Below are 72,089 nucleotides of genomic sequence, written 5' to 3'. Positions count from 1 at the left end.
CTGTGGATGCACTTCAGTTTTAGTCAGAAAGTGGCAGAGGTACAATGCAGGACCCAAGCATTTAAAGCCTAGTTATTCAGAAGCCGGTTAGGGCCTAAATCCACTTCAGTTTTAGTCAGAAACTGGGTGAGGTAGAATCCAGGGCCTAAGCATTCTAAAGCCTAGTTATTCAGAAGAGGGGGGCTTCCGGGAAGATGGCGGAAGAGTAGGACGCGGAGATCACCTTCCTCCCCACAGATACACCAGAAATACATCTACACGTGGAACAACTCCTACAGAACACCTACTGAACGCTGGCAGAAGACCTCAGACCTCCCAAAAGGCAAGAAACCCCCTCAAGTACCTGGGTACGGCAAAAGAAAAAAGAATAAACACAGACAAAAGGATAGGGACGGGACCTGCACCAGTGTGAGGGAGCTGTGAAGGAGGAAAGGTTACACACACTAGGAAGCCCCTTCGCGGGCGGAGACTGCGGGGGGCGGAGGGGGAAAGCTTCGGAGCCGCGGAGGACAGCACAGCAACAGGGGTGCAGAGGGAAAAGCGGAGAGATTCCCGCACAGAGTATCAGGGCCGACCGGCACTCACCAGCCGAGAGGCTTGTCTGCTCACCCGCCGGGGCGGGCGGGGCCTGGAGTTGAGGCTCCGGCTTCGGTCGGAGCGCCGGGAGAGGACTGGGGTTGGCGGCGTGAACACAGCCTGCAGGGGGTTAGTGCGCCACAGCTAGCCGGGAGGGAGTCCGAGGAAAAGTCTGGACCTGCCGAAGAGGCAAGAGACTTTTTCTTCCCTCTTTGTTTCCTGGTTTGCGAGGAGGCGGGATTAAGAGTGCTGCTTAAAGGAGCTCCAGAGACGGGTGCGAGCTGCGGCTAAAAGCGCGGACCCCAGAGACGGGCATGAGACGCTAAGGCTGCTACTGCCGCCACCAAGAAGTCTGTGTGCGAGCACAGCTCACTCTCCACACCTTCCTCCCGGGAGCCTGTGCAGCCCGCCACTGCCAGGGTCCCGGGATCCAGGGACAACTCCCCCGGAAGAACGCACGGCGCACCTCAGGCTGGTGCAACGTCACGCCGGCCTCTGCCGCCGCAGGCCCGCCCCGCACTCCGTGCCGCTCCCTCCCCGCGGCCTGAGTGAGCCAGAGCCCCCGAATCAGCGGCTCCTTTAACCCCGTCCTGTCTGAGCGAACAACAGACGCCCTCCGGCGACCTACATGCAGAGGCAGGGCCAAATCCAAAGCTGAGCCCCTGGGAGCTGTGAGAACAAAGAAGAGAAAGGGAAATCTCTCCCAGCAGCCTTAGAAGCAGCAGATTAAAGCTCCACAATCAACTTGATGTACCCTGCATCTGTGGATTACATGAATAGACAAAGTCATCCCAAATTCAGGAGGTGGGCTTCGAGAGCAAGATCTATGATTTTTTCCCCTTTTCCTCTTTTTGTGAGTGTGTATGTGTATGCTTCTGTGTGAGATTATGTCTGTATAGCTTTGCTTCCACCATTTGTCCTAGGGTTCTATCCGTCCGTTTTTTTTCTTAATAATTATTTTTTTATTTTAATAACTTTATATTTTACCTTACGTTATTTTACTTTATCTTCTTTCTTTTTTCTTCCTTCCCTCCTTCCTTCCTTCCTCCCTCCTTTCTTTCTTCTTTCTTTCTTTCTTTCTTTCTTTCTTTCTTTCTTTCTTTCTACCTCTACTAATTCTTTCTTTCTGCTTTTTCTCCTTTTTATTCTGAGCCATGTGGATGGAAGGCTCTTGGTGCTGCAGCCAGGAGTCAGTGCTGTGTCTCTGAAGTGGGAGAGCCAACTTCAAGACACTGGTCCACAAGAGACCTCCCAGCTCCATGTAATATTAAACAGTGAAAATCTCCCAGAGATCTCCATCTCAACACCAACACCCAGCTTCACTCAACGACCAGCAAGATACAGTGCTGGACATCCTATGCCAAACAACTAGCAAGACAGGAACACAACCCACCCATTAGCAGAGAGGCTGCATAAAATCATAATATGCCCACAGACACCCCAAAACACACCACCAGACGTGGACCTGCCCACCAGAAAGACAAGATCCAGCCTCATCCACCAGAACACAGGCACTAGTCCCCTCCACCAGGAAGCCAACACAACCCACTGAACCAACCTTAGCCACTGGGGACTGACACCAAAAACAATGGGAATTACGAACGTGCAGCATGCAAAAAGGAGACCCCAAACACAGTAAGATAAGCAAAATGAGAAGACAGAAAAACACACAGCAGATAAAGGAGCAAGATAAAAACCCACCAGACCTAACAAATGAAGAGAAAATAGGCAGTCCACCTGAAAAAGAATTCAGAATAATGATAGTAAAGATGATCCAAAATCTTGGAAACAGAATGGAGAAAATGCAAGAAACATTTAAAAGGACCTAGAAGAACTAAAGATGAAACAAACAATGATGAACAACACAATAAATGAAATTAAAAATACTCCAGATAGGATCAATAGCAGAATAACTGAGGCAGAAGAACGGATAAGTGACCTGGAAGAAAAAATAGTGGAAATAACTACTGCAGAGCAGAATAAAGAAAAAACAATGAAAACTGAAGACAGTCTCAGAGACCTCTGGGACAACATTAAACACACCAACATTCGAATTATAGGGGTTCCAGAAGAAGAAGAGAAAAAGAAAGGGACTGAGAAAATATTTGAAGAGATTATATAGTTGAAAACTTCCCTAATATGGGAAAGGAAAGAGTCAATCAAGGCCAGGAAGCAGAGTCCCATATAGGATAAATCTAAGGAGAAATACACCAAGATACATATTAATCAAACTGTCAAAAATTAAATACAAAGAAAACATATTAAAAGCAGCAAGGGAAAAACAACAAATAACACACAAGGGAATCCCCATAAGGTTAACAGCTGATCTTTTAGCAGAAACTCTACAAGCCAGAAGGGACTGGCAGGACATATTTGAAGTGATTAAAGAGAAAAACCTATAACCAAGATTACTCTACCCAGCAAGGATCTCATTCAGATTTGATGAAGAAATTGAAACCTTTACAGACAAGCAAAAGCTGAGAGAGTTCAGCACCACAAAACGAGCTTTACAACAACTGCTAAAGGAACTTCTCTAGGCAAGAAACACAAGAAAAAGAAAAGACCTACAAAAACGAACCCAAAACAATTAAGAAAATGGGAATAGGAACATACATATCAATAATTACCTTAAATATAAATGGACTAAATGCTCCCACCAGAAGACACAGATTGGCTTAATGGATACAAAAACAAGACCCATATATTTGCTGTCTACAAGAGACCCACTTCAGACCTAGAGACACATACAGACTGAAAGTAAGGGGATGGAAAAACATATTTCATGCAAATGGAAACCAAAAGAAAGCTGGAGTAGCAATTTTCATATCAGACAAAATGGACTTTAAAATAAAGAGTATTAGAAGAGACAATGAAGGACACTACATAATGATCAAGGGATCGATCCAAGAAGAAGATATAACAATTGTAAATATTTATGCACCCAACATAGGAGCACCTCAATACATAAGGCAAATACTAACAGCCATAAAAGGGGACATCGACAGTAACACATTCATCGTAGGGAACTTTAACACCTCACTTTCACCAATGGACAGATCATCCAAAATGAAAATAAATAAGGAAACACAAGCTTTAAATGATACATTAAACAAGATGGACTTAATTGATATTTATAGGACATTCCCTCCAAAAACAACAGAATACACATTTTTCTCAAGTGCTCATGGAACATTCTCCAGAATAGATCATATCTTGGGTCACAAGTCAAGCCTCGGTAAATTTAAGAACATTGAACTTATTTCAAGTATTTTCTGACCACAATGCTATATAACTAGATATCAATTACAGGACAAGATCTGTAAAAAATACAAACACATGGAGGCTAAACAATACACTACTTAATAACGAAGTGATAACTGAAGAAATCAAACAGGAGATCAAAAAAATACCTAAAAACAAATGACACTGGAGACGCGATGACCCAATACCTATGGAATGCAGCAAAAGCAGTCTAAGAGGGACGTTTATAGCCATACAATCCTACCTTAAGAAACAGGAAACATCTCGAATAAACAATCTAACCTTGCACCTAAAGCAATTAAAGAAGAACAAAAAACCCCAAAGTTAGCAGAAGGAAAGAAATCATAAAAATCAGATCAGAAATAAATGAAAAAGAAATGCAGGAAACGATAGCAAAGATCAATAAAACTAAAAGCTGGTTCTTTGAGAAGATAAACAAAATTGATAAACCATTAGCCAGACTCATCAAGAAAAAAAGGGAGAAGACTCAAATCAATAGAATTAGAAATGAAAAAGGAGAAGTAACAACTGACACTGCAGAAATACAAAACATCATGAGAGATTACTACAAGCAACTCTATGCCAATAAAATGGACAACCTGGAAGAAATGGACAAATTCTTAGAAATGCACAACCTGCCAAGACTGAATCAGGAAGAAATAGAAAATATGAACAGACCAATCACAAGCACTGAAATTGAAACTGTGATTAAAAATCTTCCAACAGACAAAAGCCGAGGACCAGATGGCTTCACAGGCGAATTCTATCAAACATTTAGAGAAGAGCTAACACCTATCCTTCTTAAACTCTTCGAAAATATAGCAGAGCGAGGAACGCTCCCAAACTGATTCTACGAGGCCACCATCAGCTTGATACCAAATCCAGACAAGGATGTCACAAAGAAAGAAAATTACAGGCCAATATCACTGATGAACATAGATGGAAAAATCCTCAACAAAATACTAGCAAACAGAATCCAACAGCACATTAAAAGGATCATACACCATGATGAAGTGGGGTTTATTCCAGGAATGCAAGGATTCTTCAATATACACAAAACAATCAATGTGATAAACCATATTAACAAATTGAAGGAGAAATACCGTATGATCATCTCAATAGATGCAGGGAAAGCTTTCGACAAAATTCAACACCCATTTATGATAAAAACCCTGCAGAAAGTAGGCATAGAGGGAACTTTCCTCAACATAATACAGGCCATATATGACAAACCCACAGCCAAGATCATCCTCAATGGTGAAAAACTGAAAGCATTTCCACTAAGATCAGTAGCAAGACAAGGTTGCCCACTCTCACCACTCTTATTCAACATAGTTTTGGAAGTTTTAGCCACAGCAATCAAAGAAGAAAAGGAAATAAAAGGAATCCAAATCGGAAAAGAAGAAGTAAAGCTGTCACTGTTTGCAGATGACATGATACTATACATAGAGAATCCTAAAGATGCTACCAGAAAACTACTAGAGCTAATCAATGAATTTGGTAAAGTAGCAGGATACAAAATTAATGCACAGAAATCTCTGGCATTCCTATACACTAATGATGAAAACTGAAAGTGAAATCAAGAAAACACTCCCATTTACCATTGCAACAAAAATAATTAAATATCTAGGAATAAACCTACATAGGGAGACAAAAGACCTGTATGAAGAAAATATAAGACACTGATGAAAGAAATTAAAGATGATACAAATAGATGGAGAGATATACCATGTTCTTGGATTGGAAGAATCAAAATTGTGAAAGTGACTCTACTAACCAAAGCAATCTACAGATTCAATGCAATCCCTATCAAACTACCACTGGTATTTTTCACAGAAGTAGAAGAAAAAATTTCACAATTTGTATGAAAACATCAAAGACCCTGAATAGCCAAAGCAATCTTGAGAACGAAAAACGGAGCTGGAGGAATCAGGCTCCCTGACTTCAGACTATACTACAAAGCTACAGTAATCAAGACAGTATGGTACTGGCACAATAACAGAAAGATCAATGGAACAGTATAGAAAGCCCAGAGATAAACCCACACACATATGGTCACCTTATCTTTGATAAAGGAGGCAGGAATGTACAGTGGAGAAAGGACAGCCTCTTCAATAAGTGGTGCTGGGAAAACTCGACAGGTAAATGTCAAAGTATGAGATTAGATCACTCCCTAACACCATACACAAAGATAAGCTCAAAATGGATTAAAGACCTAAATGTAAGGCCAGAAACTATCGAACTCTTAGAGGAAAACATAGGCAGAACACTCTATGATATCAATCACAGTAAGATCCTTTCTGACCCACCTCCCAGAGAAATGGAAATAAAAACATAAATAAACAAATGGGACCTAATGAGTCTTCAAAGCTTTTGCACAGCAAAGGAAACCATAAACAAGACCAAAAGACAACCCTCAGAATGGGAGAAAATATTTGCAAATGAAACAACGGACAAAGGATTAATCTCCAAAATTTACAAGCAGCTCATGCCGCTCAATAACAAAAAAACAAACAACCCAATCCAAAAATGGGCGGAAGACCTAAATAGACATTTCTCCAAAGAAGATATACAGGCTGCCAACGAACACATGAAAGAATGCTCAACTTCATTAATCATTAGAGAAATGCAAATCAAAACTACAATGAGATATCATCTCACACCAGTCAGAATGGCCATCATCAAAAAATCTAGAAACAATAAATGCTGGAGAGGGTGTGGAGAAAAGGGAACCCTCTTGCACTGTTGGTGGGAATGTGAATTGATACAGCCACTGTGGAGAACAGTATGGAGGTTCCTTAAAAAACTACAAATAGAACTACCATATGACCCAGCAATCCCACTACTCGGAATATACCCTGAGAAAACTGTAATTCAAAAAGAGTCATGTACCAAAATATTCATTGCAGCTCTATTTACAATAGCCCGGAGATGGAAACAACCTAAATGTCCATCATTGGATGAATGGATAAAGAAGATGTGGCACATATATACAATGGAATATTACTCAGCCATAAAAAGAAACGAAATTGAGCTATTTGTAATGAGGTGGATAGACCTAGAGTCTGTCATACAGAGTGAAGTAAATCAGAAAGAGAAAGGCAAATACCATATGCTAACACATATATATGGAATTTAAGGGGAAAAAAATGTCATGAAGAACCTAGGGGTAAGACAGGAATAAAGACACAGACCTGGGATTCCCTGGTGGCACAGTGGTTGAGAGTCCTCCTGCCGATGCAGAGGACGCGGGTTCGGGCCCTGGTTCGGGAGGATCCCACGTGCCGCCGAACGGCTGGGCCCGTGAGCCATGGCCGCTGAGCCTGCGCGTCCGGGGGCTGTGCTCCGCAACGGGAGAGGCCGCAACAGTGAGAGGCCCGCATACCACAAAAAAAAAAAAAAAAAAAAAGACACAGACCTACTAGAGAATGGACTTGAGGATATGGGGAGGGGGAATGGTAAGCTGTGACAAAGCGAGAGAGAGGTATGGATATATATACACTACCAAACGTAAGGTAGATAGCTAGTGGGAAGCAGCCACATAGCGCAGGGAGATCAGCTTGGTGCTTTTTGACCGCCAGGAGGGGTGGGATAGGGAGAGTGGGAGGGAGGGAGACACAAGAGGGAAGAGATATGGGAACATATGTATATGTATAACTGATTCACTTTGTTATAAAGCAGAAACTAACACACCATTGTAAAACAATTATACTCCAATAAAGATGTAAAAAAAAAATTAAATAAAAGAATCATGCTGTTTATGTACGCATGTGTGAGAAAGAGAGATAGAATGAAAGAGAGAGACCAACCTGTGGAAGTACTTCTGCCAGACACACTGTCAATTTTTCATAGCCTAGATTCTTTCTGATAGCTTATGGCTCTGATCACATGGTTTGGAGCTACACATACCAGAATCTTTCTCCTGAGCAGGAAACAGCAACTAAACCTCTCCTCTCTTCCTGAAATAGCAAAAGTGAGGAGGAAAGACAGGTTCAATAGTTCTCAACAGGGGGTGTTCTCTTAGGGGGTGCTGGACAATGTGGGTGGAATTTGGAGTTGCCACAGTGACAGGGAGCACGAATGGTATTTAATGGATGAATGCCAGGAAAGGAAAACATCCTGCAATAGACAGGACAGCTTTCCAAAAGGAACAATTTCCCCGCTCCAAATAAGAATATTAATGAGAAATACTAGCCAATTCTCTTTTGAAACTTCACAGGCCTCTTGTACAACATCAGCAACAAGAACCAAACTCAAGCCATAATTATGTAGAGGCAACACGCCAGGATTTGCCCTTAAGAATTTTCCTGAACTGAAGCAAAGAAAAACCCTATGGTTACTGCTAAAACCTCTGAACTCTTCTCAGCTTTAGGGACAGCATCTCTGAGTTGCTAGAGGCTTTAGAAATTTCAAAGCAGAGAGCCAGGAAATCAACAAATGCTAAGATTCTGTTTAACCCAAGAAGTATCCCCTGCTTAGACAGTAAGCTTGGTTGAATCTGCAGTAGATTATCAAAGGAAATCAGGTGAGTTTCAGGGTGAAAAGCTCATTTCAAAGTGCTATAAAATGTCTCCTTCCTCCTACCCTCAGTGTTGGGGGACATTGTGGTTCTTGTGTATTTCTGGAAGACAATTAATGTTCACTACGCAGGTGGGCTGAGGATTTTAGCAGATGGTGACAGGATGGCTGTAAAAGAGGAAAGAGCTCTTGCAGATGGTATACTTACTCCTTTCTGTGTTTTTCTTTTTGGAGGGGGAAGGGTGGGAGGTAGCTACAAACTCCCCTAGTATTTATTCTCATACGTTTTCTGAAGTCACCATATTATCTTTCATCACGTATCACAGAGGAGAAATCAAAAAAGAAATGGAGAAAGGGCAACAGGAAAAATCCTTTAACATGTACAACTATAAATTCACCCTCCTCTAGAATTACCCTTCATGGACTCAAAGCCTGTTAATGCAGTAAATTTCCCCTGTATTTTCCTTCTGCAGTTGAAATAAGCTAATTACTGTATCTTCTTCTCACAGGCCATTTTTTTTCAATCTTGTACAATTATTTTTGGTGCTTGACTTCCAGCTATATACATTCTGCTCATCGTGTGATTGTGAGATACTACAAGTTGGTCACAATATTCTGATAATGGCTTGTGAGATAGGAGCTGACTTTGCTGGATCTCCTGTTAGATGACAACACCATGTCCCTCTGCAGTCTTATCCAGGAGAGAGAAGGTAGTTAATGAAGCCACTCAAATGTGGGCAGCTTCTGCTGCAGTGTGGGTACAGATTTCCCACCATAATGAGCACCGACAGCCATTAATTGGGCTGCAGATCTCTGAGTTTTCCAAGCCTACTTCTTCAGCTCCTGTTGTCACTGCAAAGATGGCAAGTGGCAAGTTCTTTGCAAAGTACTGTCTCCCACAAGTGTGATCCTGGGAAGTTCATCCCCAAGGATTGCTCTCTGCTTCCTTCTCCTACACTGGCTCTGGATCAGTGTATCCAGAACATTTCCTCTGCCTGCATTTTGAAATCAGAAAGGCAAGTAAATGATAAAGACCCTAAAGTGAAGTTGATACCTTTTAATCATTACTTCAATGATTCATTCACATATTCATTTCTCCATTCATTAATATAGTAAATATATATTGAGAACCTACTGTGGACCAATTTGGGGATAGTGACCAGGGTATAGGCAAATAGATCAAGTTATGACCCTAAAGGAGTTCTAGCGGAGGAAGACAGACAAGGCAACCAAGAATTACAATTCAGTATAATAAGCACATTATTTTTCAAATGTATAGGGTCCCATGGGAACACTATTTCAGCCTGGAGGGTCAGGAAGCAACCTAAATGTCCACTGACAGATGAATGCATAAAGAAGATGTGGCACATATATTCAATGGAATATTACTCAGCCATAAAAAGAATGAAATTCAGTTATTTGTAATGAGATGGATGGACCTAGAGTCTGCCATACAGAGTGAAGTAAGTCAGAAAGAAAAAAACAAATACTGTATGCTAACGCACATATATGGAATCTAAAAGAACAGTACTGATGAACCTAGTGGCAGGGCAGGAATAAAGATGCAGACAGAGAATGGACTTGAGGACATGGTGTGGGGGGGAGGGGAAGCTGGGACATAGTGAAAGAGTAACACTGACATATATACACTACCAAATGTAAAATGGATGGCTAGTGGGAAGCAGCCACATAGCACAGGGAGATCAGCTTGGTGCTTTGTGACCACCTAGAGGGGTGGGATAGGGAGGGCATATGGGGATATATATATACATATAGCTGGCTCACTTTGTTGTACAGCAGAAACTAACACAACATTGTAAAGCAATTATACTCCAATAAAGATATTTAAAAATTTAAAAAAACAATAAAACAACAACAAAAAGAAAAGCTCATTAATTAGGTGTGACTCTGTCAGGGAGCCAACAACAGGAGGAGCACACCACAGAGAAGATGGAGCCCGTGTGAAGACACAGGAACATGAGAGAGCATTCCAGAAGCACCAGGTTGGTAGGGAAACTGGCATAGGATATGCGTGGGGCGTGGCAGGCATAAAGCTGGAGACGGAGGTCTGAAGGATTCAGGACTTAGCTAGAAACGAATTAAGAACCAGCATAGCTAACTGCCACCCAAGTACAAGTCACTAGGTGGCCTTAGTCTAGGGGACTTGGGTTCAGAATAGGGAACTGTGGTGCAATAAAACAGACTTTACTTTCCTCATAATTTACCTAGGGCTCTCCCTGCATTATAATGTGACTCAGTGTAAAGAGGGCTACTGCCAGTTTAGTTTTCAATAAAAGGTCCCGTTTCCTTCAAGCAACTAGAGAAAACAACCAGAATTTAAGTGGCTTCTTTTTTTTTTTTATTCTTAGAAATAATCTATTTTATTTTATTGTTTACTATACCAGCAGTGTATTTTCATTCTGTAGGTCTATAATTGACAAATAATGGCAATGTCTTACCGTTTAATCTGTTATATATAATATACATGAAACTCACAAAAGCAGCTAGGTTATAAATTTGACCACAACCAATATATTAGTTCAAACACGTTTTTAAACTTTTATTTAATGATAACATTCCTTGCCTGATTTGTATGGAGGAAATTTGCTGTGGTTTCTTTGGCCACCCAGCATCCAGCCCCCTTCTTTTATGGTACTATTATCCCACATATTTTTAAGAACTATCCTATGCCCACTTTCCATGTGTCCACTTGTGGTTCCATTCCTACAAAAGTGAAGTCTGTTACTCAGCTTGGGTCATCAGAACACCAAATTGCTCTGGTCACAGAGATTGGTCCTAAGACAGACACACAGCCCCAGCTGGTCCAATCAAGATAAATCTTTGGGCTTGTTCAAGAGTTGCCACATGATGTGTTCTCTCATGTCCACTGGACACAAATATGGGAACATTTAAGGGCTTCAGTTACTGCCAGCTATCTTGCTACTTTGGGCACCTTGAGACTGAAGTCAACATGGTAGAAAGTAGACCCAGGAAATGGAGAAAAATTTGAGCCTCTCGGATCAAGCCACAACTGAACTCTAGACTCCCTAGACATGTATGTCTCCCCAAATTTTCCATTTTATTAAAGCCAGTTTGAGTTAGATTTCCTGTCATTTGATACTGAAAAAGTATCCTTACTGATATAATGCTAAAATTCTTTTTTCAAAAATTATCTCCTTAAAAATGTAGTGTCGGGCTTCCCTGGTGGTGCAGTGGTTGAGAATCTGCCTGCTAATGCAGGGGACACGGGTTCGAGCCCTGGTCTGGGAAGATCCCACACGCCGTGGAGCAACTAGGCCCGTGTGCCACAACTACTGAGCCTTGCAAGTCTGGAGCCCGTGCTCCGCAACAAGAGAGGCCGCGATAGTGAGAGGCCCGCGCACCGCGATGAAGAGTGGCCCCCGCTCACGGCAACTAGAGAAAGCCCGCGCACAGAATCGAAGACCCAACACAGCCAAAAATAAATAAATAAATAAATACTGTGCTGTCAATACGTAACACACCAAATTCTATCCTTTAAAAAAAAAAATGTAGTCTCTTAGGGGATAGAATATACTGAACGTCGAACAGGTGAAGGGTAATGGAACAGGATCTATAAAACCTGTTTTACAGGTCTGGCTTTGCCACTTACTAGTCATATAGTTTTCAGCAAATTACTTCATCTTTCTGAGCTTCAAATTGTCTACATTGAAACTACAAATAATAATTCTAAGCCCCTCTCCATATAACAGCCTTGCAATGAAAATCAAATAAAATTATGGAGGAACAACTTGTCAAATCTGAAGTGCTAACTGAATGAAATGGCTACTGAAGTATTTATATTTTCTTACAAGCCCTTAAAGATGCTAGTCTCACATCAGGAATCAGTCTCATTCTCCCCAGCTGTCTAAAATAGATTTAAGGAGGTTGATATCCAATCAGCACTTGCCATAAAGCATCAGGTTCCTGAAACCTAAATGGAAATCAGCATTACCTCAGGTCAGGAGCCAACTAAACTTAAAAACCTGCTGTGCCCATGGGAACATGGTACATGTTAATTGACATTATGTTGCAGTAATTTAAGGCAAGAAAGAAAAGGCAGGAAAGATACATCTAGTATCTACTTAGATCCCAAAGAGGTCCAAAAAAAAAATCAGCTAATAAAGAAAACAAAACAAAACAAAATCAATCTAGGCTGCCTTCTAGGCTGTAAACCACATTTTCATATATCTTTTACCTGGTTGCTGTGGTGACCTGTCCCAGAGTAACAAAATTTTGCTTGAGTTTTAAATATATACTCTGTCACCAATGACTGCAAAGAGACTTTGTTCATTTACCCATTCTCTTTCTCAACCACCTGTCCATGCAATCAGTTACCTAGTGCCACCAATTCTCCTGGGGCATCTCACAGATTCCTCCACTGCTTAGCAAGTCACTCAAGCCACCTTACAGTCTCCCTGCACTCTGCCACTGGCCCTACCCATTCTCTCCCTGTCTCTCTTCCCCATCCCAGCCTTCAGAAGGTCAATATCTGAGCCAAGTTGCAATTCCTAGACATAACAGGGAGCAGCCACACTGTTCCCTGGACTTAATATACATTTTCATACCTCTGGGACTATGCTCATTTGGTTTCTTCTGATTAAAATGTTCTTTCTACTAGTTTGTCCTATCCTTCTTCTCTGCCTACTAAATCCTATTATTTTTTTTAATAACAGAGATTTTAAAAATTAAAATATTTATCAGGCTCTGATAGATGAAAAAAAAACTGGTTAGTATAAGAAAAATCATGCTGCTGTCCTAGTCTATCTTTTGTTTGCCACCTCTTCATAGAACCATGAGACAAAGAAATAGATCTCTATTGTTTAAAAATTAGATCACGATCAATAGATGATATGCAGTAACTAACACTGCCTGCATGTAGGGGACACAATAAGGAGTGGTAGGGACTGTGGAGAACTGAAGATCACACACTTCTCCTCAAGCAGGGCAGAGAACTCTCGGATCTAGACTATCGTTGCTCTATAATTACATAGGCTTAATGTTGACAATCCTTCAATTTTCAAGAGAAGCCACACAGCTTTATTTTTATGTGAACCTAGATCAACATGTTTTGTTGGCTATGTATAGCCCAAGAACACAATTTTATAAATCTCAGCCTTATGACCTTGCTCAAATATTGCATTCTCTGGGATGCCTCAATTACTCCCCTGACCCAGTAGAGGTGTTCCCTTATTCCTAATCCATGTGCCCATTATGAGATTGCAACCAGCCACGACCTTGAGGTGTCAGTGACAAGGTGCACCTAATGTGGAGCATAATCATATATGAGTGGCACAAGGGTAGACTGTAACATGCGCGGGTATGCCCTGCACCCTTGATTTCAGCACAGCTCTGATGGGAAGACGGATGCATACTGCCAGCACCCCATCTCAAATGCACCCCATGGCATCTGTTTTCTGCCTCATAGCTTTCAGGTAGAAAGCAGCTCAGTCTGTGCAGGCATAGCCCCCACATGCGGGGCAATTAGATAAATGCCCCAGCTAACCTGTCCTTTGGTTGAACAATTCTGTCTCAATAAATTACACCCCTATCATAGTGTTTATATGGATGTGAATTTAAAGAAAATTATTAACCCAGATAATAAGCATCATCTTTCAAGGGGCAATTCTTGTCCCAATTAGTTAGGTTAGCAGGAGACGCTACTAACCTCATGACAAAATTACAGAAAAAAAATGATAGTGCTGTTTATAAAATCACTACAGCACTTTCTCCTCAAAATCCATACATACAGAATGCTCTCTTAGTTCTGCACAGGATCATTTTGGTGAGAGTTTTCAGTCATGCAGCTGTAAGGCAAGTACCTACCCACTCTTAACTAGGAAGGCATGTACCACAACACAGATGCTGCAGTCCTGGTATCAAGTAGTCTTTTTAACATTATGATAGTGTTTTCCTTGTAAAATGGTATATCTCTGAAGTATTTATTTTAATATTAATTGATTTTGTGTTTCTTCTGCTGAGAGCTCTACACTGGGGTGAGGAAACAACTGAAATGGAGAATACTCACCTAAGGACGATCAAATCCCATAATCTGGCAGTAGGCCAAGAGTTAAGACACAAGATGGCCAGAACCCCCATGAGAGGTTGTGGACCCTGGACTTGAAAAGCTGACATATCTAATATCCACTTTCAAGTTTTCCTTCTCTGTGTTGATTTTTTCTTATGTCAGCCTCATATCTTAGTCAAGTCATTTAGTATTTTAAATGACAGCCTTTTGCTGGTGGTTAGGGGCAAGCTATCACAGCATGAAGAAGAAATGATGAGAAGACAACTGGGGATGGGCCGGCACAGAGGGTGGGTGTGAGCAGAGCACAGCCACACCCAGGATGGTATTTCTTGTGAGTTGAGTTGTGTTACTCCAAAAGATGTTGAAGCCCTAACCCCCATTACCTGTAAATGTGACCTCATCTGAAATAGGGTCTTTGCAGCTGGTCAAGTTAAAGTCAGACAATTAGAATGGGCCTTAATACAATATAACTAGTATCCTTATAAAAAGGGGAAATTTGGGCACAGAGACATGCATAGAGGAAAAACACCCTAGAGACAGGGAGAACACCATCTATAAGACAAGGAACTACCAGAAGTTAGGAGCTACCAGAAGTTAGGAGCTACCAGAAGCCAGGAGCGTGGCATGGAAAAGATTCTCCCTCACTGTCCTCAGAAGGAACCAACCCAGGCGACCCCTTGATTTTGGACTTCTATCCTCTGGAACTGTCAGACAATAAATTTCTGCTGTTTAAGGCACCCAGTTTGTGGTATTTTGTTATGGCAGCCCCAGGAAACCAATACAGCATTCCTCTAGCAAACCTCAGAGATAAATGGACACAGGATGAGATTTTTACAGTCACACAGGAGGGATTCTCAGATTACTGTATTTAAATTATTAAAGGTAAGCATGAAAAACTTACGGACACTCAGAGAGATGAATCACTCCACTTGCTTTCAGAATGCAGCACTCCAGCTTTCTCACTGTATCACAGGAGTTAAATCTGTGACCCAGCTTGAATTAAACTCCTTCATGGCATATAATACAGTGTAACACAACACAAACTCCTTTTCTGTCAATTTTACCATGTCCTTAGTTCCCAGCAGATTATTGGCACTTGATATTAAGTTAATATCTTATCAATTACACCTGCTTCAAGGCCCTTCTTATATTTACAATTTTCAAAAACACACAATCCCTCTGATTCCAAAGCTTACTGCCCTCAGAAGACCTAGGCCAAGGACAGTAGTTCCTTAACAATCTTGGAAGAGTATTAGTAAGAAAGGGATGAGGTTGTTCAGGGTGCTCAGTGGCCTGGAAAGAATGTTGAGCACATTCTTCTGATGCCTGCTTTCTTCACTTGGTAATATATCATGAACTTTTCTCCGTGTCAATAAATATTCTTCCACAACATGATTTTTAATAGCTACAGGGATTCTATCATCAGGAAGTACATTCCATAATTCACTTAACTAATCCTCTATTCCTGAGACAAGTCAATGAAAAATCAGGATAGTGAATTGAGCCCAGAGGTATGTACACCCTAAGGACCAGCTCTATGATCATATGTCTCATATTCCTCTACAAATCTCTATATGGGGCTTTCTTTGTCTAAGATTCCTCATGGAATCTCACTCTCCAGTCTGTAGGCGTTACTAGGCTTTTCTGAGAAAAAAAACCACAAACAAACCTGTCACCAAACTTCTGACTATATCATGAATCCATTCACTCAAAGAACAAGTATGTATGTGGCACTTAATATGTGTCAGGCACCATTCTGGTGCCTGACGATAGGGCAACGAACAAGACAGATACGATCCCTGCATTCTTGGACTTTAAAATCTAAGCAGAAAACAAAATTAACAAGATAAATTCAAACAGCTGCTATGAAGCAAGTAAGAGAGATGATGTGAAAGGAATTGATGGGAGGAGTGTACTTCAGATGGAGAGAGAGAAAGCAGCATATTAACTGAGACCTGAAAAAGATTACTGTATAGCACAGGGACATATTCATTATCTTGTAATAACCTATAATGGAAAAGAATCTGAAAAATAATACATACATATGTATATTTATAACTGAATTACTTTGCTGTACACCTGAAATTAATACAATATTGTAAATCAACTCTATTTCAACTGAAAAAAAAAAGGAAAAGAACTATCCCTGTCAAACATCAGGGAAAAGCATCCCATGCAGAGGAAACGGCTAGAGTAAACGCATGATATGGGAAAAAGTATAGGAAATAAAAGTTGGCCAGAGTGGCTGGATAGAGTGAAATAGCAAGTGACATAAAGAGTTCAAGCAGTAGGCAAGTGCTGGATGAGTAGAGCCTCATGGGACATGGCAAGGCAACAGGACTTTACTCTGACCTCAGTGAGCTGATCGTTTGGAAGGTTTTAATTCAGGGAGTATTATATGTCAGCTCTGTTTTAAGAAGAACCCTCTGGCTGTGGTCAAAAGCATAGATTAAAAAAAAGCATGAGAGGAAGTAGAAACAGACCAGTTAGCAGGCTACTCCTATGGTCTAGTTGAGAGAGTTGTTGGTTCCTTAACACTGAGTTGATGGCTATAGAGATAGAAATTGTGAACTGGTTCAAGATATATTTTGAAATATAATAGACAAGGCATATTGATAGAATTGATATGAATGGTGAGTTAAAGGAAGAAATCAAAGATGACATTTTTTAATGAAAATTTTCAAACTTAGAAATGGACTGAATAATTATCAGCCATGTACTCACCATGAAGACTGTACAACTAACATTTTACTACATATAATTTATCACATAACCATCCATCTACCCATCCCACTGTCCAGGCATCAATTCATGTTATTTTTTGACACTGTCAGGATGAAGAAAAAGCTGAGAACATCAGAGCATTTCACCCCCACCCCCTACTACAGTATGCATAACCATAATAATAAGAACCATATATTTTGGTTCTTTTATTTTTATAGGAAAAATCTGCATACAATGAAATGCAAAAATCTCAAGTATACCATTTAATGAGTCTTAATAAATGCATACATTTATGTAATCCTAACTCAGGATTTTTAAGCCTTAACACCATTCTCAACCTTAGATAATTATTTGCTGTGGAGGCTGTCCTGGGCATTCTTGGACGTTTAGCAGCACCCCTGTTCTATACCCATGGGGTGTCAGTAGTTCCACACACCTCCCTCCTCCAGCTGTGACAACCAAAAAGGCCTCCAGATTTTGAAAAAATTAATGTGGGGGGCAAAATTGCCCCCAGTCATTAACCACTTCCCTAATTCCTATCATGATATAGATTATCACTATCATCCAGAAAGTTTCCCCATGAACCCACCCACCAAATCCCCACCCACCCCTCTCTCAGAGGTAACTAATATTCAAAGTTTTTGCCACATAAATTAGTTTTGCCTGTTCTAGAATTTCATGTAAGTGAAATCATACTGTATGTGCTCTTTTGTGGAAGGCTTTTTTCAATAAGCAAAATGTTTTTGAGATTCATCAATGTTGCTGTGTATACCAGTACTTTGCTCCTTTTTAATGCTAAGCAGTATTCTATTGTATTACTGTACCCAAGTTTGGTTAGTCATTCACTTGCAGATGCAGAATTTTATATATTAGGAATAAACCTGATATGAACATTCTCATATAATTCTTTTTGTGGATATGTTTTCATTTCCCTTAGGTAGGAGCAGAATTGCTGAATTACAGGATACATACATATTGTTAAGAAACTGCCAGACCTTCTTACTAAGCAGTTATACTATTTTATACTTCCATCAGTAATGTATGAGAGTTCCAGTTTTTCCATATCCTTGCCAACACTTGGTATTGTCAGTGATTTTAATTTTAGCCATCCTGGTGTGTGTTCAGCATATCTTATTGTGGTTTTAATTTGTATTTCCTTGGTAATTCTAATGCTGAGTGTTTTCTCGTATGTTTATTGGTCATTCACATAGTTTCTTTGTGAAGTATCTGTTTAAAAGGTTTGCTCATTTAAAAAATTGGGTTGTAGGGCTTCCCTGGTGGCGTAGTGGTTGAGAGTCCACCTGCCGATGCAGGGGACAAGGGCTCGTGCCCTGGTATTGGAAGATCCCACATGCCGCAGAGTGGCTAGGCCCGTGAGCCATGGCCGCTGAGCCTGCACATCCAGAGCCTGTGCTCCGCAATGGGAGAGGCCACGACAGTGAGAGGCCCGCGTACCGCAAAAAAAAAAAAAAAATTGGGTTGTAGTTTCATTACTAACAGGATTTCTTTATATATACTGGATATCAGTCCTTTGTCTCATGTATGTTTTATGAATATTTTATGCAGGTCTGTGGATGGCCTTATTAATGTCTTTTGATGAGCAGAAATATTTTAATTTGGATGAAATCAAATTTCCCAATTATTTCTTTTTGGTTATTATTTTAGGTGTAATTCTAGACTCCCTATTCTGTTCCATTACCTAGTTGTAAATCCTTTTGCCAGTACCACACTTTCTTGACTACTGTGACTTGGTAGTAAATTTTGAAGCCAGGTTAATTCCTCTAACTCTGTCTTTCTTCAAGATTGCTTTGAATATTCTAGATCCTTTGCATTTCCATACAAATGTTAAAATCAGCCTATTAATATCTTTAAAAAGAAAAGGCTGGTAGGATTACTATTGGGACTGCATTGAATCTATAGGTTATTTTGGAGAGAAACAGCATATTAATAGTAATAGGTCTTCTAACCACTGTACATGGTATATTTAACTAGTTCTCTAATTTTTCCTAACTGTTTTGTAATTTTTAATGTAGTGGTCTCGTCAAACTTGTTCCTAAGTATGTTATGCTTTTTGACTCTGTTGTGAAAAGAATTTTGTTTTAATTTCATTTTCCTCTTTTATGCAGTTAAATATGGAAAATGCAATTGATTTCTGTATACTGATCCTGTATCCTGAGACACTGATAAATTCAAATGTTATAGTGGCTTTTTTGAAGGTTCATTAAGTTCTTCAACATTGACAATCATGTCATCTGTGAATAAAGACATATTAACTTCATTTCTCATCTGTATGCCTTTTATTTCCTTGTCTTTTCTTATTGCAACATCTAAGATTTCCAATAAAATATTAACTGAAGTGGTGAAAGTAGACATCCCTAACTTGTTTGTGGTTTTAGAAGAAAGCATTCAATATTTCACCATAAAGAATAATGTGCTGGTTTGTCATGTCATAGACGCCTTTTATCAGAATGAGGAAATTCTATCTACTCCTAGAGTGCTGAGAATTTTTATCAAGGAATAGATGTTAATTTTGTCAAATGATTGTTTTTCTCCATCTATTGAGATAATCATATGTTTTTGTCCTTTATTCTATTAGCATGGTGAGTTACACTGATTGACTTTCTAATATTAAACCAAATATTATCAGGGATAAACCTCATCCATTTTATGTGCTGTTGGACTTTATTTGCTGATATTTTAAGAATTTTTGCATCTATGATCATGAAGTACATTGGAGAGTAATTTTATTTTTTGTAATGTCTTTGTCAGGTTTTCCAATCAGGATTTTTCATAGTTTTTTAATTTGGGCAACTGGTTGGATAGTCTTCTAAGATGGAAAAGAGTAGCAAGAACATGTTTGGGGGAGTTGGGAATCACGAGATCCATTTTATACTTGCTTAGCTGAAATCCTATTCAACATACAAGGGGAAATGTCAAGTAGATAGTGGTATAAACAAATTTAGAGCCTAATAAAAGGGCTGGCAAGTTAACTGTGAGAGTTTTCAGTATCTAGATGATATTTAAATCCACAAAAATGGATGAGACAGTCTACTATAAGGGTGTAAATTGAGAAAAGAGTGAAGGGAAGCTCTCGGACACTTTAACATTTGTAAATTCATTAGGGGAGTAAGAGAAAATAAAAGACTGAGAAAGAACAGCCTGTAAGGGAGGACGAAAATTGGGAGCTTGTGGTTCACAGAATTCAAAGAAGGAAAATGTTTCGTGTTGAACACTGCTGAGAGTTCAATATGATGAGGACAGAGAATTGACAATGATTTGGCAACATGGAGCCACTGGAGACAATGACAAGAATCTTTCTGGGGGTTGGAGGTGGGGTGGAACAAAGGTAGACTGCAGCGTGTTAAAGACAGAATGGGAAGTGAGGGAAAGATGAGAGTATCACCAACTTGTTACAGAATTTTTCCTGAGAATGGTAGCAGAGAAATAGGGCTGGAGAGGATGAGGAATGAAGAGACAATGAGGAAAGAGTATTGCAACCTTTGAGGTAAGTAAGCAAGACAAAACAGAAGACAGGAGAATTGCACTTAAAATATCTGTGATAGTGGAGAGAGCTGTGGACAAAGGGTCGGACCAGGGTTGTTTCCAGCTTTAAAGTTAATCAACTACATGACTGAGGGTAGGTCATTTCCCTTTCTCTGAGCTTCATTCTTCTCCTTGGTAAACGGATGTCTTTTGGACTAGATATAAAACAAGACAGTTTAAATATTCCTCAACTCCTGTGACTTCTCTGACAGGTCTCAGAATTAAATTGGTCTCTAATCTGTTATGCTTACATCTTAAAATTTATGGTAATTTTGTTTTATCTACTGTGTCTCTTAATTGTTTGCTTTACCTGTATTTTGCAAGCAGTATTAAAATAAGAGGTCAAGTCTACTTTATTACTCTACAAAAGAAGATATACAGAAAGTGAGAATTCTATTTATATGAAAATAGGCTGTAAAGAGGAGAAGTCAGGCCAGCATGAGAAAGTTCCAGGGGAAAAAATGGGATACAGAGCCAGGGGAATTTCCTAAACAGAGGAAACACAGCCACAGATGCTTTTTTAGATCCCTTACAGCCTTTACAGCAAATGGAAGAGAGATAAGGGTACTTGAAGGTTAATGACAATCATCCAATCACATCATGGTAGATGAAGTGCATTTGATAAACTATAATAACTAGCCACTAAAATAACTAGGCCAATCAAATTATCTTGTTTGTTAAGATAAATGTATTAGATTAGCCATTTTACTAAATCCACAGATTAATGTTTAACTAATAAAACTCATTTCTTCAAAAAGAAGTAATTAATTGTGTTGATGTAGTGTCAAGTAAACAGGACAAGTTGATTTGGAGAGGAACAAAATTTAAATAGATTTTTCTGCAAAGAATATGTATATTTAAATAGACTCACAAGTCAAGACATCACCATGGATCTGTTGAGTTTTTACAATTCAATGTTTTCTTTCTACAATTATTAGACACTAGGAGGGAAACAAAGAAACTTAGAGGAAATGATTCCTGCTTTTAAGTAGCTTCTAACTGAATTGAAGATAGAGAAAACAGTAGTGAATATACTGACTAATGTAACTTCATGCCTAACTGGGGAAAAGACTAGAAAATTAGTAGTTGTGCAGAAGAAATGGGATATTATAGGGCAAAAGATAATAAGAGAAGGGTCATGGAAGATGTGGATTTTAAGTACATTAAAGACATTAATAGAATTGAGAATTAGAACACATTTGTTTAGTGACAAAATCCAATATGAACTATATCAGGCATAAACTGGAACTTGTAGAAGATACAAGTAATCAAAAGGATTAGCAACTATAGTGGCAGGTACACAAGTACCTTGAGGACCCCTTCCCTCCTTTTTCTCATCTCTACTTCTTTTGGTTTCTCAGCTTCATCTCAGTTCATATCCAGTGGAGGATCAGAGAAAAAGACAAAAAACCCCACAAAAACACAAAAGGGTGCAGCAAACCAGGCAAAGTATGTATACAGGTGGGAAAAGACAAGCTTATTGCTTTTCCATGTAACTCGAACTTCATTAGGTGACCGAACCCCCTTCTTTCATGGTTCAGGTATCTGAAGGAGAAACTGAATGATAGGGAGACTACAGTTAAGAAGCAGAAGTAAGTAATCAGTAAATATAAGAAAGAAGGAGCAATCAAAGAGATTTTTTACATGCCAATTTTAATGTAATCAAATTATCAGATACATCATAAAGAAAAAGAATACAGAAAAGTTCAGGGATAAAACAGTCTTTTAAAGTACATTGGAAGTGACCTTCAAGATGGTGGAAGAGTAAGATGTGGAGATCACCTTCCTCCCCACAAATACATCAGAAATACATCTACATGTGGAACAACTCCTACAGAAAACCTACTAAATGGTGGCAGAAGACCTCAGCCCTCCCAGAAGGCAAGAAACTCCCCACCTACCTGGGTAGGGCAAAAGAAAAAAGAAAAAACAGAGACCAAAGAATAGGGATGGGGCCTACATCACTGCGAGGGAGCTGTGAAGGAGGAAAGGTTTCCACACACTAGAAGCCCCTTCACTGGTGGATACAGGGGGTGGCGGGGGGTGGGGGGAAGCTTCAGAGCCACGGAGGAGAGCCCAGCAACAGGGTGCAGAGGGCAAAGCGGAGAGATTCCCGCACAGAGAATCAGTGCCAACCAGCACTCACCAGCCTGAGAGGCTTGTCTGCTAACCCACTGGGACGGGTCAGGGCTGGGAGCTGAGGTTCGGGCTTCAGAGGTTGGATCCCAGGGAGAGGACTGGGGTTGGCTGTGTGAACACAGCCTGAAGGGGGCTAGTGCACCACAGCTAGCCGGGAGGGAGTCCGGGAAAATGTCTGGAACTGCCTAAGAGGCAAGAGACCATTGTTTCAGGGTGCACGAGGAGAGGGGATTCAGAGCACCGCCTAAAAGAGCTCCAGAGATGGACGTGAGCCACGGCTATCAGCACGGACCCCAGAGACGGGCATGAAACGCTAAGGCTGCTGCTGCAGCCACCAAGAAGCCTGTGTGCAAGCACAAGTCACTATCTACAACTTCCCTCCCGGGAGCCTGTGCAGCCCACTACTGCCAGGGTCCTGAGATCCAGGGAAAACTTCCCCAGGAGAACAAAGAGCATGCCTCACGCTGTTGCAACGTCACACTGGCCTCTGCCGCCACAGGCTTGCCCCGCATTCCGCACCCTTCCCTCCCCCTGGCCTGAGTGAGCCAGAGCCACCTAATAAGCTGCTACTTTAACTCCGTCCTGTCTGCGGCGGAACAGATGCCCTCAGGCGACCTACATACAGAGCCGGGGCCAAATCCAAAGCTGAATCCCAGGAGCTGTGCGAACAAGGAAGGGAAAGGGAAATCTCTCCCAGCAGCCTCAGGAGCAGCGGATTAAATCCCCACAGTCAACTTGATGTACTCTGCATCTCTGGAATACCTGAAGAGACAATGAATCATCCCAAAATTGAGGCAGTGGACTTTGGGAGCAACAATATATATATATATTTTTCCTTTTCCTCTTTTTGTGAATGTGTATGTTTATGCTTCTGTGTGTGATTCTGTGTGTATAGCTTTGCTTTTACCATTTGTCCTAGCGTTCTGTCAGTTTTGTTTTCTTTTTTCTTTTAGTAAAGTTTTTAGTGCTTGTTATCATTGATGGATTTGTTGTTCAGTTTGGTTGCTCTCTTCTTACTGTTTTTTCTTTTTTAATTACTTTTTAATTTTTTAATTTTAATATTATTTTTCATTTTTTATGTTAATAATTTTATTTCTTTTTAATCTCTTTCTTCTTTCTTTGTTTCTCCATTTTCTTCTGAGCCATGTGGCTGACAGGGTCTTGGTGCTCTGGCGGGGTATCAGGCCTGTGCCTCTGAGGTGGGAGAGCCGAGTTCAGGACATTGGTCCACCAGAGACATCCCAGCTTCACGTAATATCAAACGGCGAAAGCTCTACCAGAGATCTGAATGTCAACGCTAAGGCCCAGCTCCACTCAATGACCAGCAAGTTACAGTGCTGGACACCCTATGCCAAACAACTAGCAAGACAGGAACACAACCCCATCCATTAGCAGAGAGGCTGCCTAAAATAATAATAAGGTCACAGACACCCCAAAACACACCACCGGATGTGGTGCTGCCCACCAGAAAGACAAGATCCAATCTCATCCACCAGAACACAGGCAACAGTCCCTTCCACCAGGAAGCCTACACATCCCACTGAACCAACCTTAGCTACTGGGGGCAGACACCAAAAACAACAGGAACTATGAACTTGCAGCCTGCAAAAGGAGACCCCAAACACAGTAAGTTAAGCAAAATGAGAAGACAGAGAAACACACAGAAGATGAAGGAGCAAGGTAAAAACCCACCAGACCTAAAATGAACAGGAAATAGGCAGTCTACCTGAAAAAGAATTCAGGGTAATGATAGCAAAGATGATCCAAAATCTTGGAAACAGAATTGAGAAAATACAAGAAACGTTTAAAAAGGACCTAGAAGAACTAAAGGGTAAACAAACAATGAGGAACAACACAATAAATGAAATTAAAAATTCTCTAGAAGGAATCATAGCAGAATAACTGAGGCAGAAGACTGGATAAGTGAGCTGGAAGATAAAACAGTGGAAATAACTACTGCACAGCAGAATAATGAAAAAAGAATGAAAAGAATTGAGGACAGTCTTAGAGATCTCTGGGACAACACTAAACGTATCAACATTTGAATTACAGGGGTCCCAGAAGAATAAGAGGAAAGGAAAGGGACTGAGAAAATATTTGAAGAGATTATAGTTGAAAACTTCCCTAATGTGGGAAAGGAGATAGTTAATCAAGTTCAGGAAGTGCAGAGAGTCCTATACAGGATAAATCCAAGGAGAAACACACCAAGACACATATTCATCAAACTATCAAAAATTACATACAAAAAAAAAATTAAAAGCAGCAAGGGAAAAATAACATATAAGGGAATCGCCATAAGGTTAACACCTGATCTTTCAGCAGAAACTCTGCAAGGCAGAAGGGACTGGCAGGACATATTTAAAGTGATGAAAGGGATAAACCTACAACCAAGATTGCTCTACCCAGCAAGGATCTCATTCAGATTCAACGGAGAAATTAAAACCTTTACAGAGAAGCAAAAGCTAAGAGAATTCAGCACCACGAAACCAGCTTTACAACAAACACTAAAGGAATTTCTCTAGGCAGGAAACACAAGAGAAGGAAAAGACCTACAATAACAAACACAAAACAATTAAGAAAATGGGAATAGGAACATACATATCAATAACTACCTTAAATGGAAATGGATTAAATGCTCCAACCAAAAGACATGGACTGGCTGAATGGTTACAAAAATAAGACCCATATATATTCTGTCTACAAGAGACCCACTTCAGACCTTGCGACACATACAGACTAAAAGTGAGGGGATGGAAAAAGATATTCCATGGAAATGGAAATCAAAAGAAAGCTGGAGTAGCAATTCTCATGTCAGACAAAATACACTTTAAAACAAAGACTATTACAAGAGACAAAGAAGGACACTACATAATGATCAAGGGACCAATCCAAGAAGAAGATATAACACTTGAAAATATTTTTGCATCCAACACAGGAGTACCACAATACATAAGGCAAATGCTAACAGCCATAAAAGGGGAAATCAAAAGTAACACAATCAGAAGAAGGGACTTTAATACCCCACTTTCACCAATGGACATATCATCAAAAATGAAAATAAATACGGATACACAAGCTTTAAATGATACATTACACAAGATGGACTTAATTGATATTTATAGGACATTCCATCCGAAAACAACAGAATACACTTTCTTCTCAAGTGCTCATGGAACTTTCTCTAGGATAGATCATATCTTGGGTCACAAATCAAGCCTTGATAAATAAGAAAACTGAAATCATGTCAAGTATCTTTTCTGACCACAACACTATGAGACAAGATACCAATTACAGGAAAAAAATCTCTTAAAAATACAAACAATGGAAGGTAAACAATACGCTACTAAATAACCAAGAGATCACTGAAGTTTTCAAAGAGGAAATAAAAAAATACCTAGGAACAAATGACAATGAAAACATGACAACCGAAAACCTATTGGATGCAGCAAAAGCATTTCTAAGAGGGAAGTTTATAGCAATACAATCCTACCTCAAGAAACAACATCTCAAATAAAAAACCTAACCTTATATCTAAAGCAATTAGAGAAAGAAGAACAAAAACCCCCCAAAGTTAGCAAAGGAAAGAAATCATAATGATCAGATCAGAAATGAAGTAAACGATAGCACAGATCAATAAAACTGAGAGCTGGTTCTTTGAGAAGATAAAATTGATAAACGATTAGCCAGACTCATCAAGAAAGAAAGGGAGAAGACTCAAATCAATAGAATTAGAAATGAAAAGGGAGAAGTAACAACTGACACTGCAGAAATACAAAGAATCATGAGAGATTACTACACGCAACTCAATGCCAATAAAATGGACAACCTGGAAGAAATGGACAAATTCTTAGAAAGATACAACCTTCTGAGACTGAATGAGGAAGAAATAGAAAATATAAACAGACCAATCACAAGCACTGAAATTGAAACTGTGATTAAAAATCTTCCAACAAACAAAAGCCCAGGACCAGATGGCTTCACAGGCGAATTCTATCAAACATTTAGTGAAGAGCTAACACCAATTCATCTCAAACTCTTCCAAAATATAGCAGAGGGAGGAACACTCCCAAACTCATTCTACAAGGCCACCAGCACCCTGATACCAAAACCAAACAAAGATGTCACAAAGGAAGAAAACTACAGGCCAATATCACTGAAGAACACAGATGCAAAAATCCTCAAAAAAATACTAGCAAAGACAATCCAACAGCACATTAAAAGGATCATACACCATGATCAACTGGGGTTTATCACAGGAATGCACGGATTCTTCAATATACACAAATCAATCAATGTGATACACCATATTAACAAACTGAGGAATAAAAACCATATGATCATCTAAACAGATGCAGAAAAAGATTTCAACAAAATTCAACACCCATTTATGATAAAAACCCTCCAGAAAGTAGGCATTAAGGGAACTTACCTCAATATAATACAGGCCATATATGACAAACCCACAGCCAACATCATTCGCAAGGGTGAAAAACTGAAACCATTTCCACTAAGATCAGGAAGAAGACAAAGTTGCCCACTCTCACCACTATTATTCAACATAGTTTTGGAAGTTTTAGCCACAGTAATAAGAGAAGAAAAAGAAATAAAAGGAATCCAAATTGGAAAAGAAGAATCAAAGCTGTCATTGTTTGCAGATGACATGATAGCATACACAGAGAATCCTAAAAATGCTACCAGAAAACTGCTAGAGCTCAGCAATGAATTTGGTAAAGTAGCAGGATACAAAATTAATGCACAGAAATCTCTGGCATTCTTATACACTAATGATGAAAAATCTGAAAGGGAAGTTAAGGAAACACTCCCATTTACCACTGCAACAAAAAGAATAAAATACGTAGGGATAAACCTATCTAAGGAGACAAAAGACCTGTATGCAGAAAACTATAAGACACTGATGAAAGAAATTAAAGATGATAGAAACAGATCGAGAGATATACCATGTTCTTTTTTTTTTTTTTTAAAGAAGATGTTGGGGTAGGAGTTTATTAATTAATTAATTAATTTTTGCTGTGTTGGGTCTTCGTTTCTGTGCGAGGACTTTCTCTAGTTGTGGCAAGCAGGGGCCAATCTTCATCGCGATGCGTGGGCCTCTCACTTTCGCGGCCTCTCTTGTTGCAGAGCACAGGCTCCAGACGCACAGGCTCAGTTGTGGCTCATGGGCCTAGTTGCTCCGCGGCATGTGTGATCCTCCCAGACCAGGGTTCGAATCCGTGTCCCCTGCATTAGCAGGAAGATTCTCAACCACTGTGCCATCAGGGAAGCCCTACCATGTTCCTGGATTAGAAGATTCAACATTGTGAAAATGACTATACTACCCACAGCAATCTACAGATTCAATGCAATCCTTATCAAACTACCAATGGCATTTTCACAGAACTAAAAGAAAAAATTTCACAATTTTTATGGAAACACAAAAGACCCCAAAGAGCCAAAGCAATCTTGAGAAAGAAATACGGAGCTGGAGGAATCAGGCTCCCTGACTTCAGACTATACTACAAAGCTACCATAATCAAGACAGTATGGTCCTGGCACAGAAACAGAAACATAGATCAATGGAACAGGATAGGAAGCCCAGAGATAAACCCACACATATATCATCACCTTATTTTTCATAAAGGAGGCTAGAATATATAATGGAAAAAAGACAGCCTCTTCAATAAGTGGTGCTGGGAAAACTGGACAGCTACATGTTAAAGAATGAAATTACAACACTCCCTAACACCACAAAAATAAACTCAAAATGTATTAAAGACCTAAATGTAAGGCCAGACACTACAAAACTCTTAGAGGAAAACATAGGTAGAAGACTCTATGACATAAATCACAGCAAGATTCTTTTTGACCTACCTCCTATAGATGAATGGATAAAGAAGATGTGGCACATATATACAATGGAATATTATTCAGCCATAAAAAGAAATGAAATTGAGTTATCTGTACTGAGGTGGATGGACCTAGAGACTGTCATACAGAGTGAAGCAAGTCAGAAAGAGAATAATAAATACCGTATGGTAACACATATATATGGAATCTAAAAAAAAAAAAAATGGTTCTGAAGAACCTAGGGGCAGGACAGGAATAAAGATGCAGATGTAGAGAATGGACTTGAGGACACGGGAAGGGGGAAGGGTAAACTGGGATGACGTGAGAGAGTGGCATGGACATATATACACTATCAAATGTAAAACAGATAGCTAGTGGGAAGCAGCCGCATAGCACAGGGAGATCAGCTCAGTGCTTTGTGACCACCTAGAGGGGTGGGGTAGGGAGGGTGGGAGGAAGATGCAAGAGGGAGGAGATATGGGGATGTATGTATATGTATAGCTGATTCACTTTGTTATAAAGCAGAAACTAACACACCATTGTAAATAAAATAAAATAAATAAATAAATAATAAAGTAGATTGGAGGCAATTCAAATCAAAATTGAAAAGAGATTAAGAAATAAGTGAATTAAAAGAAAATAGAACTTCATCTTCCCGCCATGTTGGAGCAATTTGTACCCGACTAGCGCCCCCACCATAAACCGTGGTCTGCTGGTAAATGTTGAAGAACTAGTTCTCTAATAAAGAAAAGAAATCCTTGATTTATAACACTTGCCTGTTTCCATTACATACATACTCCCCCTATGGCTGATTTCAAGGCACAAATGGTGTAACAACTGGCTGGCAAAATTCCTAAAAATTTGCTTTTCACAAGCTGGCATGGGCTAACTCCAAGACCCCTTAACTTGCTATAAAACTCGGTAAAATATCAAGGAAAATTATTTTTAGGCATTGGTAAACCGGGAAGTTTACATAGTGAGCACAAAGTGTACCAGCTACCACCCCACTCTGTTTTCTGCCTGGGGAAAATTTCCCAAAACAGATGGAGCTAGACCTGGAGTCTAAATAGAATATAGCATTCCACCTGAGCTAAAGAGTCTCGCATTCATTTGGATATAGGGAGGGGGCTGAAATCTGAGCAGCCTTCTAATAAATAGGAGGGATCTGTGCAGAAGTGAGAACCAGAAATCTAAGTAGGGTTCTCCAGTGAGTCCTTGGCTGAGGGCTGGGCTGTACAGGTGCAAGGAGAGACTAAACGAAGCTTACAAAAAAGTAATTGCTATGGGGCTGAGAATAGAAAAGAAATACTGGGCTTCCCAGGTGGCACAGTGGTTGAGAGTCCGCCTGCCGATGCAGGGGACACAGGTTCGTGTCCCGGTCTGGGAAGATCCCACATGCCATGGAGTGGCTGGGCCCGTGAGCCATGGCCGCTGAGCCTGTGTGTCCGGAGCCTGTGCTCCGCAAAGGGAGAGGCCACAGCAGTGAGAGGCCCACGTACAGCAAAAAAAAAGAAATACTAAAAGTCAAACAGAGTTATGAGTTATATTAGAGTCTGGACTAGCCAGGGTGGAGACACCACCTTAAAATACTGTTATCACCTCATTAGCACTCAGCATCCAGCAGAGACTTCAGAAAAGCCATACATTAGTGGGAAGGAATGATATCTTTAAAGTGCTGAAGGAAAAACAACAACAACAACAATCAGCCCAGAACTCTATAACCAACCAGCAAATATTTCTCTACAAAATGAGGATGAAATGAAGACACTTTCTTTCCAAAAACATCTAAGAAATCTGTTGTCTACAGACCACTACTTCAAGAAATGTTAAAGAACATCTTTCAGGTTCAAGGGAAGTGATACTAAAGATTTGCAAGACTTCTATTATAAAAACTATAAAATATTTTGGAAAAAATATTTGAAGAAAAATTTAAAGAAAATTTAAATAAATAGAGATATACCACATTCATGGATTGAAGGACTCAATATTTTTTTTCCTTAAGGAAAAAGAAATAATTTTATTATTGTAATATAATTGCTTTACAATGTTGTGTTAGTTTCTGCTGTACAACGAAGTGACTCAGCTATATGTATACATTTATCCCCTCCCAAGTGGACCGTCCTCCCATCCCCCCCATCCCACCCATCTAGGTCATCACAGAGCACCAAGCTGAGCTCCCTGTGCTATACTGCAGGTTCCCACTAGCTATCTATTTTATACATGCTAGTGTATTTATGTCAAACTTAATCTCCCAATTCATCCCACCCTCCTCTTCCCCCTGCTCCATGTCCACATGTCCGTTCTCTGCATCTGTGTCTCTATTCCTACCCTGAAAATAGGTTCATCTGTAATCTTCTTCTAGATTCCACATGTATGTGTTAATATACGATATTTGTTTTTCTCTTTCTGACTTACTTCACTCTGTATGACAGACTCTAGGTCTGTACACTCCATCCACATCTCTACAAATGACCCAATTTCATTCCTTTTTATGGCTTACTAATATTCCATTGTATATATGTACCACATCTTCTTTACCAATTCCTCTGTTGATGGACATTTAGGTTGCTTGCATGTCCTGGCTATTGTAAATAGTGCTGCAGTGAACATTGGGGTGCATGTGTTTTTTTGAATTATCTTTTTCTCTGGGTATATGCCCAGTAGTGGGATGGCTGGGTCATAAGGTAGTTTTATTTTTAGTTTTTTAAGGAACCTCCATACTGTTCTCCATAGTGGCTGTATTAAATTACATTCCCACCAACAGTGTATGAGGATTCCCTTTTCTCCACACCCTCTCCAGCATTTATAGTTTGTAGATTTTTTGGTGATGGCCATTCTGACCAGTGTAAGGTGATACCTCATTGTAGTTTTGATTTGCATTTCTCTAATGATTCGTGACGTTGAGCAGCTTTTCATGTGCCTCTTGGCCATCTGTATGTCTTCTTTGGAGAAATGTCTATTTAGGTCTTCTGCCCATTTATTGATTGGGTTGTTTTTTGATATTGAGCTGCACGAGCTGTTTGTGTATTTTGGAGATTATTCCTTTGTCCATTGCTGCATTTGCAAATATTTTCTCCCACTCTGAGGGTTGTCATTTTATCTTGTTTATGGTTTCCTTTGCTGTGCAAAAGCTTTTAAATTTCATTAGGTCCCATTTGTTTAGTTTGGTTTTTATTTTCATTACTCTAGGAGGTGAGTCAAAAAAGATCTTTCTGTAATTTATGTCAAAGATTGTTCTTCCTATGTTTTCCTCTAAGAGTTTTATAGTGTCCAGTCTTACATTTAGGTCTTTAATCCATTTTGAGTTTATTTTTGTATATGGTGTTAGGTAGTGTTGTAATTTCATTCTTTTACATGTAGCTGTCCGGTTTTCCCAGCACCACTTATTGAAGAGGCTGTCTTTCCTCCGTTGTATATTTTTGTCTCCTTAGATTAGGTGACCATAGGTGCGTGGGTTTAAAAAGGATAAATTAGTCTCCATCAAAATTAAAACTTTAGTTTTTCAGAAGATACCATTAAGAAATGAACAGGCAAGCCAAAGACTTGGAGAAAATACTTGCAATACATATATCTAACAAAGGATTTGTGTCACAAGTCATTAAAGAAAAGTCTTCTAACTCAATAAGAAGAAGACAAGCAAGCCAATTTACAAAAACGTGGGAAATGTTTACAAGACACTTCATAAGAGGAAATATACAATGGCCAGTAAGTACATAAAGAGAGGCTCAACATCACGAGTCACCAGAGAAACACATAAAACCACAGTGATATACCCTGTCATTGGAATGACGAAAATTAAAACTGATATAATACCAAATGTAATATGATTATGGAACAACTGGAACTTTCATATATTGCTGTTTGGAGTGTAAAGTGACATAGCCACTTTAGCAAACAGTTTATCAGTTTCTTAAAAAGTTAAACATACACTAACCATATAACCCAATAAGTGTATCCTTAGGTATTTCTCCAAGAGAAAAAAATGTATACCATACACACATCCATATAAACGCTCATAATGATGGTTCATATCAGCTTCACTGACAATAGAAAAGTTGAAATAACTCAAGCACCCATCAAGGGTGAAAGGATAAATAAATTATATATTGAGTACAAAAACAACTGTGTATATTCCCACAATGAAATACTACTCTGCAATACAATGAATGTTCATTCAACAAATGTTACATTCAGCAACATGGAAGAAAAAAATTTTTTAATTATGCTGAGCAAAAGAAACCATATACAAAAAGTATATACTGTATGTAAAGTATACAATAACTCCAACTGAATGAAGTCTAGAACATGTAAAACAAATCTAAAATGATAGGGATCAGATCTGTTTTTGGAGCAAGAGACAGAGGAAATTGATTTTAAGTGGGCATGAAAGAACTCTCTGGAATAATGGGAATGTTCTGTTTTGATTGGGGTGCTGGATACATGGTACATATACATACAAAACCTCAACAAACTTAAAATTTGTACATTTTATGTAAAATATGACCCAATAAAGTTGATTTTAAAAAATGAAAATAGAAGGAATAAGCATAAGAATAGCTACTACTTACCAGTGTTTTGTATGTCTCCGACACTTTGTAGGATGCTTGTATATACCACTCAATCCTTCGAGCATCCTTCAAGGTAGGAGTTATTATGAAAACGGAGGTTGAGAGCAATGAAGTAACTTGCTCAAGGTGACACAGAAGGAAAGTGACCCACAAGAAGGCCCAGGGGAAGAATTCTATGGAAAAGCAGAAATCAAAACTGTTAGAAGGAAATGATGGGAACAAGCCATAACATCTGAAACTAGAGGGAAGAATCAAAAGGTGTTTGTAGAGGCAAATATGTATGAAGAAAGAGAGCTAGTTGGATATGGGGGATTTATGTTTCATGAGCTTGGTCTTCTCAATAAAGTAGAAGATGGGATTGCCTGTTAGAGGGGGCTGGAACATGAGGAGAAATCTGAAATAGTCCCAACAGAAATAAGAAAGGATTGCTGGACAGCAACGAAGACCCTCTCCAAGGGAGGGAAAATTAGGCATGTACTGGGATAGCTCTGCTGGACTCTTCCACTTTCTCTGGCAGGTTCTGCAAACTAAGAACATCAGTGATGAAAGTGATGGTGGACACAGCCTAAGACAATGTAAATCTGTCCCAGGCAAGAGCGACCCAGAGGCCTCTAGGAAAGGGTAAGTAAAGCCTTCTCGGTTGAAGTTTAAAATATCCACTATCTTGACCATCCTAGCCGAGGGGAAAACTGCCAGTTCTCTCTCTTTTTTAATATGTGACTTACTAGGATTCTGTCAACCTACTAAACTGGAAATGGAATAAAATATAATAGAGTAGAAATTTTAGCTGAACCAATTCAAACATTCTGTAGGGAGTCTTTCCTGTCCAAGCACTATTATGTACCTCTGAATAAACTGGGTCTGGGCCCTGGTTTGTTATTTTTAATTTGGACTAATATAGTTGACATAAAAGACTAAAATTTGGAGGTTATTCAGTCACTCACGTCCTGACCAAAATTCCAACATGTCAAAAATTGACATCACCCTCACCATCTCAATTTCCTCTGTTACTGCCAATGTTTGCCTCATACTCTTCCTTCCCAGACTTGAGACAGAGGTCTCTGGACCTAAGAATTGTCCCCCTTCACCCCTCAACCCCTATGCTTTTCTCCTATTCCTCTGTCAAGAACTAATGCCACATCTTGCTAATAGGTGCTATGCATGAAGGTGGTTCTGTAGTCAGCTACGTTTGGGAAACCTTGCGTTAAACATAGTTACAAGGTTTTGCTACAGGACCTTTCAGAAATTTTAATGTGTTTCTGTGGACTGTGAATCTCCAAGGGAGAGATAAAATATTTGATCATGGAACCCCTGTGGTTGTAGCATTGCCTGAAATGCACCCTGGGAAGCACTGGCCTAAATCGCAGTAACTACCCCCTCGCCATCCTCTCTGCCTTCGGTGTCTGACGTTCCAATCCACCTTAAATACAGCTGTGGGGAATTAGCTCAAACCACATTTTCCTTGGGCTGGTCCTCAGCTGTAAAAGCTTTGATGACCACACACAGTACCTATAATGCCACATCCGAGCCCCTCCTGGTGTGACCTGAGAAGCTCTCCTTACTCAAAAGTGAGAAACCACACAGCTGACAAGGATGTCACATGCTCTCAGTGGAAGGAAGTTACTGTTTCCAGAATGCATATGTCCTTAGACTTTACATTTTAAACCCAAGGCGAGTGAAAAAAGCCTAGATGACCCTCCCTTTGGAGGAGGAGGAGGAGACCTGGAGATAAGGTTTGCCCATGGTTTTTGCCCAGATTCTAAACACTGTGGGTTACGTGCAGACCAGCAGATAAGAAGTGAGTCAGAACAGGGGTGGTGGGGGGTCACTTGGCAACATCTTCTGAACTGGCTTAGCTCTACCAACAGCAGGGAGACTTTCCTTCACTAAGTACCTTACTTCATTCAGGAGTAATACAGTCCAGTGCCACCCCAGCACCCGCTTAAGTACCCAAAGCTATAGACAAGTTCCCACAGTCGAGCCTTGGAGGCAGCACCACCAGTAGCCTAATGTTGCCCCTTCAAAGAAGTGCTTTGCTTTATCACATGCTATATATACCATAAGAATTACCTAGGACCCATTTGCTCTCAAATGCTCTGACCTCAAATTATTTGAATACTCCAGGTCAAAATGTAGTGTGGACCTGAATTATCTAAATAATTAAGTTGTGTAGACACGTGCTTGGTTTCAAGAGCATGTGACTGGAATAAAAAGAGCCTGTTTCTTTAAGCAGTTTTTACAAAGGCTTTCTAAAGCCCTCCCCTGTTTCACTGATTCATTTTTTTCAAGAGAGAAAGACGAAGTGTCGATGAATGAGTTGGACCTCTGCAGGACCCCAGGAGAGGACAGGAGGGGCTGGTGGGAGAGGGAGAGGTGGGTGGCTTTTTCTTCTGCTTTGCAAAAGCTCCAGGGTCCCCAGTCTTCCCTGATTTCCAAGATGCTACACTCACTGTTTGGATTGACTCGATGCCAAGAAAACCCTTCTTTCGAGCCTGGGAGAGTTCCATGCTGTGGGATTAAAAAGTAAATGAGAACAGAAAGGGATGAAGGATAGAGAGTGAAAGGAAAAGAAAGCTGAGGAAATGAGTCTATTTGCAAGCTGGGGAGTTTCTGTATCTCCTGGCTTGCTAGGTTCCAGTGATCGTTAGAAATAAAAGAGACAGCACTAATATAAAATGCCCCAATCCAGAAAGGAATAGGCTTTTGCACAGGAGGTGTCCAAGCAGTCTCTCTGCCTCTGGTCTGGCAAATAGCAGGCCCTCAATAAGAGAACAAGTGTGTGAATTTGTCTTGAAGATCAGCTGGAGACTGCAGCACCCACAAGGCTCTTCACAGGGACTTGTGGGTCTCATAGGACCCTTTTCTCATGACTGTGTAATCAGAGCTGTTAAATCTCATTCATGCCAGTAGGGAGGACAATGGAGCGACCCTGTATCTGGCAGGCTAGAGGGAGCAGCAAGGTACCCATCAAAACAGGGACATGTAAAAAAAAAAAAAAAAAAAGGTTTTGATAGAATGTAATATATTTCAAAAAAACATAAAGTAATCACTGGATGACTTTATGGGACACTAGAATAGTTTCTTGTATTTATGTAACAGCTGCATGTACTTCAGATCAGTCGGCCATTGCTACAAAAATACCATGTAATAAGCCATCCAGAATTCAGTGACTTAAAACCTCAGTAATCAATCAGTCAGCTGAGCATTGTCTCATCTAGGCTGGACTCAGCTAGTCAGGCAGGTCTTCCTCAGGCCAGAGTGGCTGGAGCATCTCTGCTTCTCAGAGTGGGGCTGGAGACAGCTGGGTGGCTCTGCTGAACTTGTCTCTCCTTTTCCTCGCACCACCAGGCTAGCTCGGGCATGTTTTCCTCTTGGTATTGACAGAAGCACAAAAGAGGGCAAGTCCAGTGTGTAAGCACATATCAAGTGCCTGCTAGAATCTTGCCTGCTAACATCTCATTGGACAGAGCCATGCCCAAATTCAAGGGGTAGGAAAGTACACACTGCCTTTTGAGAGACACTCTGTAAAGTTACACGGCAAAGGGTGTAGATATAGGGAGAGGTGAAGCATCAGGGTCAATGGTTCCACCTATCATGATGAACCACCATCTCGTCAGTTTTAGGGCCTCTAAAGATCTTCTCTAGGCATCACTGTTTCTTCACCAGTGAGTAGCTAGATAGTGTCAGGGATGTCTCTGTGGGACTCAGTTTCCTGATCCATAAAATAGGGCTAACGTGTTCTCTGCCTTTCTCACAGGGCTGGTGTGGAGGTCAAACGATAAGATGGATGTAACAGTTCTTAGAAAGCTCTAAGGTGTTAGACAGTGCAAGCTGTTACCACAATTACTACTAGAGGACAGTACCCTTTGTATGTATTGGGCTTATAGACCATACATTCTCTGTGCAGCTGCTCAGCGCTGCCATTGTATCATGAAGGCAGCCAGGGACAATATGTAAATGATGAGCATGGCTGTGTCCCAGTAAAACTTTATATACAAAAAAGGCAGCTGGCCAATGGTAATAGTTTGCAGGTCATGGTGTATGTCCATGAACTGTAGGAGTGGAGGTTAGGATGGCTTTTCATTTGCCTGACATGCTTGGGCAAGGACTCCTTCTACAGATTCCCTCCCTCCCTCATACTCATCTTAACGTTTAACAATCTTCACCATTAAAAGATGCATTATATATATGCATATGTATAGCTGGTTCACTTTGCTGTACAGCAGAAACTAACACAACATTGTAAAGCAACTATACTCCAATAAGAATTAATTTTTAAAAAGATGCATCATAATATGTCAATTATACCTCAATAAAAAATAATAATATTTTTAAAAAGACACATCATATCATTAAAGCTCTTCATTCTTTACTTTAAGCCCGTGTTCTCTAGTTCTGAATGGGGGAGAGTCTGTTTGTTATAGATCAGGTACTTTGTACACTGTAGGTACTCCATAAAGCCAAGTTATTTTGGAATTTCTGAAATTTGAGAAGAGACAGAAAACATTCTCTATTTTCTCTGGAACATAAGAAGATCCCTGGCTTCCTCCTTCCCCACTACAAGCCCCTGTGTGATCCTCTCTTGCAGACACAGCAGGCAGAGCGAAAACATGGATCCTAGGACATATCTGCCAGTTCCTGTTGAGGGGAGAGTCCCTTTATTTCTACTGAAGAAATAGCTGCTGCCACTGAGAGCTCTCCACAACCCACTTTGCTGTTTTCAGAAATGTCTTTGCATTTTTGCTTCCCTGTCAGCCGGAGGGGTGATTCTCCATCACAATCAGGTATAAGCCTGGCTCTAGCCCTAGCCAACACTCTTGGGAGATAAGTGAAGAGAGCAGACTTCTCGCTTCTAAGCTCTGAAAGGTCAGTAGGCCTACCTTAAAGGAGAAAAGAAACAGAAAAACAAGCTGGAGGAAATCAAGAATAGTCACACAACCCTATGATTTCTTACCTGAACTCTTCACTAGGCATTCTGAATGATCCACTTTGGAAGTGAAAACAGCTGGTGCGAAGACTGCAAAGGGGGACTTGTTTTTATGAGAGGGCAAACAACCCAGAACTTTCCATAGGAGGACAGCTGAGTCAGGAGCCCATTGCAGAAGATTTCATTGTCCTGGAATGATCTTCTCCACCTGAAATGAGGGTTTCAATAGTAAGTAAATTACCTGAAATTGCCGAGTGTGTCAGTGCAGGTAATGAGGACATTTGGGGTGACAAAGCTTGTATCTCCCCACTTGGTCCATAGTTTAGAAAGCAGGCAGGACCCCATATTGACTTCGTGCCGTCTCATCCACAGAGCTGGAAAGGCTCTCAGGGTACATTAAACTCAGTGTGGTCATCATAGGGACAACATTTTCAGGAACCTGCAGGAGGCTGGCAGATGCCCAGTTTTCCCAGGCTGCTCTAAGAATCAATCCCTTGTAGCACAGACCAGTCTCAAAGAGTTCCTGCTCAAAGGGAAGATTCCCTTTCTCTGTGCTCATCTGAGAATGGAGATGTGCTGAGGAACTGCCTCCCGGGAGCTGGAGCCCTGGGTGGCGCATTCACTCTGCCTGGGTTAAAACCAGGTCTGGCTGCCATTTGTGGCACACAAATTCCATATGACTAACCAACCTGGCTCACTAATGCTCTGGCTTTACAAGCTATCTCCTATGCATCCTTCTCTCTGTTTTCCTACAAATCTACCTCATGTTCTGGTCCCTCCTTAACTTTCCTATAGCTAGACTTTATTTAGTCACAGTCCTGTTTTCCTAAACACGTGTCCTTTATTGCAAATGGGATTACTCACTATACCCCAAGCTCATCTTGCTTTCTGCTATCACTTCTTTCCTCACACCATTTTCTCAGCCTGGAATGTCCTACCCCATCTCTACCCAATCAGATCTTTCAAAGCATTATTTCTCCTAGAAAGTCAATCAAAAATGATATAATTAAGTCCCTTAAACCCTGGACTTCAGCTGAGCTTCTCTTAAGATGTTAATCATGTTCTCTCTCATAAGGAAATACCTTTTCTGTCTTTTTAGATTTGGAAGCAACGCGATCTCTACACTGTCTTCCACTTCCCAAAATATAATTCGTAATAGATGCTCAGTTAATACTTGTCAACAAATTTATTTGTCAAATGCAAAACTCACTGCCTGAAAGAGTTCATTTGCCTTCCTAAGTATCTAAAGAACAACCAGGAAATGTTACCGTATTGTGTGTATAACTTGCTCTGTCCCTCACAGAAAATAGGAAAGGCATTTTACAGGAGTTTTCCTAGGTTGTTTACCAAATCAGATCCTCTAAGCCTAAGAGAAATAAGTTAAATCTTATTTTTCCCATAATAGCAATCTTATAAAATTGGTTTCTGTTCTTAACCAAGACCTGGTGCCCAACTTCTTCATATGAATGGTCACAAGCAGGATATTTAATCAATTTTAAATGTTATACCTGTTACACTATATTGCATAAAGCTTTCTACAGTGTATATAAATCAATTAAACAAGGCAACACAGCAGCCTATAAAATAAAGTTTTACATTAAGTAAAATATAGGTCATAAAGGTCTACTGTACAAACTTTTCATCCTCTTTAAAATCCTTTCTAAAATAAATCAGCCAGTGAAGATACTCCACTGTTAGGGTCATGGTTTCAGAAAGATTTCTTTGAGGAAATACTGTAAAGCCTCTTAGGAAAACTTTGTAAGGGATTAAAACTGTGGTGACTTTTGGAGAAACTAATGCAGGAATGTTTATTTCTCCCTGATAATTTCCCTACGGTGAGTATAGATATTAACCAGCAAGCCTGAATTTCTCTCAATATGGAAGCAGAAAGTTCTCTGCCTTCTCAGCAGCGCTAGTTAATTTTCTCTGTTACATGACAATAACATACTTAGCCAAGAAATCTGCCCTGACATTAAAATGAATGCATTTGGGCTTCCCTGGTGGCGCAGTGGTTGAGAGTCCACCTGCCGATGCAGGGGATGCGGGTTCGTGCCCTGGTCCGGGAGGATCCCACATGCCATGGAGCAGCTGGGCCCGTGAGCCATGGCTGCTGAGCCTGTGCGTCCGGAGCCTGCGCATCCGGAGCCTGTGCTCTGCAACGGGAGAGGCCACAGCAGTGAGAGGCCCGCGTACCGCAAAAAAAAAAAAAAAAAAAAAATGAATGTATTCATTTTTTTTCCTACATGATGGTGTCTTATTTTTTGCATCTGATAAAAAAACTTCACCTAGGTTCCTTCCAGTTTGACAGACTAAAAGTCTACGATGCTCACAGCCATCTCCACATTACCTCTCCACAATGATAAGCCTCAGGGCTGCCTTTCACAACTGAAGGTGGTCTGACTCCATGTTATTGATCTATCTATGATTTATGAGAACAATACCAGGCCTTTCTCCACAGTTATCAAATCTATTCCAGAGGTGCTTAACCCTGGCTACACATTAAGAATATCATTGCTATTTACTCAAAGGAGTTGAAAACTTATGTCCACACAAAAACCTACACAAAGATGTTTACGGCAGCTTTAAACATAATTGCCCAAACATGGAATCAACCAAGATGACTTTCAGTAGGTGAATGGATTAAAAAAACAAAAAACGTGGTACTTCTAGAAAATGGGATATTTTTCAGCACTAAAAAGAAGTGGGCTATCAAGTCATGAAAAGCATATGGAGGAAACTTAAATGCATATTAGTGAAATAACACAAAATGAAAAGGCTACATACTGTATGACTCCAACTATATGACATTCTGGAAAAGGCAAAACTAGACACAATGAAAAGATCAGTGATTACCAGGGTTAGCAGTGAGGAAGGAATGAATAAGTGGAGCACAAGATTGTTAGGACAGAGGGCAGACAGCAGAAGCAAGAAGAACTACAATCCTGCAACCTGTGGAACAAAAACCACATTCACAGAAAGATAGATGTGATGAAAAGGAAGAGGGCTATGTACCAGATGAAGGAACAAGATGAAACCCCAGAAAAACAACTAAATGAAATGGAGATAGGAAAACTTCCAGAAAAAGAATTCAGAATAAGGATAGTGAAGATGATCTAGGACCTCGGAAAAAGAATGGAGGCAAAGATCAAAGATGCAAGAAATGTTTAACAAAGACCTAGAAGAATTAAATAACAAACAAACAGAGATGAACAATACAATAACTGAAATGAAAACTACACTAGAAGGAATCAATAGCAGAATAACTGAGGCAGAAGAACGGATAAGTGACCTGGAAGACAGAATGGTGGAATTCACTGCTGTGGAACAGAATAAAGAAAAAAGAATGAAAAGAAATGAAGACAGCCTAAAAGACCTCTGGGACAACATTAAACGCAACAACATTCGCATTATAGGGGTCCCAGAAGGAGAAAGGACCAGAGAAAATATTTGAAGAGATTATAACTGAAAACTTCCCTAATGTGGGAAAAGAAATAGCCACCCAAGTACAGGAAGCACAGAGAGTCCCATACAGGATAAACCCAAGGAGAAACACACCAAGACACATAGTAATCAAACTGGCAAAAATCAAAGACAAAGAAAAATTGTTAAAAGCAGCAAGGGAAAAATGACAAATAACATACAAGGGAACTCCCATAAGGTTAACAGCTGATTTCTCAGCAGAAACTCTACAAGCCAGAAGGGAGTACATGATATACTTAAAGTGATGAAAGGGAAGAACCTACAACCAAGATTACTCCACCCAGCAAGGATCGCATTCAGATTCGATGGAGAAATCAAAAGCTTTACAGACAAGCAAAAGATAAGAGAATTCAGCATGACCAAACCAGCTCTACAACAAATGCTAAAGGAACTTCTCTAAGTGGGAAACACAAGAGAAGAAAAGGACCTACAAAAATAAACCCAAAACAATTAAGAAAATGGTCATAGGAACATACATATTGATAATTACCTTAAACATGAATGGATTAAATGCTCCAACCAAAAGACACAGGCTTGCTGAATGGATACAAAAGCAAGACCCATATATATGCTGTCTACAAGAGACCCATTTCAGACCTAGGGACACATTCAGACTGAAAGTGAGGGGATGGAAAAAGATATTCCATGCAAATGGAAATCAAAAGAAAGCTGGAGTAGCAATACTTATATCAGATAAAACAGACTTTAAAATAAAAAATGTTATAAGAGACAAGGAAGGATACTACATAATGATCAGGGGATCAATCCAAGAAGAAGATATAACAATTATAAATATATATGCGCCCAACACAGGAGCAACTCCATACATAAGGCAACTGCTAGCAGCTATAAAAGAGGAAATCGACAGTAACACAATAATAGTGAGGGACTTTAATATCTCACTTACACCAATGGACAGATCATCCAAAATGAAAATAAATAAGGAAACAGAAGCTTTAAATGACACAATAGACCAGATAGATTTAATTGATATTTATAGGACATTCCATCCCAAAACAGAAGATTACACTTTCTTCTCAATTGCGCCTGGAACATTCTCCAGGATAGATCACATCTTGGGTCATAAATCAAGCCTGGGTAAATTTAAGAAAATTGAAATCATATCAAGCATCTTTTCTGACCATAACCCTATGAGGTTAGAAATCAATTACAGGAAAAAAAAAAACGTAAAAAACACAAACACATGGAGGCTAAACAATATGTTACTAAATAACCAAGAGATCAGTGAAGAAATCAAAGAGGAAATCAAAAAATATCTAGAGACAAATGACAATGAAAACACAACAATCCAAAACCTATGGGATGCAGCAAAAGCAGTTCTAAGAGGGAAGTTTATAGCTATACAAGCTTACCTCAAGAAACAAGAAAAATCTCAAATACACAATCTAACCTTACACCTGAAGGAACTAGAGAAAGAACAAACAAAACCCAAAGTTAGGAGAAGAAAAGAAATCATAAAGAACAGAGCAGAACCAAATGAAATAGAAACAAAGAAAACAATAGCAAAGATCAATAAAACTAAAAGCTGGTTCTTAAAAAAAAAAAGATTGTTAGGACAATGAAACTACTCTACTTGATATAAAAATAGTGGATACATGTCATTACATATTTGTCCAAACCCATAAATTGTACAACACCAAGAGTGAACCCTAATGTAAAGTACAGACTTTGGGTGATAATGATGTGCCAATGTAGGTTCATCAATTGTATCAAATGTACCACTCTGGTGCAGGATTTGATACGGGAGGCTATGCATGAATGGGATCAGAGAGTATATGGGAAATACCTACCTTCCTCCCAATTATGCTCTGAACCTAAAACTGCTCTAAAAAATAAAGGTCATTTTTTAAAGTCTTAAAATTAATAAATGAGAGTCCTCTCCTACCAAAAAAATTATATATATATATATATATGTACATATATATATATAACTTTATTTATATATATATATATATATAGTTATATATATATATGCTGGGGTTCTCCTCTCAACCCCAAAGCCAATTAAATCAGAAAATCAGAATCTCTGTGAGTGGAAATCAAGCCTCAGTATTTTTAAAGCTCCCTAGATGATTTCAATGTGCCAGCAAAGTGAGAATCACAGACCTCTGCAAATAAAAAGCAGCCTGCTCATTCATTTGAACCTTAAACCAAATAACCACCTGAGAGAATTCAGAAATCTTGGGTTCTAGACTCAACCTGACAATAATATCCAGATGCATAACTTTGAATACATCATATCCCCTCTCAAAGTCTTAGTTTCCTCAAGTATAGCATGAGCAGAGTGTCCCCCATTATCAAACAGTCCAATTCCTCAACAAACACTAGCAAACAGAATTCAACAGCACATTGAAAGGATTATACAACATGACCAGTAAGATTTATTCTTGCAGTGCAAGTATGGTCCAACATACAAAAATCAATCAATATAATATACCATATAACAGAATGAAGGAAAATAACCACATGATCATTTCAATTGATGCAGAAAGGGATTTCACAAAAGTTAACACACTTTCATGATAAAAACACTCAACAAACTAAGAATAGAAGGAGATTGCCTCAACATAATAAAGTCTATATATGCAAGGCCCTCAGCAAACATCATACTCCATAAGGAAAGCCTGATAATCTGCCCTAGAGTGCTACATTTGTTACACTCAATGAACCGACATTGACACATCATTATCACCCAGAAGTCCACAGTTTACATTAGGGTTCACTCTTGTACATTCTGTGGGTTTTGACAAATGTATAATGACATGAATTATAGTAACATACAGAGTATTTTTGTTGCCCTAAAAATCCTCTGTGCTCCATCTATTCATACCAACCTTTTCAGACTGACTTCTTTCACTTAGTAATAAGCATTTCAGTTTCCTCTAAGTCTTTTCATGGTTTGATAGCTCATTTCTTATGGGAAATCACTGTACTTTCTGCTCAATTTTGCTGTGAACCTAAAACTGCTCTAAAAAAAAAAATATTTTTTTAAAGAAATGAAATGCTGCTATTGACATAAAAAAACAAAACAGGGCAAATTGAAAGAAAGTAGAAGAAACAAATATTTATGCAGTGCCTATGATCTGCCATTATTCTGCTGGATGCTGCGACACAATGATAAGCAAAACAGACACTGTCCCCATCTTCTTAGAGCTCACCGTCTAATATAGGAATCAGACATCAAACCACACAAATACAAAAGTATAATGATCAGTGACAGCATATACAGGCATACCTCATTTTATTGTGCGTTGCTTTATTGCACTTTGCAGATACTTCATTTTTTTTTTTACAAACTGAAGGTTTGTGACAACCCTGTGCTGAGTATCTCTATTGGTGCCATTCTTCCAACAGCACTTGCTCACTTCATGTCTCTGTGTCACATGTGGGTAATTCTCGAAATATTTCAAACTTGTTCATTATTATTATATTTGTTATGGTGATCTGTGATGAGTGATCTTTGATGTTACTACTGCAAATGGTTAACGGTTAGTATTTTTTATCAATAAAGCATTTTTAATTAAAAAAAATAATGGAAGAGTGAAAGCTTTTCCTCCAAGATCAGATACAAGACAACGATACTCGCTTTCACCACTTCTATTCAACATAATACTGGAAGTACTATCCAGAGAAATTAGGTAAGAAAAATAAAAGGCATGCAAATTAGAAATGCAGAAGTAAAATCATCTCTGTTCACAGAGGACATAATCTTATATGTAAAAAATCCTGAAGATTTCATTAAAAAACTTAGAATAAATAAATTCAGTAAAACTGCAGGATATAAAATCAACATGCAAAAATCAGTTGTGTTTCTACATACTAACAATGAACAATCCAAAAAGGATTTTTAAAAAATACCATTTATAATATTTAGGAATAATTTTAAACAAGGAGGCAAAAGGCTTATACACTGAAAATTTTTAAATGTTGATGAAAGAAATTAAATACACAAATAAATAAAAGACATCTGTGTTCATAGATAAGAATATTTAATATTGTTAACGTACCAAAACTACTCAAAGTGATCTGTAGATTCAATGTAATCCCTATCAAAATCTCAACAATATTTTTTGCATAAACATAAAAATCCATTCATATGGAATTTCAAGGGACATCAACTAACCAAAACATACTGAAAAGAAAAACAAAGTTGGGGGTCGCACACTTCCCGATTTCAAAACTTACTACAAAGTCACAATAATCAAAACAGTGTAGTACTAAAAGATAGGCAGACATGTAGATTAATGAAGTAGAACAGACAGCCCAAATAAATCCTAATACATTTGGCCAAGTGATTGCTGACAAGGGTGCTAAGACCATTCAGTGAGGAAAGGACAGTCTTTTTAACAAATGGTGTTCAGAAAACTGGATACCTACATGCAAAAGAATAAAGTTGAACCCTTACCTTATACCATATACCAAAATTAATTTAAAAATGCATCGAAGACCTAAATATAAAAGCTAAATCTATAAAATGCTGAGATAAAAACAGGGGGGAAAATCTTCATGACATTGGATTTAGCAGTTACTTCTTGGATATGACACCAAAAGCACAGGCAACAAAAGAAAAGTTAGATGAATTGGACTATACCAAATTTAAAACTTCTATGCATCAAAGGACACAATAAACAGAGTGAAAAGGCAACCTACCAAATAGGAGAAAATATTTGCAAATCATATAACTGATAGAGGTTAATATCTAGAATATATAATAAATTCCTACAAGTCAACAACAAAACAATGCAATTAAAAAAAGACTTGAATAGACATTTCTTCAAGGAAGAGATATGAATGGCCAATAAGCACATGAGAATATGCTCAACATCATTAATCATTAGAGAGATGCAAATCAAAACCATCTCATACCCATAAAAACAAACTCAATCAAAAAATGGGCAGAAGACCTAAACAGACATTTCTCCAAAGAAGACATACAGATAGCCAAGAGGCACATGAAAAGATGTTCAACATCGTTGATTATTAGAGAAATACAAATCGGAACTACAATGAGATATCACCTCACAACAGTCAGAATGGCCATCATCAAAGAGTCTACAAACAATAAGTGCTGCTGAAGAGGGTGTGGAAAAAAGGGAACCCTCTTACACTGTTGGTAGAATAAAATTGGTATAGCCACTATGGAGAAAAATATGGAGGTTCCTTAAAAAACTACAAATAGAACTACCATATGATCCAGCAATCCCTCTCCTGGGCATATATCCAGAGAAAACATGGTTCAAAAGGATAAGTGCACCCCAGTGTTCATTGCAGCACTGTTTACAATAGCCAAGACATGGAAGCAACCTAAATGTCCATCAACAGATGAATGGATAAAGAAGATGTTGTATGTATACACAATGGAATATTACTCAGCCATTAAAAAGAATGAAATAATGCCATCTGCAGCAACATGAATGGACATGCAGATTATCATACTAAGTGAATTAAGTCAGACAGAGAAAGACAAATATCACATGATATCACTTATCTGCGGAATCTTAAAAAAAATGATACAAATGAACTTATTTACAAAACAGAAACAGACTTAGAGAATGAACTTATGGTTACCAGGGGTGAAGGGTGGGGAGGAGGGATAGACTGGAAGTTTGGGATTGACATGTACACACTGCTATATTTAAAATAGATAACGAACAAGGACCTACTGTATAGCACAGGGAACTCTGCTCAATATTCTGTAATAACCTAAATGGGAAAAGAATTTGAAAAAGAATAGTTACATGTACATGTACAACTTTGCTGTACACCTGAAACTAACACAACATTGTTAATCAATTATACTCCAATATAAAATTAAAAAAAAGAATTCCTTGCAAACTTAAAAAAAAACAAAAAAAAACAGATGACAAATGTCAGCAGGATGTGGAGTAATTGGAATTCTTGTGTACTCTTCAAGGGAATGTAAAATGGTACAGCTGCTGTGGAAAACAGTACAGCAGTTCCTCAAAATTAAACATAGAATTACCATATGATCCAGCGATTGCACTTCTGGGTATATGCCCAAAAGAACTGAAAGCAGGAACTTGGAGAGATTTACATACCCATGTTTTTAGCAGCATTATTCCCAGTAGCCAAAAGGTAGAAGGAACACACGTGTCCATTGACAACTGGATGGATAAACAAAATGTGGTATATGTATACAATAAAATATTATTCAGCCTTAAAAAGGAAGGAAATTCTGACACAGGCTGCAACATGGATAAACCTGCCGAGGGTCCGGGTTCAGTCCCTGGTTGGGGAACTAAACTCCCACAAGCTGCGCAGCCAAAAACAAAGTGGTGACGGCAGCACAAAATGTGAATGCACTTAAATGCCACTGAACTGTACACTTAAGAATGGTTAAGATGGTAAATTTTATGTTATGTGTATTTTACAATTTTTTTAAAGAACAGTATGATGCATGGATTCTATTCAAATGGAACAGTTATTCAGTAGTTAGAACACATGAGTACCTACTACGTGACAGCTGGTTTAACACAACCACCCCCATCCCGATGATGATGAACCAGCAAACTCAGATTATATAGTTGACTGATGTTAGGGAAGACAAAAGTTACCCTGTTGAATTTCAAACCAATTATTTTAGGTATCATTGAATTACAACCATTAGCTGAGATTTCTGTCTGCTGGTTCAGTTTGAATAAAAGAAGAGTTTCTTGCAGAACCCTCTATAATCTACCGTGAAGATGCTAATGCATGAGTGGCTTGCATATAATATACAATATAAATGTGCATGCATGTTCATCCTTTTGGGGGTGAGATAAAGCATTTTTTACTGCATTTGATATATAGAACCTTCTAAACTGATAATATCGGATATTAACCTAAAACAAATATTATATAATATTTTTTTATTTAAAAAAGACATACTACTACTTTACCACGAGAGAAAATTTCTGTCTTTTGAATGTGCATAGTTGATTGGACATTTAGACCAATCAGACTCTATTAAATATGAATATAATCAGCCAGAACTCCTCACCACTGCCACACACACACACCTATCTAGTTGAACTTGATAACTTGGTAACTACAGTAAAAAAGTGGTGCATTATAAACAACATAGGACAGTTAAAATTGAATTCTTACAGTTATTAAATATTATATTGAATTTTTAAGTAGATTATATGCACTGCAAAAATCTCTACAAATTGGCATCCACACAGCAGTAGAAAATTCCCAATCAAATCACTCATGCCCAAAAAATGTTGATATCTGAGTTTCATGAGGATGAGACTTCTTTTTTGCTCTCCGCAGTATCTCCTGTGTCTAGAATAGTACAAAGTGGATGCACAATAAGTATTAGTAGAATGAAAAAATAATGTGTATAGTTTCACTGAGGGTCTCTTGGTCAGACATCCTGAGCATGGCATGGGTGGGACCAAGCCCATGGACCAGATGAGCCAATGAAAAGGAACCAGACCAAACACTTTCCTCCTCACCAGGCAGAGTAGACTTGAGGAAAATGCCTCCAATAAAGCATAATGTTTCTGGACTGTAGCAATTTCCTGTCACAGCAACAGACAGTAGGCCCCAATATGAGGGGTACCAAAGGTTCCAATATGAAATGGGAAGGAAGTGATAAGGAATTTAGGGTGGGCTATATGCAGAAGCCCAGACAGGAAAGAGGCCACTAAAATGTAGGAGAACCCCAGTCACTGAATTCTTGGAAGAAAACCTTATGCCAGGAAGGCATTTCAGAAATCAAGGTCAAAGCTCCAACTCAGGGAGCTGGGAAGAAGAAGAACTAGGTTAAAATCAACAAACCAGAAATTTCCATTTCCTAAACGGAGGCAACTCACAAGGGTTAGATTAGCAAGATGGTTAGCACCTTATAGCAAGTCCTAAAGTGTGGGTCTGAGGACACTTACAGATCTCCTATGCCTAGAACTGGGGATAAGTCCAGTGTGCTCATGTCACCTGGCTATGAAGAGTAAAGGGATTCAGAAATCCCTCAATACCACAAATCACCTGTGTGCTGCCACCTTAGAATTTACAGTATAGCTCTTCAGCTCAATCCCTGATCCAGGAAATAACGCTGGGAGGAAAGGAAGAACAGAGGAGACGAGACATCCACACACAGAATGCACAATGGGAAGGCTTTCCACTACAAAGAGAATTACATTGACAAGACACTGGGAAGACATGAACTGGATGCATAGAAGTATTCCTGCCATGAAAAGGATTCTACAGATTCTTTTCCCCTTGCTTATTGCAGTAATGTGATTTCTCTAGTCTGTGATAAACAGCCTAACTGTTCATTCTTGTTGGTGGTTTCTCTGACTCAATCTAATTAATGTGTTCTAAGACTCTCCACTCCTTGTCAAGTGTAGCTGGAAAGTAATAATAATAGTTTGTAGTAGTAATAATAAATAAGGTGTTTTTTTTTTGAGAACTTACTCTTTTAATTGTCACATGACCCTATAGTATAGATATTGCTAACATCCTCATTTCATTGATGACCAAACTGAGGCACAGAGACAAAGGTAATTGGTCCAAGGTCACACCCCTAGTAATCTGGGATTCAAATTCAAACAGACTTACTAACAGTATAGCCCTTGCTATAGACCACTCTGTATAGTGAGCTATTCTCACTGACCCCCTTTAGTAAATTTGTTTCTGAGCATGATCTCTGATCTAGTATGACCCCTTTTAAACGACTCATACCCTATCTTACAGACGTTAACTCAATACAGCTTTACAGTACATAGCACACTTATAAAACAGTGATTGAATCTGATCTATGGGTCCATGTAGCCATAGCAGAGGGTGATGATTCCCTCTCATTTCATTCAAACTTCCCACTCCGTGTGGAGAAAAACACATTTCAACCATCTTCAGAGATAAAACTTTATGTGCTGGGCAAGTAACAGGCTAGTCAGACATCTTTCAGGGACTTTGAATACCAAGCTTTTTTGAAGACCTGAAGCACAAAAACATTGTGAAACCCATGTCAATTCAGGGAGGTTTCATTCTAATTAACATGCCCTGCAAAAAAGTAGAATTAGATTATGCATGTATTCATTACATATAAAGTGTCCTGAGAGGTACCCCTGTATCTAAATATTAGATTTTCTTTAAATCATACTCTGAATTTGTATACCCTGATTAACATACTACACTTATTTTTATAAATTGTTTGTTTGTTTGTTTTTAATTCATTACTTCCATCTATCAGGAATGGGACAGAGCAAACTAGCAAAGGCATCCGACTGCATGGCTGAAACCAGCTCTAATAGCCAGGTAAGAACTGAGAAGGAGAAATACAGCAATCCTAAAGCAGCAAGGAACTGCAAGAGTTAGAAGTACATTTTATAGGGCTTCCCTGGTGGCGCAGTGGTAGAGAGTCCGCCTGCCGATGCAGGGGACACGGGTTCGTGCCCCAGTCCGGGAAGATCCCACATGCCGCGGAGCGGCTAGGCCAGTGAGGTATGGCCGCTGAGCCTGCACGTCCTGAGTCTGTGCTCTGCAACGGGAGAGGCCACAACAGTGAGAGGCCCGCTTACCGCAAAAAAAAAAAAGAAGTACATTTTAAAATGAATCAAAGGCCAGAAATGAAAAATGGGCCCTTCAAGAAGCAGGCCTTCCTATTAAGGAGTTGATCAGGCAATAAATGCATGTACGAGTGAGTTCTTCACACCACCTTAGGGAATGAGGGCTACAGAGACAACTACTCGCTCCCTGCTCTTGAAGAATTTTATATCTAGAACCAAAATGTCTAACAGAACTTCCTGCAGTGATGAAAATATTCTACATCTGCCCTGTCCAATGTGGAAGACAAAAGCCACACGAGGCTATTTAAATTTAAGTTAAAAATTCCGTTCTTCAGTCACACTAGCCACAGTTCAAGTGCAAAGTAGCCAAATGTGGCTACTTAAATTGAAGTTTAAATTAATCACATTTAAAGAACATTAATAATTTAGTTCTCAGGAATACTGGTCACATGTCAAGTGCTTAGCGGCCATCCGTGGCTCATGGCTGCTGTGCTGGGCAGTGCAAACATAGAGCATTTCTTTCATCACAGGAAGTTCTATTGGACAGAGATGTTCTCGAAAATGTCAGAAGAGGAGGAAAGTATAATGTCCTTATTTTTAAGAAGTATTAATTATATGGTCTTCTTTAAATGAAATCAATCATGAGTGATACCAAGCAGGACACGGTGCACAAAAGGCTCATAGGCTCCTGGGCAAAAAAGCCTTTCTGTGTCCCCCATTTCTTGTTTGTAGGAAATAGGCTTCATTCAGCCTCCAGGACCTTCCCTGAGTTCCAAGGGCAGGTTCAAACAGATGCTAATTAGGGAAGGGAGGAGATGCAGAGACAAGGGAGGAGCAGTCAAGAGGAACAATAGTGCAGCCTTGGGGCAGGGTCCTGGTCCCCCCTCAGGGGATATACATAACAATATCTTTGAGCTGTTGTGCAGATACCGAAGCCCCACCAGGTGGGAGAAGTTAACACTATGCTGCCCACAAGCACATAGACCACAGACCGTTTGGAACCAGAAGGATGATGATGCTGCCTCCCACTTACCTCACCACCAACCAATCAGAAGAATGTCCACGAGCTGATCACCCCCCTCTTTGAACCATTACTGTAAAACTCCTCACTACCCCCTCCAGGTGGGGACACAGAGTTTTGAGGGCTTTAGCTCATTGTGGACCCCTTTGCCTAGCAAAGCAATAACGCTATTCTTTTCTACTTTGTCCAAAACTCTGTCTCCGAGATTTAATTCAGTGCTGGGGTACAGAGGCCGGATTCGACTTCAAAGGCATGATGAAAAGTAAAAACAATGGACGAGACTCTTCTTATCAACTGAAGGCAAACTATATATACTTAACAACATACCTATATCCAGATGGATACTCGATCTTAAATTGGCTTTGAATTCATACATAATTATAACACTGTTAGGCAACGTCTTTAGCAATTGACGGTAAAAGGCTAGGCACAAAAAGCCTCCACTTAAGAAGTTTCCTATGAAAAGAAGTTAAATCCACTCAAGTCTTGACTTTGTAGTCAAAGATGATCAGTGTGTGTTGATACAGCCATCAAGGAAAGAATGAAATTTAGGATAACAGAGATACCACTGAGGTGAATTATTTTGCTCCAGCAAACCTCAGGCTGAGATTTATTTCTTCTCCTTGGTAATGCATAACGAAGAAAGTCAAGTGTGGACTTGTGTCAGTGGACCATTTAAGCTGATGCATTACAAAACTAGTAGTGGCTTTCACCTCATTTGAGCTATAGACCTATCGATGTTCTCATTAAGAACTAATATTCTCAGTGACTTGAAACTCATCATAAATATTTAAGTAGAATTACTCCTAAAATTAGAGCTTCCTCCCTGCCCTTCATTCATGAAAGGGTCTCAACCCATTTGTGACTATGTTTCCAAGGAGGAGCATAACACGTATGCCCACAGTGACGAGCCCTCAATATTCATGTAGACTCTGATACACATGCCATGAAAATGGAACACAGTAGTTGTGCAGAGTAGAGTACATGGGTCTCCCATCATCTTGTTTACATACCTGGATGTTGGGGTTGCCTTTTCGTTACCATCCTTATTTTTTTTTATATGTATTTTTTTATTATTTTTTTAAATTTTGATAATTTACTTTGGCTGCACTGGGTCTTAGTTGTGGCACGCAGGTTCTTCGTTGTGGCATGCGGGATCTTTTAGTTGCAGCATGTGGACTCTTAGTTCTTACTTGCGGGATGCAGACTCTTACTGGCGGCACGCACGCGGGATCTAGTTCCCCGCCCAGGGATCGAACCTGGGCCCCCTGCATTAGGAGCACAGAGTCTTACCCACTGGACCACCAGGGAAGTCCCTTGTTATCATATTTAGAACTCTGGTCTTCAATGACTTTGGCCCAGAAAACACTCAGTAAGGCAATTTGGTTTTTGAAAATTGGTTTCTTCACACATGAAATAATTTAATTTAATAACAATGATAGTAATCTTGTTAATTGAAGGAAGGAAATTCACTGAGCAAAGCCACATTAATGCCTAGCATCATTTTACTCTGTTCAGATTTCCTGAACTTAGCAGACTATACCCTGGCTTCTGGAACACTCCATCCCAGGTGTGACTGAGCATCTTGGGTGAGCACTGCCCACCTCCAGGGAAGAGATCTCTGCCCTGGTCATGGAGTTTAGCCAAAAACACCTGGTGTCAAGTGGGCTGCCTTCCCTTTTCATTTCCTCATTCCAAACTCCTCTTTTCCCTGGTGTGTTTTTTTTTTCCCCTTTTTCCTTACATATATATAATCTCCTAAAACAGTCCTTTTAAAAATAGCCTCTCATGCTTTCTTCCATTCGGTGATCCACAGAAACCCTCAGGATAAAGCCCCAAATCCCAGCTCCAGTAGTTATCTAATCATGGTCATTGCTGTTATTACAACCATCAGCCATTCATCCACTGTTTCCATCGTTACTGGTTTCATTATATTGGTTAAAACTATCCCACCAGCACTGAAGCTCCTGGGGTACTACCTTATCACCTCCTCTGGGAAAGGACTGCCATGAAACGCTCCCAGGTACGGGCTCCTTTTAGTCATGCCTGATTGGATTAAGAGCGAACATCTGAACTAAGACAAACTAGTCAAATTGTTTCTTCCTAAAAAATTTAGAATTAGAATTAAGAGTTTAATCAGTCTGACCTGGTTGTTGCAGTTGCACACTTGGGAGACTTGAGTTGGCTATCACCTGCCTCACATGTGATGGAGGAACAGGAAAAAAAAAAAAAAAGGAAGCCTATTGCAAAAAAAACAACAGAACTTCTGGCAGATTTTCAGTTCAAGCTCCTATCTCCCCAGTCCCACCCCTCCACACCCCTCATGGATATACACAAATAACCACAATCCTCTTTCAAAGATCACCACCTCTCTGACATAATCATCTCCATCTCTTTTCTTTTTTGCTTTTGAATGACTGTTTTCATATATCCTCTTCTTCCTTCGTATATTAAGTACAAAGATTCCCACCCACCCCCTTTTTTTAATATTTATTTATTTATTTGGCTGTGCTGGGTCTTAGTTTTGGCACACAGGATCTTCGTTGCCGCATGAGAATTCTTAGTTGCTGCATGTAGGATCTAGTTCCCTGACCAGGGATCGAACCTGGGCCCCCTACATTGGCAGTGCAGAGTCTTAGCCACTAGACCACCAGGGAAGTCCCTGCTCCTCCTTTTTAAGGCCAACCCTTCAACTTGACTTGGCCCTACTCCTTTCCATCTCCAAAGAAACCCTCAACAGCTATCTTCAATTACCTTCTCTGGCACCCATCTGTTCATCTTCCATTTCTATTTCTCCAGGGAGAAGTCTTCAGGTGTGCTTCTGTTTTCCTTCACTTTGTCACCAAACTACTGGAGAGAGAGGTCTGCACTTTGTAAACAAGTACTGAACTCTGGCTACCTCCGAGTAACAATAACCCCAGAGCTCTGTGTACGGCGTGACTCTGCTACTACCTCCTGTCCACCCTCACCCTCCATTAAACCCAGCAAGCTGTCCTCTGCCCTCATCACTCCATGGAAGCAATTATCCCAAAGGGCACCTTAGACTTCCAATCACCAGGTCTTAGGTCCTTTTCTTATTCCTCACTCTATTTGGCTATTGTATCAGATAACAATAACAGTTTACTCTCGGTGGTAGGCAAAAAAATGATCCCCCCAAAATGCCCAGCTCCTAATCCCTGGATCCTGTGCACATGTTACCTTATATGGCAAAAGGGACTTGGCAATGTGATTAAGGTTATAGACCTTGAGATAGGGAGAGTTTCATAGATTATCCATGTGGGGCCAATCTAATCACATGAGCCAAGAGTCAGTCAGAAAAATGTGATGAAAAAAGCCATAGGAGAGATTTGAAGCATAAGATGGACGTAATCCACCATTGCTGAAGATGGAGTAAGAGAGCCAGGAGCTGAAGATGGAGTAAGGCAGCCTCCAGAATGCTCAGGCAACAGCAAACAAGGAAATGGGACCTCAATCCTACAACCACAAGAAAGTGAATTTTGCTAACAATCCTAATGATCAAGTAAACAGATTCTTCCTTAAAACCTCCAGAAAAGAATACAGTCCTGTGACATCTTGATTTTAGCCAGGTGGGAACCCTGCCAGGATTTTGACTTACAGAACTGAAGATAATAATTTTCTGTTGTTGGGACTTCCCTGGTGGTCCAGTGGTTAAGACTTCACCTTCCAGTGCAGAGGGTGTGGGTTCCATCCCTGGTCAGGGAGCTCAGATCCCACATGCCTCACGGCCAAAAGACCAAAACATAAAACAGAAGCAATACTGTAACAAATTCAATAAAGGCTTCAAAAATGGTCCACATCAAAAGAATCTTTTAAAAAAATAATAATTTTCTGTTGTTGAAGCCACTAAGTCTGTGGTAATTTGTTACAGCAGCAACAGAAAACTAAAACACCCCCTTCATTCTGAAATTCTCTCCTTGGCTTTTGTACTAATGTCTTCTGTGGTTCTGCCCCATCTCCTGGAACTCTTTTTCTTTTTCTTTTCTTTACTCCCATTCTCCCTATACACAGGTAATTACTAAATTTTTGTTTTCATTCCTAATCTCCTTCTGGCCATATTATAAAATTTCATAATCTTACCAACCACTTCCACTCATATGGTACCAAAAGCTAAACTCCTGCCTCTGACCTTTCCCCCAACTGCCTGGTGGTCATCATCATCTAAATAACCTACCACCTAAAATAGTTAGTATGTCCCAAACTGAACCCATCATCTTTCTTCCAAGGGTTGCTTCCTCTCATTATTGTTCTTTTTACTCATACTACCATTGTCTCAGTTACCCAAATTCAAAAACTCCAAACCATCATGGATACCTACTGAGATTCTAAAATACCCACCTCTACAATTACTTTCAAAGTCCTATATAATCATCGTTCTATGTGTTACCCTTTCTCTACTTCTATTGGCCTACTGTATCAGCCAGGGTTCAATCATGACAATAGAAACTACACTAATTATTTTAAATAGAAAGACTTAAATACAGAATTGTAGCTCTGCAGGTGACAGAAAAACAGAGAAGCTAAACAAGGGATAATCAAGCAATTCAGAAATAAGTACAATGGTAAACTGCTACTATCCTTAATGTGGAGAGGCAAAAGTGAAAGACAGGATTACCAAAGCTAAAGCCATAGAGCAGTTACCACTGCTGCCCGAAGTACCACCTGAAGCAGACTGAAAGAGAACTACTCTTCCTTCCTCCTTCCCTCCCTTCTTCCACCAGAGCCTCTCATTGGCCAAACCAGCAGGAAGCCAGCTGACAGGTGATGCGGAGCCTGGGAAACACAAGCTGTAAGAGTCAGCTCCCTTGCAGTCAGGGGAAGAGAAAGGCATAGGTCTGAAAGCATATAAGCAGTTGGCTGATATATATGCTAGCTCCAACCCTCGTTTCCTCTCACCTTGACTATTTATAATAGTCTCTTAATTGGCCTTCCTGCCTCATGTGTCTCCACACCATCCTATAACACTACTGCCAGATGCATCTTTCTAAAACAATAATCTCATCCTGGTACTTTCCTCTCCAAATTTTTCAAGAGCTCCCTATTACCTACAGAAAAAGTTCTTAATCCCTTTGCCTGGCGTGGTTACCCTGATGGCCCCAATGAAGCACATCTCTCAGTACCCTTGCCCTTGTGTGTCCTCTCCTACACAGACTCGAGGCTTGAGACCAATGGGACACTTGCAAGCATGATGCAAGCAGAGGCCTAATATGCATTTGAACATTGCTGCTTATCCTACTGGAGTGAGAGTTCTTAGGATCCAGCCACTATGTAAAGCACCCAAAGTATGGATGATCCTAAGAAATGCTATGGAAAGTGCTATGTGGAGAGAGAGAGGTCATAGGCCCCTAGCCATCCCTGCTAAGCACCAGATACAGGAGTAAAGCCATCTTGGAGGTTCCTACCTAGCCACCTGAGAGATCCCAAGTGGGACCAGCGAAAAGCCACCCAACTGAGCCCCAATGAACTTGTAGAATCATGAGCCGGTAACACGGTTGTCTTTTTAAGCCAGTAAGCTTTGGAGCGATTTGTTATACATTAATAGAAAGCCAAAATATTCCAGCTCCTCTCACGAACGTGTAAGATCTAATTCCTGTAATAAATCATTATTCCACAATATTTGTAATGATTTTGCTTCTCTAAGCAAATCCTGACGGCTACACCTGGCATTAAAAGCTCTCTGCAGTCTGTCCCCTGCCAACCTTCCCCTGCTCACCTCTGACTACTGTTCTCAATCACCTTTTACTCCAGCCAGTCAAATCACAGGTTCTCACACATGGCCTCCACTCTCGAGATCCACATACTCCTCACCCAGAATGTCGCCTCCTGCTCGTATTCGCGTAAGTAAACATCGGTTTAATATCACCACCTGCAGGAAGCATTACCACATCTCAACAAATAATAATCTCTCTTTCCTCTGTAACACTCATATTTTATGTTGGTATGGTACCTATCTTGCATTATTGTTAATCAGTTCCTGTGCAGAACTAGTAGCTCTGAGAGGACAGGGTTGAGATTCCTAGTGCTTCTTTTTCTCTCATCAGCCTCCAGGACAGTACCTTATACATAGTGTATGCTCCTTAAATGTTTGTGGACTAACTGGCTGACTCAATTAAATATCAGTTAATCTTGGGTGACCAAGAAAATAATGATGCATGTCTACCACTAGAATGAAAACTGCTGGGCACTGACAAGAGACTCAAAAAATACTCGAATATTGAATGACATACTCATGTGATATGTTATATGAACCTTATATTTCAGGGTCATCGTCCTTAAATACTGTGTAGTTCCCAATATGTTTGAAACGTTTAAAGTTATAATTACAATCCTCCCTTCTTTTCCTACAACTCATTTTCTCCTTCCTCTTTTTGTATTATTTTCTCTCCCCAGGCTGTACTTCTTTTCTCTTACCCAAGGGCAGGGAGCCTTTTCCAGGCAGGCTGCGTGCTGCCCAAACCCCCATGCCTAGGTCCACAGAGATGTAGGGGTCACCACAATTATATTAATCTGACCCCTTTCTTTCTGTGTAGATTTATTTCCTGTGCCTGGAACCAACAAAATGGGATGTTTTCAGAGTCCTAACCCTCTGAGGGTAAATTTTAATTTAATCATTTAAAAATGATAAGAACAACCATGTTCTTGGTTAGCACAAAACATCTAGGAGATTGCTGCAAATATTTGGCAATATGCACTAAAGAGGGAGGAAAGCATGTGAAGCCAAACTGGTTATAAATGCAAAGATAGTTTTATGGAAATTAAAAACTAGAGCCTGAAAATGAACTGGTACCCCATAACGTGATAATTTCTAAGAGTGCCATTTAAAAGAATCCACCTACTAGCATGCCGTATTTTTCTCTTTTTCTTTTTTTGAAATGGGGCTTGTGCAAAATTCTAAATTATAAACCAGATTCATACTTCATATAATAAAATGGAAAAAGTAAGGGCTTTGCATTGAGACACGATTTGAATCCCAGTGCTACTCAGTATTTGCTGGATACATTACTTCAACTCTATCGCCCTCCAAGCTTCCTCCACTGCAAAACAGGGATAACAGCCCTTACTCCACAGAGCTGTTACGAGAGCTATTTGTATGAACACAGGAAAAACACCCTACCTGGCACGCTGCAGGTGCTCAAGAAATGGCCAAGGTGGGATGCTTAATGAATCTTTTTTCTCCCACCAGCACTCAGAACAGGACTTTGTACATAGTATGTGTCCTGCACCCAGCCCTTCCCTAGAGGAGATGGGGAGTCATTTCCATGTTGACTTCCTTTCACTCAACCAGTTATGCAGTTTTCTTACTTACGTAATGACAAGACACAGTCCTTGAGGTTCGAGGACCATTAGTCCCTTACAGACTCAGCAAGCACTCGTAGCAATGCAAGTTTAGGTTGGCAGATAAGTGTCAAGCCCCCTCCAAGCTCTTCTCTGGCCCTGGAACTCTGAGGAATATGTGAGATCCAGGGTTCCTGATCACTAGGAATTTATCATCTGTGGACACACCACATACACCTATGAAACAACAACAACAACAAATCCACCACACATTTTATAGCATTTTTATAATATTTCGTGTTCTTTCATAGGAAATGTTCCATTCAATCTTCTCCAAAGCTCCAGGTGCTTCTGAGGTAGGCAGGATACGTATTAGCATTCTAACCATAGAGTGGATGAAATCGATGCTCAGAAAGGCTAAGCAATGTGCCAAGGCCACATAGGTGCTTTGTGGCAGAACCCAGAATAAGTCCTGGGTCCCCAGATACCCTGTCCAGTGCTCTTCCCAGGAGACACTCATCTTCCTGTGCTTCCTTCCCCTACCCTCTGATTTCTTTGTGACTTTACCCAAAAGAAAGAGATTTTCAGATCATTCATTCATTCAAAGGCATTTCCTGAGCTCCATCTTTGTGCAAGACTCTGTGCTGGGTGTTTTGTGGGGTACAGGGATGGCTACAAAAGCCACAATACCTCTAGAGAGAGGCAGCATCATGGGAGAGGAGGTGGAAAGTGCTTGCATTCATGACGGCCCAGAAGGGATTCCAGAAGGACATGGTTCTCCGTTGCCCCTGTGAAGACGAGATATAAGAGCAGGTAAGTCAACCCAGGCCATTGACTCAGATCCGCAAGAAATGCGGCTTCATTTCTACTCTGAGTTCCCTCTGCATATAGAGGCAGTAGCCTGTTTTCTGTAAGTTTGTATAATCTCAGTCCATTCAGGGTATGATGGTCATTTTTATGTGGCAACTTGACTGGGCCACAGGATGCCCAGATATTTGGTTAAACATTATCCTGAATATGTCTGGGAGGGTGTTTCTGGGTGAGATTAACATTTGAATCAGTAGACTGAATAAAGCAGATTGTCCTCTCCAACATGGTTGGGCCTCATCTGTTCTGTTAGCGCCTGAACTAAATAAAAGGCTGAATAAGAAAGAATTCTTCCTCTCTGCCTGTCTTTGAGCTGGGACACCAGTCTGCCTTCAGACTCAGACTTGGACTGGAACTTCCACCATCAGCTCTCCCAGGTGGCAGACCTTGGACTCAGACAGGAACCATACCATCGGCTCTCCTGGGTCTCTAGCTTGCCCACTACAGATGGTGGACATTCAGTCTCCATACCTGTGTGAGCGAATTCCTCATAGTTAATCTCCTTCTTTAGACACATAAATAGCCTATTGGTTCTGTTGCTCTAGAGAAGCCAGGGTTTTCTCTCACTCCTCACTGATGGGGTATCGGTCCCTAGGGGTAGCAGAAGAGGGACTGACTTAGGGCCAAGAGACAGGAAAGAGGAGACAATTGGTCATCATCCCTCATGACCTATATTGCCACTGGCACAACTAGGGGCTCACACTTCTGGCAGATGACAGTTGCACCCTCATGGTTCAAATCACCACAGGTCCCAGATCTAGCTCTCAAGGCCTCTCCCACAACCGTCCAAGGTATTTGGGAGGCCTTTGGCTGTTCCCTTGTCCATGCTAGACAGCCAAGAATTTTGACGAGGCTGCCTCAGACCCATAACACACCTAAACACACCACGCAGCCCCATCGCTATGATTCTCCGTGACTGGGGGGCTGGGGGGCTCGGCACTACTTTCATATTCTCAGGATCTGCTATAACGTGAGACACAGGTCACACCCACCTCAGACCCGTACAAGCAATCAAGTATTTCTATTATGGCACATCCTCAGCATCCCACAATATCCACTCCTTCCTCACCTCCCTATACAGTAAGTCCCCTACATACGAACGTTCAAGTTGTGAACTTCCAAAGATGTGAACACGCAGCTGGTTCCAGCAAGGAACCAGAGCCTGTGCCATCAGTGTCAGGCATGAGTGAAACTGCAGCTTGCCCTCCATCTCCTATTGCTGACGATCCTTCAGCTCTACCACCTCCCACCGCCTCTCCCTCCTCCAGTCAGTAAGTCTTCCTGCCTGTTCACTCGATGCCAGCCCCCGTATGCCAGCTGTGGTACAGCTGAGATCTTTCTCCAGCTGGTAGCAGAAAGGGACGTAAAGATCCAAGGCATGATAAGGACTTGATGTGCCATTATTGGCTTGAAGATTAAGGGGGCCATGTGTCAAGGAAATAGCAAACTCAGTCTTAAAATCACAAGCAACTTGAATGAGCCTGGAAGTATTGTGTTGGCCAAAAAGTTCCTTCGGGTTTTTCCATAAGATGGTACGGAAAAAACGAACGAACTTTTTGGCCAATCTAATGTAGTCTTCCCCAAAGCCCAGCCAACCCCTTGATTTCTGCCTTGTGGCTCTCTGAGCACAGGAGCCAGTTGAGCTACGCTATGCCCAGACCTCTGACCTACCAAACTATAGGATAATAAATGGCTGTGTTTTAAGTCACCAAGTGTGTAGAAATTTGCTATGGCAAGAATAGAAAACTAATATACATAATAGAGATTTTAACCATTTTAATTGAAATATAGTTAATTTACAATGTTGTGTTAGTTTCAGGTATAGAGCAAAGTGATTCAGTTATATATAGATATATATTTTTTTCCATTATAGGTTATTACAATATACTGAATATAGTCCTCTGTGTACAGGTCCTTGTTGTTTATCTATTTTATATATAGTAGTGTGTATATGTCAATCCCAAACTCCTAATTTTATATATATACACACACACACACACACACACACACACACACACACACACACACACACAGTTGACCCTTGAACAAAGTGAGGATTAGGGGCACCAAACCCTGTTCGTTCAAAAATCCATGGATAACTTTTGACTCATGCCCCAAAAAAAGCTTAACTACTAATAGCCTACTGTTGACCAGAAGCCTAACCAATAACATAAAGAGCCAGTTAACATATATTTTGTATCTTATGTGTTTTATATACTATATTCTTACAACAAAGTAAGCTGGAGAAAAGAAAATTATTAAGAAAATCATAAGGAAGGGAAAATACATTTACAGTACTGTACTGTATTTATTAATATCCTAAGTTTACATCATCTATTTATAAGATGAATCATCTGCCTGTCAGTACCAACATCAATATTGCCTTATATGATACAAAACCCTGTAGATGTTATATGCATTAGTAACACTAGACATTAAAAAATGAAAAGATAGTGAAAAAAAGAAATTCATCTTTATTTACAGGTATCAAAATTCATGCATTGGAAACAAAGAAGCAGCAATATGATTACTTTAAGGTAGCCTAGTGTAATTGATACAATTGCTTCATGGAAGCCTAGCCTATACAACTAACGAATGAATCATTACAAAATTTTTATGGCATAGAGTATTACAGGCATAGCCATAATACACTATTGGAAACATTGTTACTTTTTTTTTTAAAAACCACTTAACCTGTGATGATAGACTGATACATAATTCTCCAATTATGAAAGGGAGAGATATAATGTACAGTAATGTAATTCCTTGAAAGTAAAGTTATAAAACAGTAAGAAAATTAATACATTCTTAATTTTATATTAAATATCACTCACCTTATGCCTATATAAAAATACACTAATATCTACATATATTTTATGCATTCATAACATACCCTTTTCTTAATCATCTCAATAGTTCTAGGCTACAGTTTGTCTGAGTTTTTTCAAATTGTCACAAATCTCAAAAAATGTTTCCCATATATTTATTGTAAACAATCTGCATATAAGTGGACTCACACAGTTCAAACTCATGTTGTTCAAGGGTCAATTATAACTCAGAATACATATATATATATATATATTCCGAGTGCATATTCTGTATGTATGTGTGTGTGTGTATATATATATATATATATATATCTTGCCTGGCACATTCTAACTACTAATAGTGTTAACTAGAGCTGGCCATCTTCATGGATTACATCTGAATATCTAGGTTCCTCCTCAACCCTTTCTTGGTGACCACTTCCTAGCCCTAATCACTTCATTAATTTTGTAATGAGATGCTCCCTATGGACCTAATTTTGAAATAACTTTTTAGGCAAGTTTCTCTTGCTGAGAAGAGAATCAACACTGAAGGACCATTTGTGTGTGAAAAGCCTTTTTCTACCAAAGCAGTCTGTCTCTATTGCGTTATCAGGAGGGTTGAGAAGAAAGGGAAAGTGACAAGTAAGCCTGAATAAATGGCTCAGTGCGCTTCCATAGAAGAGAAGGGGGTTGCTGCATTCCCCAGGCACAAGTGAATCATCATAGATGGCTTTAAATAAATGAAGCCCTCCTTCAATGAAGTCTTCTGCATGGGTGCTGGTGCCTGAGCCTGACAGGTGTCAATCACAATGAAGGTTGAATATCTCACTATTAAGAGTAGAATTCTACAATGTCAGAGATGCCTGGGAGTTTCAGAGGTCATCCAAATCAAGGGGGTTCAGAGAACAGAATTCACTCTAGATAGTTTGAGCAACATGAGATTATTGCACTGTATACTGAGTTGAATACTGTCCCTCCAAAATTCACGTCCACCCAAAACCTCAGAATATGACTTTATTTGGATTAGGGCCTTTGCAGATGTGATTACTTAAGTTAAAAAAAGGACATACTGGCTCAAAATGGGCCCTAAATCTAGCGTCTTGTGCCCTTATATGAAAATCATGTGAAGACACAGAGACACATACAGGGAAGAAGGTCATGTAAAAATAGAGGCAAAGATTGGAATGATGCAGCTACAAGCCAAGGAATGCTGGCAACCACCAAAAGCTTGGAAGAGGCCAAAAGCATTCTTGTTGGAGCCTTTGGAGGGAGCATGGCCCTAGTGACACCTTGATTTTGAACGTCTAGCCTCCAGAACAGTGAGAGAGTAATTTTTTGTTGTTTTAAGCTATCCAGTTTGTGGTGATTTGTTATGGCAGCCCTAGAAAATGAATACACGGTGCATTAAATATCACTGTGGGGAAAGGCTGCTGAAGAAATGGACCATAGCCCTAGCTTCTGGGAATAACCCCAAAGCTGTACTATGGAAGCGGTCAGCCAAAGGAGCCCCTGCTTCTGACTCCCTCAGAAGACCGCCACATCCACCAGCTCGAGGACCACACTGTCTCTGCTACTAGGGGAGTAGGTAAGATAGGATGCCTGATGTCCTGCCTCTCTGCCTTCTTAATTCAGTCCCAAATTTAAGTCTCTAGCAAGGGTTTCAGATCGGTAAAAGTGACTCACAAAATCTAGCTGCAAGGGAGTCTGGAAATGTCGTTTTTAGCTCTCCAGCCTCTGCAGCCAGGAGACACAATCAGAAAGGTTAGAACACACACAAATCACACTAGACATCAACGTGTCTGCTCCTTATTCCTCACATAGATCCAGATTCCACTAACCTTTACTGAAATCTCTACATGGGCCATGCACTGTAATATAGGACCCCTCCTATTTTATTTCATTCATATTCTCAACAACCTTTTAAGGCTATGATTATACTTATTCTACACATAAGGAAATTTAAGTTCAATAAGATTTTGAATCTCACTGACCACTTCGCAACAATTTAGTTAATATCCAACAGGTATTTATCAAATACCTACTATGTGCCAGGCTTGCTGGAAATAAACAGGAAAGACTTAATCTCTAATTCCAATTGCTTAAAGTCTAATGCCATCGTTTTAAACTTTGGTGTGCATAAGAGTTGCCTGAAGCCCTAGGTTTTGAGGTAGATTGCTGAGCCCCCATGACTAGAAGTCTGAGAAGAGAAATACAGTCTGAGGGCTGATTCTTATCAAAGTGATGATATGAACCCTAGTCCCTTGATTTCAGGCCCAGTTGCCCCATCAACACCCTGAAAATTCCTTCAGGTGCAAGGCAGGTAAAATAAATATGTGGATAAGGTAGATACAAGTCAGTAAGTGTTAAGTCATTTATTTGTAACTGAAACCATCCTGGTGAAACTAACACATTCTCAGATTATTTAGAGCCTTTGAGTATCCAGGCTAGGAGCCCTGCAAGGTTCCTCACCCTCCTCTTTACCAGGTATGAATCCAAGTGAGGAGGAGATTGCACTTCTAAGCCCACCTCCTCCCAGAGCACCTCTCACAGTGAATAGTAGGTGCCTCTTGTCTGATCAGCCCTGCTGGTCTATTAGTAGGAGGAGAGTTGGGGATTGAGTCTTCCGTGTTCACAGTTCTGTAACTATGGGCCAGGTACTAAGCTAAATCGTAACACACTATAAACGTTTGTGGAAGAGCGAAAGAAAGGGAAAGAGTGGATAAATCATGTCCTTCTACACAGAGGGAATATATGTCTTCTAGCCTTAAATTTCATAGAGAAGAAAACACCCCCCAAGAATTCAGGATGGTCTGCACAATGTCCCTCTTCCTAGCTTTGGCCATGGTGTCTCCTCCACGGACTGAAGGTGCACTAGGTCTCCTTCTCTACCACAGGAGGAACCCCCAACTCCAAGAAGGGCCTGAGCTGCACCCTCTGCGGACACTACTTTCTTCAAACTCTGCTCTAAGTGTTTGAAGTACAGTGGTGAACAAGCAGTTCTTGTTCTCGTGAAATTGTTATTCTAGCCAGATAATAAGCAAGTGCAAAAACGGGTAAACAATAATCATAGATAATGATAAGCATTAGGAAGGAAAATAGAAGACAATGTGATAGAGGGATAGGGTGACAACTTTAGGTAGTTGGTCAGAAAACACCTCCTGTGTAGGTGAAATTTAAGCAGAAACCTGAAGGATAAGAAGGTACCATGAGAAGACCAAGATGAAGAGTGTTCCCCCAAAAAGGAACACCAAGTACAAGACCCTTGTACTGGGGAAAGGCTGACTGTTTTAGGAACAGAATAGATCCAGAGTGGTTGGAGCTTAATGACTGGGAATGTGACAGAGGCTGAAAATGTTGCATGATGCGGGTCACTTAGGACTTTATAAGACGTGCAGATAATGCAGTTAAGTAACAACCCCCAAGGACCTAGTCTTAGAACTTCTGAGAGGGGTCCAAGTACAGTACACTAACAACTGCCCCCTTGTAGATGGCTCTGATCCACACCCCTGAAGAGAAATCTAGAAAAGTCTTCCTTGTCCTCTGCTGTGAGTGGACACATGCCCAAGGACACCGAAGAGACCTATCTTATTAAAATGAAAACCTACTTTAATGTAACAATAGGAAAAGTGTCTTAAAACTACTAGATTCTGTAGGTTGCATTCATATTCTCATTTCAAGTGCACCAAAGTTATAACTCAATATATAATTGTTGGGCTTCCCTGGTGGTGCAGTGGTTGAGAGTCCGCCTGCCGATGCAGGAGACATGGGTTCGTGCCCTGGTCCGGGAAGATCCCACATGCCGCGGAGCGGCTGGGCCCGTGAGCCATGGCCACTGAGCCTGTGCGTCCGGAGCCTGTGCTCCGCAACGGGAGAGGCCACAGCAGTGAGAGACCCACGTACCACAAAAAAATAAATTAATTAATTAAAAATATATATATATATATAATTGTTCTTACTGCTCTGCAACCAGTGCCAGTTGGGATTTCACAGCCCATCTTACCTTGATTCATTCCTATTCTTCCCCATGGTTATCTCAGTGTAGGCTGGCATACATTAGCATAAACAGGGCCCGTCTATAGATGGGTGGTGGGGTGGGAATGTGTGCCCCTACCAACGTGCACAGGGGTTGCTTGAAGAACCACCAGAATGAGGAGGCAGCTGGCAAGGTGAGGTCTGGGTTGAGAGATTTCTGGAACATGCATGTAGATTCACTTTCCCAGATATCATTTTTTTTAATCTTTTATTTTAAAATAACTTTTCACTTGCAAAAGAGTTGCAGCGATGGTAAAGAGATTTCTCACGTACTCTTCACCCAGATCCTCCTTGGGAACATCCCATGTTAGCATCTTACATGACCACAGTTCAATGACCAAAACTTAGAAATCAACAGCTATAAATCTATAAACCAAACTACAGATACTGTTCTGATTTCCCCAGTTTTCCTCAGTTCCCAAAACAGGAACCAACCTCCCACTCTGCACCACAGCCAAGGGGAATAGAGGGAGTTAGGATAGGTGGAACCCAGCTGGGAACCGGAAGAGCCCAAGAGAGGTGAACTAGTGCAGAAAGTAGAGGAGAAGGAGGGAGGGAACACACCTTCTGTGTGATTGTGTACATTGAGGGAGAGAGGGGGCTGTCACCTCACTTCCTCGAGGAAGGGGGTGCCATGAGCTTCCAGAGGGTGGGAACAGTGGACGAAGTGGCTCCAGTGTGACCCTATTTGAGAACCGAGGCTCTGATTCACTTCCACTGGGCCTGTCTAGGATGCAGCGTCTCTGGTTGATGGCAGTGTGCAAAGAAGGTGGACGCCTCCCTCTGGGTGGCATTGAGCACCCATTCCAGTCTTATCAGAGTCTACATAAATGGCACCTCTCAGGCTCTCCAGTACCTAAACCGCACAATTACACAGGGCAGGACACAGCACAGAAACCAGGGCGGTATTTGCCATGTTTAACAGCATTTGGGAAGCAACAAGATGGGTGTAGGCAGGAGTGAGAGAGATGAAGAGAAAGGGAGGACAACTAAAATTGCAACAAATTACCTAACTGAAACTCGTCTAGAAAAATAACATTTTACTGCCATTGGGGAGTTAACTACCCTCCTTCATACCTGCACCCAGGCTTGTTGGTGGATAAGCAATTGTCACCAATACTTTCCTGACTTCCATGAAATTTGGAGAGATGCAACTCAAGGAGCATCAGAGTGTTTTTCAGAAGTACATTAATAGTAGCTTTTCCCACCCCCTCCTCTACCCCACCCCAACAGAGGTAGAAGTGGCTTATTAACCAGTTGGATTTTCCAATCTATGAACCAGAGAAAGGATGTACCTAAGCTAGTAGTAAATATCTCTGATGTCTGCTTGAATATGAGGGAAGGAAGTTAGAGGAGAGTAAAAGGAATTGCTTGTATTCAAGGAACGAGTTTTCTGCTTCCACAGAGGGGGAGACTCAAGATGAACATTTAATAAGCAGCATAAATATGCCTGTTTCTTCATCAATAAATGAAATGGAACCAGAATCTGGATGATGAATTCATTAAGTCACAATTCGTTTGATTTTAGTGTTTGGTATTCTTTTACATTCTGTGTTATATGGGGCAGAACTTTGGGGTCTCAAGCAAGCAGTGACACAAGCACTTAAAGATCCAAAACTCTTTTCTGAAAAATAATATTATCTGTAGCAGCAACCGCAAGTGAAGGAGAAGGCGGTCTTCTCTCTAGTGAGATGACAAGTGTAGTTCCTAAACTTGGACAATGTAAAAGCGCTGCAGGCTTCTCTGAGGAGTGGACGAGAAGGTGTGCCCTCGTCTAGCATTTCCCAGGTCCTCACTCCTAGTCATGGGAGTGACTACAACATTAACTCCTAATATGATTAGTTTTTATCACCATATAAAAACAATGGACTGAATTGTGTCTCTGTAAAATTCATATGTTGAAGCCTAACCCCCAATATGATCCTATTTGGAGACAGACCCTTTAGGGAAGGAATTAAGGTTAAATGAGCTCAGAAGGGTGGGGTCCTAATCCAGAATTGATGTCCTTAGAAGAAGAGAAAGAGACACCACAGACCTCTTTCTCTCTGCACGAGCACGGGAGGAAAGGCCCATGTGAGGACATAGTGAGAGACGGCTGCCTATGGGTCAGGGAGAGAGCTCTCACCAGAAACCAAGTTTGCCAGCACCTTGATCATAGACTTCTAGCCTCCAGAGCTGTGAAAAAAAAAGTTCTGGCTTTTAAGCCACCCAGCCTGTGGTAGCCTATTATGGCAGCCCTATATATACACACACACACACATACACATTCTCTTCTCCCTCTTTTTTTCACACAATGAAGCATGCACACCCCCACACCTTTATTTTTCTGATTAACAATGTCTTTGAGACTTCCATATCAGAATATAAAGATTGTTTCATTCTTTTTTATAAACATTAGCATAATATTCCATTGAATGGATGTGCCACGATTATTTCACTGGTCCCCTTTTAATGAACACTTAGGCTGTTTCTAAACTTGGCAGCGCAAATAATGTTGCAATAAATAACCATATGTATAGAAATATACACATATGCATAATAAATACATACATGATTTTGCGCATGTCACACTGGGCATTTTTTTGTTTGTTTGTTTGTTTTGCGGTACGCAGGCCTCTCACTGTTGTGGCCTCTCCCGTTGCGGAGCACAGGCTCCGGACACGCAGGCTCAGTGGCCATGGCTCACAGGCCCAGCTGTTCCGCAGCATGTGGGATCTTTCCGGACCGGGGCACAAACCCGTGTCGCCTGCATCGGCAGGCGGACTCTCAACCACTGCGCCACCAGGGAAGCCCACACTGGGCATTTTTTACACATACGAATTAGTTGCCAATATGTAAAAACAGGGGGATTTCATGTATAATCTGGATTTGTTACTCTTCTTGAAATATGAGAAGATCTGAGGACACCAGCCCACATTCTCTCGTGGCATCCATCGGCAGGAGCTGAGAACTTGTTGTCCTGTCAGCAGGCCACGTGCCCTCCTGCTTGCCATTGCCTCCACTCAGCCGACTCACTCACCAGTATTACTCATCAGACCTCCAGGGATACAGGCATTTTTGACCCCAATAGATTCTCCAGTTTCATGGGAGCTTAAGATAAGTTATCAGCAAGTGCAGGAACTATGTGCTAGCTTAGTTCATTCTCATCGCCTTCTCCAAAAAAGGGGAAAAAAGCCTTTACTAAGTTAGAATTTAATGTTATGCCTTCTGCCTCTATAGAAAGTTGAAATAAGAATTGTCTGTTTAAGGATTTTAGTGTCTTTTACGGGGCTGTCACTGAAGATACTGTCCACTGAGTTACTCAAAGTTCTTTAAATAAATTCTCATTCCATAAATGTCTGCTTAGGTTTGATTCCAGAATAATAAAAAGGTCTCTTTGGGTGAATGCATCTAATTTCTCTTGTCAGAAAATGAAAATGGAATAATGCACAAACTTCTTCTTTTGCATTAGGAAACAAAAGAAACTTTTACCCAGATTCAGCGTCCCTTGAGAGTTATCAGCTGGTCTCCGCTGCCTTGGAAGGTTCTACCTCTCACATTTTATTTAAATCAATCATGAGCAACCCCCATCCTTCAGTCACAGGCAGTCCATCTAGGTTCAAGTTCCCACCTTTTAGTCAATTTCAGGATGAACTTAGTCCCCAAATTAACATTTTAATGGCTAAAACTCAGTGCCATTTATTTCACTGACATTGTCATATTTAATAATGTAGATAACCTAAGTTATAAAAATATACATTTCCCCTGAGGGATCTAATAAACCTATTTTCATTTTGAATGAAATAAAAATTACACATAAACATGTATATTTGTCCTGTACTAGCTCTTACAGAAAAAGGAAGTTTGCTTATTTAGCAATGAGTTAGGTGAACTTTTTTTTTTAATATCTGAATGTCTTCTTGAGTCCTGTGTTTCAAAAGGAATCTGCATCGTGGCAGTAGGTGTGGTAAAAATACTGAATAGTGAAAAGAACACTGTTTTTTATTTTTAAACTTCCACTGTTACCCTATAATGCTAAAAATACAACCTAGTATAAAAGTTAATTTCATATATTTAATGACTTAAGGAAGTTCTAGGTCCGCTTAAAAACTCTGATCGCAAATCCAAAATTTAGTTCTTAGCTAAGCAATCAGTCGGCCATGGTTACTTGTTAAGTAGTCTGGCTGTCAGTTGAGTCTTCAGCTCTTTTCCCAGTTTCAGGATCTAAGGGAACAAGAGTCAAAGCCTACTGTAAAGAAGCCTGGACAGTCGCTGCAGTGCTGTCACTGGCTAGTTGTGCGAGCTTGAGGAAGTGACCACAGCAATCGGTGTCCTTCCCTGTGAAATGCGTCTGCTCCTGCTCAAGGGTGCTGTGATGACAGTCAAACGACATGTAACATGTGAACATCCTTGGAAAAGGTTCAAGTGACGTAGTAGTTACAATAATAAAAGCTAATATGGACCAGACTCTCCTCTAAGTAATTTACGTATATTAATTCATCTAATCTTCACGGAAATTCTATGCGGGCTATTATTATTATAAATCCTCATATCTTATAGTAGAAAAACTGAGGCACGGAGCGGTCATATGACTTGCCAAAGGTCACACAAGAGCCAGGAGTTGAACTAGGATGTCTGGTTCCAAGGCCCATGCTCTTAACCACTTTGCTGCCTCCCAAATGTAAGGAAGTGTAAAAATTACTAAATTACTACCCAAAGGTAGGCAAATTTCCTCCAAATTCATCTTTCCTATTTTCTTCCCAGACATTAGTTCATGCCCAGGAAAGGAAAAAGCAAATCTTCCTTTGTATCTTTCCTACAGGACTGTTTCCTACTAAATAGGAATGGATATGTGACTGATTATTCTCTAAGTTGCTGTAATGCATTTGTTTATTAGTGTGTCAAAATCTGCAATGTGCTTTCCCACCCAT

The 72,089-nt window shown here is 40.1% G+C and overlaps 2 non-coding genes across 2 annotated transcripts; both read right to left on the bottom strand.

The window, feature by feature from the left end:
* Positions 1-53,418: 53,418 nt before the first annotated feature.
* TRNAR-CCU (transfer RNA arginine (anticodon CCU)) lies at positions 53,419-53,491 on the bottom strand. The gene has a single exon. It is a non-coding gene; the product is annotated as a tRNA-Arg (tRNA).
* Positions 53,492-54,764: 1,273 nt separating this feature from the next.
* TRNAG-GCC (transfer RNA glycine (anticodon GCC)) lies at positions 54,765-54,837 on the bottom strand. The gene has a single exon. It is a non-coding gene; the product is annotated as a tRNA-Gly (tRNA).
* Between the last annotated feature and the right edge of the window lie 17,252 nt (positions 54,838-72,089).

Source organism: Orcinus orca, chromosome 5, assembly GCF_937001465.1.
Source record: "Orcinus orca chromosome 5, mOrcOrc1.1, whole genome shotgun sequence".
Classification (NCBI taxonomy): domain Eukaryota; kingdom Metazoa; phylum Chordata; class Mammalia; order Artiodactyla; family Delphinidae; genus Orcinus; species Orcinus orca.
This window is presented reverse-complemented; position numbering and strand designations above follow the sequence as displayed.